The sequence below is a fragment of the Heteronotia binoei genome, chromosome 3 (genome assembly GCF_032191835.1).
Source record: "Heteronotia binoei isolate CCM8104 ecotype False Entrance Well chromosome 3, APGP_CSIRO_Hbin_v1, whole genome shotgun sequence".
In the NCBI taxonomy this organism is placed as follows: Eukaryota; Metazoa; Chordata; class Lepidosauria; order Squamata; family Gekkonidae; genus Heteronotia; species Heteronotia binoei.
Window position 1 is genome coordinate 164404536 of NC_083225.1, and position 71505 is coordinate 164476040.

A 71505-nucleotide genomic window follows, 5' to 3' on the forward strand; every position below is an offset into this window, starting at 1 on the left:
CCCCTTTCTTTCCATGCAAGAGGCGAGACATCCTGTGTTGTGACATATAGCAGTGGTATAGTGCAGTAACCACAGCACCTTATCCCAGCTTAATAATGTACATTCCCCCCTCTTCATTATATAGCTGTCTGAAGCACTATAAAATATGTAAAATGGTACTCTAAACTGCTTTGGTATTGGCAGCAACATAAACTAGGATTTAAATTTGGAAGACAAAATTCTGATATTGTAAATTCTTTTGTAATTCTTTTGTTTTATGAAGTTCTTACAGATAAAAAACCCAGATGAAAAAAAGGGGAAACCTGGCCCCCTTTATTACTACCCAAGAAGTAACCAATGCGGCATGTGGAGATTTATATGAAATTCCATTTTTGCATGATGTAAAATAGCATTTTTTTTCCACAATTCAACTGTAAATGAAAGAGGAGCTAAAACAGGGTATGTTGCCTTTGTGACCTATCAGACCTTGTGTCAAACCAGACAGAATGCGAAAGATCCATGATTAGGCCTTTTCCTATTTTTAATTAGTTAGGCCCACAGCTGCTTTGAAGAATAAGAGTTGTCATTATGAGATGTTTAACCCTTTCCTTCCATGTCTCTCAAATAACTGGTGAATGGGCTGACTGCTCTCAGTCCTGAATCTAACATTTGATCTTTTGCTCAGGTACTGGGATTTAACCCCATTCCCTGCACAGAACACCTAGTGGTTTGACTTAAGTGCAATGAGAAAAGCTCTAACATGACACATGAGCAACTTGCAAGTGAGTCTGTAGTTCATATAAGAACTGAGAGGTGATGAGGCTACTGCTGATTTTTAATGCCCCATCATAACACCTACATGGTTATCTTCCACCATCTAGGAGCTGTAACAAAAGAACTGCCTCTGGTATATAGTAGGATGGAGCTGTTCTGCTCTGCCTTCCTTAAGAGTGCCTCAGCCTCGTATTTCAACAGCTTCAAAGGGGATAGGATGGGACTCGGTAAATCTCGGGAGCCAAACTATACATTTATGGGTTGTGCTTGCCAATATAAACTGCAGCAAATTTTATGATATCACGTTACATATGCAGGTTGCATAAAATGAGTAGGTAACAGGGTTCTCTTTGTAATGTGTACACAGAATTAAAGGCCCATGTGCACTTTTATGAACATTAGGTGTCTAGATTATCAGAATTGTATTTCTCTTTTCAGTCCTGTTGAGATCATTGAAAACTACAGTCAATGTTAATATTTTAGTTTGCTCTGCAGTCCTTAAACCACTACGAAAAGATCCTATAGCAATTAATGAACTTACCAACTATCTATTAGATCAACTAGACTTTTTTAAAAAGAAAGATGTCTATAATACTATTACTTATTGCGTGGACATCTTACCAGTCACCCTAAATGATACCAAAGAGTAAAGTATAAAGTTTTGTTACACTGAAATACATGTTTACAGGTTTAACTACTATGCTTTACCTTCAAAGCATTTTTCTGGTGAATAAGGCTAGCATCAACAGCACTTTGAGGATCATACAGTATATTTACAAAACAGCATGCTGTTTTCTGGATGCCACTAAAAATTCTTCTCCATACAGTGATTGTTAAACTTGATTTCTGTTGAAAGTATTGAGTCAGTCAAATGCCCAAGAGGCTCTTTATATGAGATGCCAGCCAAAATACACTAAGTGAAGTTGAATCATAGCTACCTAACAGTACATCCTCCTCTGCATCAAGCTAGATGTCCAGTTTATTTTCCAGATATTATATTACTTGAATCTTGTAAATAGCAAGAAGAGTCTGACCATGTTTACAAAATTATTGAAGATGACTCAGAAGTTCTGCAAACAGTGAGATAAATGTACAGTAATTTTAGAACATGTTAAGACACTGTCAAGATCCTCTTTGTTCTGACACCAAAGACCTAGCAGCTCACACATTTTATATGGTTTACATTGTGTTACAATTCTGGGATTACACCAAAACTGGTCTCTAGTAGGTGGTTTAAGGATTGCAGCCTTGACCTCAGTCCTAAATCTCTTTACATAGTACATAGTTAAGGACTGCAGGTGCAGCAGACAGATACTCCAGTTTCATCACTTCCCCCAGTGTAAATTCCATAACCACAGAATGCACATTCCAGATTTAATTTCTGGGACTGCTTCAACCTGCGTGTTTACCAGGGCACATGTCAGATACAATACATGGCAGAGTATTTCTGATAAGGTGTCTGCGAGTATTTTATTTAACTATCAGTATCTTAATTGTACTAAGTAAAGTTGCAAGTATTCAGATTTAATTGTGGAGTTAGAAGAGGATACATAATGTGAATAGCATCTTTTTATGTTGCCTATAGGAATATTCCTATGCACAAAAAACATTGCAATTAATAGTTTAATACTTCAAAGTGACTTTTTAAATGGGCTTTTATAAATACACAAGTACACAGATCACTTTGCCTGAAATTTTCTTATTTTAAATTGTACCTTGTAATATCTTCATGTATGTTTTCCAGCAATGTAATAATTTTAGATCATGTTGAATATTTTGTAACTCAAAGTGCAGACTTCCATTCATATCTTAATTATAACTCATGATCAAGAGGGAAAAAATGCATAATCTTTAAGCCCTTCTTTGCCAAAGTGGTGATACATTCATGGATTATGACACAATGAATGCAAAAGAAACTAAATAAATACCTTGAAAATAAGTTGTCAGTTGCAGTGTATTTCTCAATACCAGAAGTGGAAAAGGGGGGAAAAGGTTAATTGAAATAGCAGGATGGTGAACCGTAGGTTAGAGGGACATCATGCAAAGAAATATTTTAAAAGTTAAGATCCTGTGGTCTGCAAGCCCAACCTGAATAATAGCAACAGCCAGGAGAAAATGTCAGCTGAAGGAACCATCATCATTACTGGAACGTATCCGCAGGATCTAGTACCATGAGTGGTGTAAATAGAGTGATATGGGAGGCACTTGATAAAAAGGTGATCCATCTACATAAGCTGTCATCCACTGAAACCAGAAGGCCATCTGACAAACCATAACCAACCTACAAAAGTTGTGATGCAAGCTAACAACAGCTTTGAAAACTTAGAAGAATGTATAAATGGGTCCAGTAATACCTGATAGCTACCATACCAAAAGTCATATACCAAATGCTAGGAATTTAGGGATAGTCTTTATCCCTATTTATCTCATGTTCATTGCCTTTTGGTATTTCACCCACCATCAAACTCTTTGGAGCAGGAACCTGTCCCCCCCCCCCCCCAAAAAAAAACAAAATGTTTGAAGCACACTGCACATTAGTGGTGATAATGAGCCCTTAAAGAAGTCTAAAATATAAATAACTAAAATGTTTTTAAAATGCCCTAATTGCAATGCTCCTGATCAATGTTCCTGGTAAGCTGTGGAGTCTTGTGAGCAAAAATGTTACTTTGTGAGCTACTGGCATTAAAGTTGTGAGCTACTGCATAAATTAGTTTGCTCTAGGGCCATTTTTCCTGAGCTAAGACAAAAATGTGTGAACCAGAGGCTAAAAAACTGCACTAGCTCACACTAACTCAGCTTAGAGGGAACACTGCTCCTGACATATCTTGCTTGCAGACTGAATAATGAATTGTGTGGGCCATTAGCAACTCATGTTCTTATCGTTTTCATGATTGAAGGAAAATACTGACAACGCTCAAGCAGTTCTTCAGTACAAAACTATGAGTTGTTTTTATACTCCTTTTCTTTACCCTGGAGAGTCTCTAAGCTGTTTAAATCACATTCCCTTCCTCTCCCCACAATAAGCACTTTGTGAAATAGGTGGGGCTAAGATAGTTCTGACAGAACTGTAACTGGCCCAAGGCCACACAGCTGGCTTCATGTGGAGGAGTGTGATATCAATCCTAGTTCTCCAGTTTAGAAACCATCACTCTTAACTATTACATCATGTTAACATGTTAAGAGTGCTGGCCAAGGGGAGAAACTCACAATTGAAAATAAGGTATTCAGACACTGGGGACCTAAATACTATGTAAGAGGTGACATAATTCATGAAGCAGTTAAATTAGAATGACCATCCAAATCAAAGTATTTTTGACTCACTGTTTTCATGTAGCAGTTGAAAGACCTTGGAGAAAAAGAGGTAAGGTAAAGGTAGTCCCCTGTGCAAGCACCAGTCGTTTCCGACTCTGGGATGATGTCGCATCACGATGTTTTCACGGAAGACTTTTTACGGGGCAGTTTGCCATTGCCTTCCCCAGTCATCTACACTTTCCCCCCAGCAAGCTGGGTACTCATTTTACCAACCTCGGAAGGATGGAAGGCTGAGTCAACCTGGAGTTGGCTACCTGAACCCAGCTTTCGCCAGGATCGAACTTGGGTCATGAGCAGAGCTTAGGACTGCAGTACTGCAGCTTTATCACTGTGCCATGGGACTTATAATTATCTAGGTAGGCACATAATTATCTAATATGGCAGGAATACCAAATATAAAGGTTAAGAACTATCAGAATATTGGGGTTTTCCTTCTTAGAACAAGATAACCTGCTTAATTTTTTCCAATAACCTTTATTCCCATCCACCCCAATTCCTGCCACATGTGCCCCAACATTATACAGAAGCTTCCTGTTTTACAAACAGATGGCCACATGGTTATACATACATATGTATAACCAGGCTTTCCCATTCTGTGGATATTAAAGGGCCTGGGCCAGGTAGCTTGTGCAAATGTTTTATTGGGCCAAGTGACTTCAACTTGGAATGTGAAGAAAAATAATGTGAGAGGCTGCATCTCTTCCTTAACCTCCTATTCCAGTTTTTAGAGCTCACCTGCTTTATGCAGTCCCCATTATGTTGTTCAGAATACCAACCTGACTAGCTCTTCCATGGAAAGATATTCACTAAGCATACTACTAAAAGCTTTGGAAGGTAAAAAATGCATAATTTAACAAAGTATTCCTAACAATGCTGATTAAATAAGAGACTCATAACTGAAGAACAGCATATTTGTTAACAAGCTTTACTGATTATTGTTGCTAGCATCAGATGTAACAACTGATCAGAGAACAGAGTTCAATAAACTGGTACTTAAGAGCTTTCCCATTTCTTGGTCACATTAAGATGGTTTAGGTGTTCTGTGGCATACTTGTGCTCAGGAAAATTAGACCTTCGTGCAGCTCTTATTGCTTCTGTTGATGCCTGCCTACGCTCCTCGTTATGGCGATACTCCTGCTCTCTAGTCATGTATGGCCGGCTCAGCCAATATTCATTTTCAGCTTCAATTTCCAACATTTTAATCATCTTGCATTTCATTTCCATGGTAACCTCCCTTGGCCGTCTGTGCTTGCCAATCCATTGATGCCCAGGAATTTTGTTTCGAAGTAGCACCAGAGTCAGAAACATTCCTTTAACTGTAACAGGTTAAAATAGCAACAAGTGAATATTCCTTTAATTGGCAATTCAAGCTCAAACAGATGCACTAGGCATTGGCGGAGATGGATTAGAAAATGCAACTTCTACCTATTAACACTTCAGCATTCTGTTTTATCCCTATCAGGGAATCCAACAAGTACATCTTTACCAGGCAGAGCTAATATTCCTTCACCAATGGGCAAGCACCCTGTCCCAAGTGCTGTGTGGACTGCAGAGAATTTCAGGGAGCAAATTAATGTTCTCTCACTTTCAGCTAGCTTTGTAGAATCAGCATACAAAAGCATGGATGTTTTCTGACCATACCAGGCAATGCAGGTCCTTCTCATTGTTTTCCTATTGCTTAGCTATCCGCGTGGAGTAGAGGAAGGGATACAGGTTTTGGCTAAATTCTCACTGTGGTGATGATTCTCTGAATTGACCACTTTCGGTCTGCAAGCAGAGGATAACATGACAATGCATACAAAAATAACCCTACACAGAAAATTAGACATTGGCAAGAAAGGTTATGCTTAGCTTTCTCCATGCCACATAAGTGGTGAAATTTGTATGTGTGGAATAAAAAACTGAGCCAGAATGGTGTACTAGTTAGGGAGTCAGACCAGTATCTGGGAGACTCAGGTCTGAATCCCTAGTCTGCCATGGAAGCTTCTTGGCTGATTCCAGAACCAGGTTTAGCATCTCACTGAGAAATAGGCCTGTCCTAATTGTACCAGGTGCAGCTTTCTAAGCAGCTCATTAAGCATAAGAGGTAGAAAGACTGCCTAACCAAACTTTACTTTAAAAAAATTATTCTCTTATCTAGGAAAATATGACTATTTCATAACTGAAGCAGCAATTTCAATTTGCTATGTGACAAGAAAGCAGAAGGGAAAACACGCGGGTATCCTTTCCCTCTCATGGGAATGCAGCAGATGTAAAGAAATAGGGATTTCCACCTCAATTCCCATTACAATCCAGCCACATGAATCTGGAGTATCAGGAGAATGGTCTTGTGAGACACCTGTAGAAGATGCATGATTGTTTTAAAAGGATCTAAGTAGTCTGTTTTGTTATTTATCCTGAACTCCTGGGAGCAAGATGGGCCAAGTAGAAACTGACAAACAAAAGGCCTTATTCTTGTCTATACCTTTTGAACGATACTTCATCTAGTGTCATTGAGAAAGTGGCTAAGTTTCTTTATTATGGTTTAAAGGCATGCCAGAGGATCTCATAGAAATAGTTTATGTTTATGCTTTTCCTGATGTATATGTATGCAATCATTCCATTTTATCTTTTTTTTAACCAATTTGCTCTGATATATATATATATATATATATATATATATATATATATATATATATATATATATATTATGCCAATAAAGGCCAACTTGACTTGACTCTTGTCTATACAAGCACAAATTCCATTGGATTTGGTGATACTTACTTTTTGCCTGACCAAGCTTAGAATCAAGCTGCACAATTCACACTACTGGCACAGAGGTTGGTCCTTATCCGGCCAGTTGGGCTGGCAGTCTTGTCTAGGCCAAAGCCTCTGAACAAAGCCAGTTCAGGCAGTATTTTTGGCATAAGTGTGCATCATCTTGAGGACCTAGCATAGAAAATTTAACGTACACAGAGGCCAAAATTAAATATAGTCAAGTTATTTAACCCCACTGATTCAACAGTGTTGAACTGGGGCCAGAGTGTTTTGTTCAATAAATAATAAGTGACTTGGTGGGGTAAAGAGAGGCTTCAATCTCACATGAGAATATGCAGAATTATGTATTATCCAATATTATGCAGATTTAAAAGGATACAATTTATAACACACCTGTTTTCTCACACAGCTTTATGCATTACAAAAAGCACAGTGCTGCCAGCTCCACTATACTGTATTTTTAAAATCTACAGCATGTCCTGCAGGGCCTTCTAAACAGTAAACTAACCATGACAGTTTTTCTTTGAAATGTACAAATGTTTAATCTCACAATGGATCTGGCTGAATTGCTTACAGATTATTTGTCACACAAAACAACATTTGTTAAGGAGGGGAGAAAGAGATGGAAAGAAAGCATATCAACTATTGAGAGCAATTTACCATCAACGTCTATAAGAAAATGATACAGTGGTTATCCTGTTGGACTACGACATAACAGTCCTGTTCAAACCCTTGCTTTACCAGAAGATTTGCAGGGTTACCCTGGAGCAGCTGTTCTCTCTTACAACAGGGTTGCTGGGAGGACTAACAGCAGAGGGGAAACTAATGCATACTGTTTGGTTATTTACTGTCTTGTGCTCCTTAGAGGAAGACCAAGATCCAGGTGGACAGCCATGTTGGTCTAAAGCAGTAGAACAAAGTTTTGTTTCAGTGGCACCCTTAAGACCAACAATGTATTATTCAGATAGTGAAACAGAATCTTCTCATCCATTACACATAGGAAGGATGTATGTGTATGTGTTTATTTCTATTTATAGCCTGTCCTCCCCAAGAATGGGCTCAGGGCAGGTAAAAAGGTAAAGGTATTCCCCTGTGCAAGCACCAATCTTTTTCGCCTCTGGAGTGAAGCTGCTTTCACGTTTTCACAGCAGACATTTTACGGGGTGGTTTGCCATTGCCTTCCCCAGTCATCTACACTTTCCCCCCAGCAAACTGGGTACTCATTTTACCAACCTCGGAAGGATGGAAGGCTGAGTCAACCTGGAGCCGGCTAACTGAACCAGCTTCTGCTGGGCAGGTAACAATTTATAAAAATTACAGTCAAGAAATATCATACATCAGTTACAAGTTAAAACATCAGATGAAATTAATTAAGATACCAAGATGGCAATAGAGAACAAAGCTCAATAACTGGGCCAAGACACAGATGTTAATAATCCTATGGGTCAAAGGCTAGGGCCGTCTGAAGCAGGGAGGCCATATGATGTTGTCTGGGTTTTGATAATTTATTTCCTCCTCTGTTTTCCCTCAGAATTGAACCCAACCACATAAAATCAATTTATTATTCCAGTTTGACCCCTGAATCTGTAATACTTTGCGGTCAATCAGCAGTTTTTCTCCAGACCAGATTGACAAGGGATCCTGGAGGTTTTTGCCATCTTCTGGGCATAGACCAGGGGTCATTGAGGATGTGTGAGAGGGAGATATTTGTTAGTGACCCTGGAGATCGCTTCAATATGCTCACTCTCCACCTATATATATTCACTAGTTATTTCTATTTTTATTTCTGTCTCTGTCTTGACTCTACTTGGCCCCCCCTCCTATATGTAATGGTTGAGGAAATTCTACCTCAACAAATGCTAGAATCATATAAACCTGACTTGATCCACTGAGGAACTTCTTAGCCACACTACTCAACGTTGATTTTTTTTAAAAAACCGCGTTATTTATTAGTTTTTCAATCAGCTGTTCCTGCAAAGAGCTCAAGTTTGCATTTCCAATTTCTGTCCTCACAACTACCTTGTGAGCTAAGTCAAGGTGGCAGTGAATGGTCTGAAAATTATATAATGGGTAAAGGGGGGAACTGAACCAAGGGTCACTCGGTGATCGGGAATATTTTAATAATGATTATAACGATTTGTGTTTGTAACAGCTAAACATCCTTGCTTGTGGGAGCGAAGCAAACCACGCCATGCAAGGAAGGATCCATCCCGCTGCCTAGCCAACACAGTGAAGGCGGCTCCTGGGGAAAGCTCCATCCCCACCGCCATTTCCATGTGACTGCGAGGACTACCGTTAGGGAAGGCGGCAAAGGAATCCGGACCCTCTCGCCCTGCGCTTCCTTCACTCTAGGTCTCAAAGGGGCCCTTCCTTCCTGCACAACTCACCGAATACCAAACGCCCCGCCGCGTCCCGCACTACAGCCTTGTCAAGATGGCGTCGCCTGGCAACAATCCGCTGGGTTTGCTGTTCTCGCGAGACTCCGTGCGCGTTGCCGGAGTGACCAATCGGCGTTGGGTTGAGGAGGGGGATTCAAAGCGCGAGGCGGGGCGCTCTAAGAGTCAACGGCTGTTGCTGGAGCGGGTGAGGCGCGTGGTGGGGCTTCGCGTAACTGGCAGAAAAGAATTCGGGCTTATTTCTCCTGCTCCCCCTTTTCGGTGTCTAATTGGTGGACTTGTGATTCTTTCTTATTGGTGTGGGGAGGTAAACGGGTAACAGTTACTTGAAGCTCCCGGTGAGTGGGTGGGTTTTAGGTAGATGTCCTGTCCTCCCCCTTTATGTTGTATTCTTTTTTGGGTGTATATTGTTTGTGTTTCATCGTGGTCCGAAGTCGAGGTTGTGTGTTATTTCCATTTCCTTGTAACTCTTCCTTGAGTTTCAGTAAGAAAAGGCATCGGGTTAACTAATAAATGAAGAGAACAAAAGTAGGATAGTTGTTGCCCATGTGCGTTTCTGATGTCCCCCTCTTTCTGTTAATATGAAATATATGTGTATTTGGAGTAGTGCGCAGCGCTTGAAGTGGCTTTTATGGCTGATGGTGATTGTGAATCTCCATTAACCTCAGTGAGTACCACTTGTATAGCATGAAGAGTTTGAGGACTTTTTACAAATTTTCCAGTGGAAAGTTAGGAAGATTTGGGGAGCCCTGGAAAAAAATAATCTCCTATGAACTGGGGGGAGTGAGTGAAATGTGCTGCGATTGCACAGGGACCAAAAGCAAAACAACATGTGTGGTATAAATATGACTGCCAAATCCCAAATATACAAAATAATACTGTAGTAATGATTTATAGAATCATAGAGTTGGAAGGATCTTCAGGGTCATCTAGTCCAGCCCCCTGCACAAAGCAGGAACTTCACAAATATGTCCCACACATACATACATCTGCCGTGACCCTTACTCCAGAAGGTGGCAAAAATCTCCAGGATCCCTTGCCAAACTGGCCTGATATAAAATGTATTTTCAAATAGCTATCTAAAATGGATTACGGACCATTGGATCTGGTTTACTGATTTAGTTTACTTGTGTGCGGATGCAGGGAGAGGTTCCCAAATTGCATACAGCAACTGTAACTGACCATCCCCATTGGTTGATATCAGTATTAATGCTAACTATTGCAACATAATATATCAATGACTCCAGAGGAAATTAAAACAGTAGCAGCATATGGTTCTTGAAAAAACATTTGGAAACAGCTTGGAGTACTAGCCCACCCATTACACCAAAGTGCCACAATGAACGTTTTGTATCATAGATTAAAAGAAACTTACAGAGGCTTACAGAGTTTTTGTGATTAGATTTGTTGAAAATCTGACATTTTGAGAATATGTTTTGTATCACTATTAATTCATTAATATGCTTATTTTGTATGTGTGGGATTTGGCAGTCATTGCTGAGGGTAAAGTGTAAATGACTGGGGAAGGCAATGGTAAACCACACCATAAAAAGTCTGCTATGAAAACTTGAAAGCAACGTCACCCCAGAGTCTGAAATGTCTGGTGCTTGCACAGAGGACTGTCTTTACCTTTCTTATGTTGTTTTGCTTTTGGCTTGTATGTTTAGCACTGTGTCCCTTTAATTCTTGCAGAGATTGCATAGGGTGCAGGTGTTTGCAGCCATGTGTCACTTTAATATATTAGGTATATGCTATGTAGTACAATTCTATGCGTTTAACTAAATTATTTGTGAACATTGTTAGAGCAGAAAAAAAAGTATAGCTAGATTTGAAAGCAAAGTACTTAGTGTATATACAGTTTCCCTTTAAAAAATTTGGGGGTGGGGAGTTAATTTCCATGGTTTCAAAAAATTCTAGAAGTGTAACATATCTTTTTTATCGTTTATTGTGCCTCCTTCAGAGCTATCTTCAGTCTTATCTAAATAAATTAAGACTGAAGATAGCTCCGAAGGAGGCATGTTTCATCGTGTTTAAAAATTGTTGCCATTTCAGTTAGCACAGTTAGTGTAAGATCTGGTGAGTTTACAAATTACTGTTACAGGTAACATTGTGGTGAGAATGAATCTCACAGTTGACCAGTAGGAAACAGCAATTACCTTCCAAACTCAGGCATAATTTGTTGGTGTCTGGCTGATTTATGGGTAGCTCAGGCCGATACAGGGCTGAAATGGATTCAATGAGATCTTCTGGTTTTCAGACTTCAGAAGAACCACCTTGTGCTTAAATATTTTCTGTTGTAATAATGCCTTATGTTGCAGGTTACTAGAAGTTTGCTCTGAAGGCAATAGCAACAAAACATTGCTTTGTGTAGAGTTCCCTCTAGCATGGATCTGTCAGGAAGTTTCTTCAGTAAACTTCGAGCCTTAGTGATCACTTTGGAGCAACAGAATGAGCAGCTAAAGCAAGCTTTTCGTGGAGATGAAACAGGTAAGAATAGAGTATCAATAGCAGCAAAATGTGAGGTTAGTGGGCCTGGTTCTGTGGAATCCTCTGATATGGGCTTTTTCTTGCTGTTCTTTGGCTGTGCACAAGCTGTACAATGACGTGTTAGTTGTAAAACAGAGCATCTGGTGAACAAATGCTAGCCCTGATCCCAAGGAATAGCTGTCTTAGTTTAAAGAGCTATAACCAACTTCCTTTGACCTAGGCTTTTGGTTCAATGGATATCTTTGCAGTCCTAGGCACACAAAAGGCTTAATTTTGGCTTGCTAAGTATTCTTTTGAATGCAACAACATAACCATGGCTAAGTATTCTTTTGAATAATTGAAGATAAGCAGCAACCCAAAATTTGAAAATGTTTGGAGCGTGTTTGCAGACCATGGTCAAATGCTGCATCTGCACTCAGCAAACCAAAACTTCTAAGGCAGTTTCCCAGTCTATCTCTAGTCTCCTGTTAGGGAGAGGACTTAATTTAACAAACTTAACTGTAGCTTCCTTGCACATTTTGAATTTGAACTAAGATTTTAAGGTAAGGTTCAGATGGAATGACAAAAACCTTGATATTGGCTCTACTTGAATGAGATGTGACTTGTTCCCACAAACCAGTTTGCTGGTTCTGATGTAATAGCAAACTACACTTTGCTGAAAATCCAGAAGTCACTAAATTAGCCTAGAACATGTGAGCATGGATGGGAAGAGGGATCATGTAGCACAAACCCATTGTGCATTAACTCATTGGTTGTGTTCAGATATGTTTTCACAAGATCTTATTAACATTTCGCTATTATATAATAGTAGTGATAGCCATTTATTGTAAGAGATCATCATGGCTTCATTGAGGCTCTGTGCTGAAACATATTCATCTTCAACCATGTTGTAGTATTATATGCCCTGGAACATCTTAAAGATATTGAACTGTGCTTTTTTATTATTTGTGTGTCTTGAAGAATTTGAAGATGACTCCCCAATGAGATACTTACATGAGCTGTACTCTGAAATCAGGACACTGAAGGTACTATTTGGTTTGCTACAACTTACTTCATTTTTACAGTGATCATTGTTTACAGAATGAAAGTGCAACAATTTTGTTTCTAAAATATGGTCTGCATAATTTTCAAAGCTGGATAGCATATCATTTTTGGCTGGCTAGGTTACTGTGACTGAGCTAAGAACTAGAACCTCTGAAGAGACCAGCCCAGCAACATCCCAAGAAGCTGGGCAAGGGTCACCCCTTCTTTCTTTAACCAATAACAGCAAGCGAGTCTTCAATTCCCAGTAGCTGTTACAGTCGGTATTGTTTTTATAATTTGTGACAAATAGAAGAGGAGGAGATTGGATTTATATCCCACCCTTCATTACCCAAAGGAGTCTCAGAGCAGCTTACAATCTCCTTTCCCTTCCTCTCCTCACAACAGACACCTGTGAGGTAGGTGGAGCTGAGAGAGCTCTCCCAGAGCTGCTCTTAAGCAGAAGAGCTCTGAGAGAGTTATAAATGACCCAAGGTCACTCCAGCAGTTTCATGTGGAGGAGTGGAGAATCAAACCCAGTTCTCCTAAATAAGAGTCCGCACACTTAACCACTACACCGAACTGGCTTGGTTATCTGGCTCCAACAACCAGATTGTCAACAGCCAATCCCCTGCTGAGACCTAAGCAGATTTAATCTCAGTAACATCCAGTAAAATTCTAGGGAGCAGAGGGAATGGAGAAGGAGCGAGTTATATAGTTCACAATTATCTCATAGAGTGAGACATGGATTAGAAAAAGGGTAGCTCAGTGTTCTGAGGAATCAGAGGAGTTGAGGACTTGGTTACTGAATGAGTGGATCCAGGTTAATGTTTGTCATTTGGAGAAACTGTTGAGCTGGGAATAATTGAGAGAGTGTTCATATTGCATTCTCTCTCTGAAACAAAGATTGGCTAGGGATAGTGATCTCCCAGAGAAAGCTGATACTAACAGTAAATCTTTGATTTATGAACCTGAATGGTTGCTTGTGCAGTTATACCATTATAAAGTATTGAAATCTGTAACATCATCCAGCAAGCTAACTGACCCTTTTTCCAGGGCTCTTTTTCTAGCAGGAGCGCCTCTGCATATTAGGCCACGCCCCCTGATGTAGCCAATCCTCCTGGAGCTTACGATAGGCTCTGTACTAAGAGCCCTCTATGCTCTTGCAGGATTGGCTACATCAGGGGGGCGTGGCCTAATATGCAGAGGAGCTCCTGCTAGAAAAAGAGCCCTGCAAAGGAGTAAATAAAAGCCGCCTAATTACAATAAACGTATGCCCTCTATGAACTACCTCATCTTTAATATTGTTCATACTTCTCATCAGACTGTAAAGAAGGCTGAATCATGTAGACCAAGTTATTCAATTGTAGGCTGCCAGATCCTGCAAAAGCCTCTGTTTCAGAGGGATGTTCCTTATGCCTGTGAAAGACACCAAAGAGCACTCTTTAAACTTGCACCAAAACCCATCTCAGCCACCTTTTCCACCGTGGTGTTACTCTGAATACATGTGAGGCAATAAACTGAAAGAGTGAGCTCTGACTCACAAAAACTCATATGGGAATGAATGTTGTAAGTCTTGAAGGTGCTGCTGAATTTTTGTTTTATTTTGCTGTAACAGACTAGCACAGTTACCTCTGCAGTCCTGTGTGCAGTTACATAGGAGTAAATACCATTAAACTCAGTGGGGCATACTTCTGAGTAAATACACATATAACCAAACTAAAGCTCCCTGGGCAACAATTTGGAATAGACTAATTAGCAGAAATCAGGTGCTAGGTAGCAGCCCCAGTTTAGCATCACATGGTTAGCAAAAACCGGAACAGAGAAGATTCTAAATAATCAATAAGCAGTTACTTTAAAAACAACTGAGGAACAAAAATAAAACTTTTCCTAAATTTTAAAGGCTTCCATATGCATAGATTACTTAAACAATTTCTTTAAACAAAGTCCACCATTATTCCAATTTATAGAACTTACAAAACTGGCAGTTATGTGAATATTTAGGAAATCGAGATTCTAATCTATACAGTTATATCAAAGCAGCATGTCTTATAAAAGCAGTTAAAACTAGATTAAAAAATGAAACTTTCTGTACTTGTGACTGTGGAGGAAAATGACCAAGGGGTGGGAGGGCACTATAACATGGAATGTAACTGTATTGCAGGGCTGCTCATGAACTTGCAGAACAGAACAGAATCCATTGGCGCCTTAAAGATTAACATTTATTCCAATATGAGCTTGGATGAGACATCCTTTAGAGTGCTAGATGGTGAGCTACATTCAAGGCTGCAGTCCTATGCACAATTTTATAATAGCCCCCTCAAGACTTGGGATTTAACTTCTGAGTAAATATGCATATGATCAGACTGATCCTGCCCTCCAATTAGGTGATGAACAAATGTGACTTAGATAAGGGGAAAATAGTACTTGTATTTGTAGCTGACCCCAATATGCAGGAAGGCTACATGTCTCAGTCTTCTCCTTCCCCACAAAATAATCCATGTTAACGTCTATTCAGCAGTTAAATTAAAATGTATTTCTGATATTCTCTATGAAAAGAGAGATGATTATCATATTACGGATTTCCATTATGTGGAGAAATAAATTACCCCTTTCAAAGGCTTTGTTAGTTCTGCTGTACCAGCACTTACAAGTGATCTTGCTCTGTCCTGAGCTGCTATATAGCTTGTTAACAATTTTCTTATATGAATTAAAGGTTGAAGCTGGTAATGTTCTTACTAAGAAATCTCAACAACGAGATACTACCTATGACTTCATAAAGGCCAGCAAAGTTCTAATGAACAGAAATGCAGTAGACCTTGGAAAGACAAGAGAACTTTTTGAGAAATATGGATACAAGCCCATTATTAGGGAAGCAGGTAAATGTTTTTCTTCCCAATCTAGAATGTTTGGCACTTTCTACACATCCTCATTTTGTATCTGAAAATTGTCCAGAAAAAAATTTAACACCCCACCTCAAAAAAAAAAAAAATTCCTTAAACAGACTGAAACCTGGTTTTCCATGTTAGATTTTTGGTGGTTTTGTATTATGCCGGGTTAGTTTTACATGCTGTATAGACACCTTGATTTTTTTCCAGTAACCTCAAATATTGGACTCGCAAAAGAACTGTGCACCTAATGTATTTTATATTCCAAGTTTTTCCTGGAATTATGGGCTACACTTGCTCATTCCCTTCTAATGCAAGGCATCTTCCTCCTCTTCCCTACAACTTGATTTCTTCCACTGGAGGAATATTTCTCAGGCAAATGGAATCATTTGATCAAAATGGTACTTTATGCTTTAAGACATGATGGCTCAGTAGCATATTTGCCTTACAGTGTGTGATATTTTTCCTTTAGAGCGTTAAAAATTGTTAATCCTTATTCTAGGATTAGGAAAAGCTGTGTGCAACTGGCCACTTTTGTCCACATATATAAAAATTAAAATTCTGTTGAGCTGCCAACATTGGTTGGTACTATATCAGCTCAGGATGCAGCTAACTTTATTAAATGATGCAATCTAAAATAGAAAAATTTGTCCATGAAAAAAACAGCCATGTATAAGATCTCATGGAAGTTTCTAATGGCAAATCAGTGCCTGCATGTGCACTTCTGAATATAAAGTATGATTGCACTTGGACATCACAGTAAGCTCTAATATAAACAGAGGTTTGTTTGCATTGAGCATGGACCCAGCCTGTTTGCTGTGTTCATGTAATGCCTTCCCCTTACTACTACTAAGAACCCCGCCCCCCTTATCTCCAGAGCTTCCTTGAAAACTTCCTAGTTTGACCATCAAAGAAAATAGGCTGATCAAATTGTAAAATGTCGACCTCTGCAGGTAAGAGGAGGAGAGATACTGGTGAACACACAAACACCACCAACTGTTCATGCCAACACTTATGTTCAGTATAGAGTGCAACACTAACAAACTGTATTCAGATGGAATGACAGACCACAATTTGTCATGACAAGAATGAAACTTGGAAGACTTCTGGGAGGAGGCAGCATGCGTGTTCAGGCCATGCTCCTGTTGTATGGATTCTGGGAATGTTAAGACTGAATACCAATAGAAGCAACTGTATTCTTTTTAATAGTTTATAAGCTGAGAAACAGCACACATTCAATACTGCTTTTTTTTTTTTAATAAAGTGGCAAAAGATGAAGCTGAAACTGATCCTGAACCTGCCAAGTCTGATCAAGAAGAACCAAAAAACCATGCTTGCCCTGAAAATTCCTCCAAATCTGATCTTCTGGTACGAATTCCACAACTTTCAGATTTTGGGCTTTCAAAATATGCTCTCCCCAGTACTTGGAACAATGTGAATATATTACCACAAGCCAATGTACAGAAGGAACAGCCAAGAGAGGATTATTGTCCATCACCCAAGACAGAACAGTTTTGTATTAAAGGACGTGACCTTTGTGTGGATGATGACACTGTATATTTGTCAGAGGACCAAACAATCTTCCTGCTTAACAATGCAAAAAAAAGTAGGTAAGTAGCATCCTTTTGAAACTGAGAAATGACAGCTAGATGTTCTTACTACTTTATTGTACTTTCTGCCCTTAATGTGATAATTTATTGTTGAGTTTCCAAACGTTAAAAATGGAGTTTAAGCTACAAATATGTGTACAATGTTTAAAACAATTAAATGAAACACAAAAACAAGCAAGAAGTGGGGGGCTGATAAGAGTCAATGAGGAAATGCCGAACAAATGTCTTCACCAACTGGCAAAAGACAGCAGTAGAAGAAGACAGACTAATCTTCCTGGGGAGGAAGTTTCAGAGTTTTCACACTACAATAAAGAAGGCCCTTTCTCATGTTGCCTCGTGGCTTTCCTCTAAAAGCACCCAAAGCAGGGCTTCTGAATGACTGGAATGGTTGGGTGATTCATATGAGCAGGCGGTCCTGCTAGCCCAAAGTTGTATAAGACTTTAAAGGTTAATAGCAGCACCTTGAATTGGGCCTGGAGTGGTAGGTTGTGTACAACCTACTCTAGACAACATTCTGGCTGCAGCAGTCTATACCAACTGTAGCTACTGGACAGTCTTCATGGGCAGCCCCATGCAGAGCACACTGTAGCAGTCTGATCTAGTTGTTACTAGGGTATGTATCAAAGTTGCAATATTTTCGTCTTTTCCTTAGGCAAGCTAATAAGATGCAAGCATCAAAAGAGAACCTAGCCACACCAAGGGAAAAGAGTAAAGTGTGTGGTAAGTCCTAGTTAATCAAAATGAGCTGCTTAAACCTTGAAAGAGGCATTCAAAAATAGAAATAAAAATGTGATTACATTTAAGCAAACTGGGTTGTTGGGGTGGGGTTGGTTTGTTTGCAACTAGGCTAAACTAAAACTGAGGTAAATAAATTTTTATTACTAATAGGAGCATCTCAGAAATGCTGCTTTTTGTTACCATGATGTTCAGAGGCATACTGAGGACCAAACTAGAAGTGATGGTGTCCTCATATCTGATACAGGGGTGCCACTGTCATTTTAAGATCTAAAATGGGCAATTGAAACATGCTTCACAGGCCTGATAACAGGATGAGTCATTCTTGTGTGTGCGCCCCCCCCCCCCCCCAGCATCTTTCACATGCCAAAAGAGCCACTGTTAACCAAGTATTATATATATTAAAAAAAACGTTTTAGGCAAAACTGAGAAGCTTCCCATGTGTTCTGACTGACAACTGAGATCTGGTGAATAAGGGAGTCGTCATAGAATCATGTATCTCAGGCCTGTGTTTTTATGCTGAACATTTCTAAATCTTGAACTATGCCCTCCCTATTTAAAATTACCACTCTGTCTTTTTCAGATTATGATTATATGGCTTCACCTGTAGTGCCCACTTTCTGTACACCTGGATTGAAAGTTCCCTCCAGAAAGAACACCACTTTACCCAAATCCCCAGAGAGTAACCAGTCAGATGTGTCTAATCATATGAATGAAGCTACCAAACTAGACCCTCAGTCTCTGAGGAAAGAGCCTGAAGTAAGCACCAAATAACTTATTTTATTAATGTTCAGTGTCATAGTTAGACATCCCATCCTATTACTGCATTTAGAGGAAAGACTCTGTCTCAGTGGTGATTATCTGAAATCATATTTCACTTTGTAAGTTAGTCTCTGTGTTCCCATTGCTGACACAATGATTCTTTTATAGCAAGCGTGTGTCATCCAGATGGTACCAAATAAAAGGTACATGGAAGAAGCTGTCCTGCCCTCAGAAAAGTATCTGGACTGTCTTAAAATACCTGCTCCTCCTGTCATATCAGACTACAGAAACATACTCAATACTCCTCCGCCAGCTCCTGAAATAACTGTCATTCCAACACAAATTCTGCAGGTGAGATAATTGTATTCTTCTGCAACTAGGGCTGTAACTCAGCATTTTTGCTAATTTTTTGCCTAGCTACATGGGTGGAGGGGAAATAAAAACTGGGAACTGCTATAAGCTATAAATATCTATACTCTCCTAATTTTAAAAAATTTATTTAGATTTTATCAAAGTATAACTCAAACATAGAACCACCCAGAGTCACAGAGAAGATGAAAAATGAAGAAATGGCTGCACAGTTTGAAAGAAGGCCTGTTCTTGCTGTTGATATTAGTCACAAAGAAAACAGGTGAGACTTAAGCATGGGAACTGGAGCCAAAAGTGTAATGGAACTAGTATAGTATTATATCTGTTGACAATTGAACACTCTCCCCACACTCCTGCCACTTTGCTTGAGTGTCTATGAGGAACTTGCTTTTTTGCACTTGAGTAGAGGGTGACCTGTCCTATTTGTGTTTGTCTTATGGTAGTCTCTGTCCATCAAATATAGCATTTGTTTCCCAACATGTGGGTTGGGCTCCAAAAGCAGGCCATAGGCCTGCCCTCCATAACAGCTATTCCTGCCCTTTGCATTGCTCTTCCTCCTTGCAAACATCTCGTATCTTGCCCCTGCTTGTAAAAAGAATGAGGGCAGAAGAGCCATTTTTGGATATGGTACAGGGGCTAGAGACAGGAGCCCTCCTCCCCTTACTGCAGAACTGATCAGGACTGAATCCCTGCTGCAAATTTTAAAAAGTAGGGGGTAGAAAAGACTCTAAAATGGTACTGCATTTCCATGGCAGACTTGGTGGTGCAGTTTTCCCTAGGTTGGCCCTTAGACTTATCAGTAATGCATAGGTGAAATCAGTGCAGGCTCTGAAAAGGGCCAGACTTCAGCCACTCTATAGGTGGTTAAAGATGGTAACATGCTGAGCATTAAGCAGATTTGAGCAAGTAACTGTTTCCTGTGTGAAGCAGGAAAATCATCATGTATGAAGTGGCTACTAGAAGAACCAACGTCAGTGTTTAATTTGAGGCAAGGCCTTTATTTTGGAAACCAAGCCCTGACCCTGGGAAATGCAGTCTTCTATGCCATACAATAGTTGGTACTTTTTCTTCAGAGGATATGCATGTGGATTAATAAAAGAAAGCAAGTAAAACATCCTGATGGTTATCAAAGCAACTGTCTTGGAATCTTAGAGGGGATTAGAGGTAGTAATGAAGAGAGGGAGATGAAAGGCTTAAAGGTAACATCTATAAGCAGGGCTGGGTACTTTGGAATGCTGCCCGCTTGGGATTCATAGTAAGGGCAGTAGTGCCATGCGCAGTGTTTGTTAGTTTCTCAGAACATCTTGTTGGCTGCTGGAGAAAATTGAATGCTGGACTAGATGGACCCCAAGGTCATAGTTTGCCTAGGAGTGCCAAAAAACCTTAGTTGGCTAGAGGGGTCACCATAACAAGTAAATTTAGACCTTAGGGTCAGCCATACCAGAAAGGCTGGAAACCAATGAAGTAAAAGCATAGTCTCTGAAAATTCTCCAGCCACAGCTATCATAAACTTGGATGGGTTAGGAGTTCTTGTGAATATCTCATCATTTAAGTGATGATATGATATGAAATCTACACCTGGGAAGGGGTGGAGGTGTAGCTGGTGGAGAATCTCCTAATTCAAATTGATACTACTTATCTGTTCATCTATTGGAAAGGGGGGAGACAAATTGCACTTCTTAGGCATCTTTTAAAATAAGAGATGGTTACAAAATGTTTACACATGCAGGAAAACTTCAAATATCACTTTGAAGATAGTCCGAAAACTACAATGTAACCTATTCCATTTACATTTCCAGAGAGTATTGTGGATGACTCTAACATAGAACCTAAATTTTTGTCTGGACTGTCATGTTCAAGGATACTTTCCACTTTTGAGAACTCAAGAAATGGAATAGAAAACTGTGGCAAAAGACAAGAACATAAGAGTTTTTGCATAAATGACTGGCCCCCGGCTGAACAAAATACTCTCTCTTCAAATTTGGTAGTACAGTCAGTCAGAAAACTATTCAAAGTCTCTACACTTCATTATGTCACCTTCAACTAACTTCATTCACATGTTTGAAAGAAATGGACTTCTACTCAATCACTTATTCGGTCTGATCATCTCTTAATCCTTGTCAGCCAGTTTTCTGCCTCTAAAGTATATGGGCCTGCTATAGTGTCTGTAGGCAGCACCTATTGCTTACATGGGCCCTATTATCCTAATGTCATGGGCCATTAAGAAACAGAATATTTCTTTTCTCTCTACCCAAACCTTTGTAAGCCTTTCAAATTATGGTATTATTAAAAGGTATTATTGCAGTCTTTGCATACTAGGTCCCAGTCTGGAAATGTCCTCTAGAGAAAGGTGATACCTGAGTTGTCTGGCAACTGGGTGTACTCAAGAAGCTTGAGGCAGCAGAGAATTTTTGTGGAAGAATTCCAGAGAAGAACAGCAGCTGGGCAGAAGAGCAGCCATCTTCTTGTGTGGCCCTTTCAGCACAAAATTTCTGGGCTTTCACTCTTGCTGTGCAGGAAAAGTGATTTTTCCATCTGTGAAGAACAGAGCCATCACCTAACACCTAGAACTGCCTTATGAGTTACAGCCCAAACACATTTTACATTTTTTTTACATTGCTTTTACTCATCCTGGGTCCTAGAATACCTGAGAGAAAGGTGGATATATATTTTAAATAAACACATTCTAAAAAGTGTGAAAAGGAAACAAATGGGTAAAGAGCTTACAGACAGTCTGAAGAAGCCAATATTCAATATTCTTTTTTTATCTTTATAAAAGAAACCATCATAGGGGACAAAAAGACATGGAAAATATATTTTCTTACAGTGCACTGAAGAATTGTAGGATATTTTTTTAAAAAGTACTATGAAGGATCTTTCAGGAGAAAACAGTCTGATTAATGGTGTTTAATGCAGGCTTCAGCTTGTTTTAAGTATAGGAGCTTTTAACTAATTTTCTCCTTTTTATTACGGGGAGTACAGTGCTTCAGCTTTATGCCAAACAGTTGTGAATAAATGTCATGTACAAGCAAAGAGTCTTTACAGCCAATTTTCTCTAAGGAGATTAGGCACCCACCTTCAAACTGACCTTGGTATTTTAGGAAAGATTTCACTGTACAGATTTTTGCTGAGCTCTTGAGAAGGGATTGCTTGCATAACAGGGCCCTTTTCTAGCTACATGATGCAACTTTTCTATGGGACAAAGAACTAGTTTGAAATAAAAGGTCTGAACACTTGCCCTTCTGAATCTACTCCCTCAGGATGCTACTGATCATGCTTAAGAACTTCTGTGCATACTAAAGGAAGGGCAAGAAATATATTCTTGATGCATACAGGAGGTCTGGTTATACCTCTCACTGATGGTTATTAGCAATGTCATATAACGTGGAGTATATGCTTGGTCATCAGAATGTTGGGATACGGTAATAAAAATAAGTAATACATCATTCCTTGTCCAGTAATTACTTTATATATTAATATAGCCAAGGCCTTCCCCTGCCCAAGCACTTTTTGTTTCTTTTTCTTGAACAACCCTGTAACAGTAACAGCTATCTGTCCTTACCATCCAGACCACCCTATTTCTGCACATCCTACTGTTCTGGACATGCCTTCTGCATGGAAATGAGTGGGATATTCAGATGTTTTCTGAGGGTGGGGTGACACTCTTATCTGTTAGAAACTATCTGATCACACCCTGTAGAGACATGACAATTACCTTGAAGCATGCAAAGGTGACAAATCTGGAGAACCACTATACCAGCTGTACTTGGTCATCCTGTAAAAGATACCTTTTAGTTAGGATATTTTAAAGTTACACTGATAGCATCCAAGGTAGTGACTTCTTTTCATCATCATCTTATTTATATCCCGCCCTCCCCGCTAAAGCAGGCTCAGGGCGGCTAACAGTATATTTAAACAAAACTAATTTAACAGTTAATTAAAATTCTATTAAAATTCTAAAACAATAAAATATTAATATGCTGGTGCTATTATACAGATGGTGAGTTTACTTAGCAGTCTCTCTCTTTAGTCGGTGAAGGCCATTCGAAAAAGGATGGTCTTGCAGGCCCTGCGGAACTGTTCAAAGTCCCGCAGGGCCCGCATTTCTTCCGGAAGCTGCTTCCATAGGAGTGGAGCCACAGCAGAGAAGGCCCGAGCATGGGTACTCTGTAGTTTTACCTCTTTTGGCCCAGGAATGGTCAGCAGGTTCTTCCCTGCTGACCTCAGTGGTCTCGGGTTCGTATGGGGAGAGACAGTCCCTGAGGTAGGCAGGTCCTCGGCCATATAGGGCTTTAAAGGTGATAACCAGCACTTTGTAACGAATCCGGTATATAACTGGCACCAGTGCAGTTCACGCAGCCCCGGCTGTATGTGCTCCCACTTTGGGAGCCCCAGTAACAGTCTAGCAGCTGCGTTCTGCACCAGCTGCAGCTTCCAGGTTCAGCACAGAGGCAGCCCCAAGTAGAGGGCGTTACAGTAATCCAGTCTCGAGGTGACCGTTGCATGAATCACTGTTGCCAGGTCCTGACGCTCTAGGAAGGGAACCAACTGCCTTGCCCGCCTCAGATGAAAAAAGGCTGACTTGGCAGTGGCTGCTATCTGGGCCTCCATTGATAATGAAGGCTCCAGTAGGACTCCCAGGCTCCTGACTCGGCACGCTGCTTTCAATGGCGCCCCGTCAAAAACCGGGAGAGATATTTCCCTTCCCAGAGTGCCCCGACCCAAGCAAAGGACCTCTGTCTTCACTGGATTCAGTTTCAGCCCACTCAGCCTTAACCAAGTTGCCACGGCCTGCAGTGCCAGGTCCAAATTCTCTGGGACGCAGCCAGGCCGGCCGTCCATTAGCAGATAGAGCTGGGTGTCATCTGCATACTGGTGACACCCAAGCCCATACCTCCTGGCAATCTGGGCAAGGGGGCGCATATAGATATTAAATAGCATCGGTGAGAGAACTGTTCCCTGAGGCACCCCACAATGTAGTGTGCGCCTCTGGGACAGCTCACCCCCGATTGCCACCCTTTGTCCCCGATCCTCGAGGAAGGAGGAGAGCCATTGTAGGGCCGATCCCCAAACCCCAACATCGGCGAGGCAGCGGGTCAGTAGCCGATGGTCGACCGTGTCGAACTCAGCCGACAGGTCTAACAGCATCAGCACCTCCACACCACCTCAATCCAGATGCCACTGGAGGTCATCTGCCAAGGCGACCAGCACTGTCTCCGTTCCATGGCCCGGGCGAAAGCCGGACTGGCAAGGGTCTAGGATGGAAGCATCATCCAGAAAACCCTGCAACTGCAACACCACTGCCCTCTATAATTTTACCTAAAAATGGTAAATTCGAGACCGGTCGGTAGTTTGCCAATTCGGCCGGGTCTGTTGTACTTTTTTTCAAGAGGGGGCGGACCAAGGCCTCTTTTAAGAGCGTTGGAAAATGCCCCTCCAGGAGGGATCTATTTATGATGTCCCGTAGAGGACATCTGAGCTCCCTCGGGCAAGATTTAATTAGCCAGGAGGGGCACGGGTCCAAATCACAAGTTGTTGGGCGTGCAGAGGAGAGAATTCCGTCAACTTCCTCCAGGCTGAATGGGTCGAAATGATCCAAGACTAAACCAGAAGACAGGTACGGAGCCTCCAGTTCATGTACTGTATCCAATGTGATGGGCAGGTCTTGGCGGAGCGACGTGATTTTGTTTGCAAAAAATTTCCCAAAAGCCTCACAGCCTATTTCTAATTCTCTAACATTTGGCCTGCCCTGGGGCAGTGTGGTTAAATATCCAATTATTTTAAACAATTGTGCCGGGCGCGAATTTGCAGACGCAATCCTGGCTGCGAAGTAATCCTTCTTCGCAGCCTTGACTGCCATCTCATAAGACCTCATAAACGATCTATAGGATATTCTTGCCGCTTCATCATGAGTGTGCCGCCACGGCCTCTCTAGTCGTCTAAGTCCTTGTTTCAGCTGGCGTAACTCCAAGGTGTACCATAGGGCCAGCCTCAAACGAGGGCGTAGAGGACGTCGAAGTGCGAGCTCGTTGATTGCCCCAGACAGCCGATCTTGCCAGACATCAACCAGGGAATCGCCAGGGGGCCAGGGATCCCGAATAGCCATTTGGAATCGTTCCGGGTCCATCAGACTCCACGGGCGAGCCAAAATAGGCTCTCCGCCCTTACAGGGTTGGGGTGGCATCTCCATACATGCCTTGAGGGCTAGGTGATCCGACCATGGCACCACCTCCGTTGTGATATCGCTCACCCGAATCCTGGACGCAAAGATCAGGTCTAATGTGTGTCCCGCCTGTGTAGGAGTCGTAACAAATTGAGAGAGTCCCAGTGTCGCCATGGAAGACACTAGATCCATTGCCCGATTGGAGGCCGCGTCATCGGCATGGATATTGAAGTCATCCAGGACCATAAGCTCCAGGTACTCCAACGCCCAGCCCGACATCGCCTCCATCAGGGATGGTAAGGTGCTGGCTGGTGCATTAGGCAGACACTACACCAGCCAGATCGCCAACCCCTCTCCGACATCCCACGCCAGGCCAGCACATTCAATACCATCGATCGTTGGGGCCAGGAGAGCCTGGAAGGAGTAACCCTCCTATATGAAAAGCGCCACCCCTCCCCCCGCCCGCTAATCCACGATTGGTGGAAGACCAAGTATCCCGGGGGGGTCATCTGGGAGACAGCCACCGTCTCCCCCTCTTGCACCCAGGTCTCGGTCACGCAAGCCAGGTCTACGTCCTGCTGGAGCAGGAAGTCCCTAAGGGTCTCGGTCTTATTATTTACAGACCTGGCGTTGCATAACACCAATGACGGACGCGGGCAATTCCCCTTGGTCCCACTACCTGTCACCGTTGGGATGGGAAGTAGACTGAAAGGGGGCTGAGCACTGTTTTCCTGGAAGGACAGCTAAGATGCTTACTGAGTTGCATCTTGTACGTAGGAACTTAAAATGTTGCACTTCACCCTCTGACCCTATACTTGCTGCTTGCAAGTACTGTCACTGTAGACCATACTTATATTAATAGGGCAAAGATCATGCATTTATTTAAACCAGCCCTGTACTAAACTGGTATGCCTTCAGATGATCGTATTTGTAAAAGTACAGCAAATGGAAAACTTTTAGGGGGTGGGGGCATATAAACAGTAAGGCTTAGAGCCCTGCCAAAGTTGTCTACTTTTTAGGAGGGATTTGCTAGTTTTTGTTTCTGTGACCTTTAGTAGTTCTGGATGCAGCAACATAGTAACTGAGAGGTGAAATCTTTAAAGCCTCAAGTGGCGCTGGAGCTACCATTGTACAGAAAAATTCAAAGCTATGTAGCTAATTATCTGTATTGCTTGTTGAGGATTCTACAAAAAGCTCCATGGCGCAGAATGGTAAAGCTTTCTTTCAGAATAAATGGGACCAACTTTACCACTCGATAAAATCTAACGATAATAAGGCCTTCTGGAGAATCATTTCAGGTAATCTAAAAAACAATTCTGTTACTGACCCAAATATCTCTGAGCAAACATGGGTTGATTACTTCTCTAACATTTTTGCTGCCCCATGTGTATCCCCTCCCATCTTAGCAAACCCCTCAGTTACTGATATGCCGGTCTGGCCTCCAGTAACTCTAGAGGAAATCAGTGAGTTATTGAAGGATTTAAAAGCGGGTAAAGCACCTGGCCCTGATGGCCTTCCCGCTGAGGTATTCACAAAGTTTGCCGATTGGTGGCTCTTGCCCCTTGCAAAATTGTTCTCTTTTATCGATCTGTATGGCTCCATCCCTGACTCTTGGCTTGACTCTATAATTATCCCAATATACAAAAAGGGGGGGGTTGGAGTTACCAGAAAACTTCCGCCCCATTAGTTTATTATCTATAGTGGGCAAATTGTATGCAAAACATTTAGAACTCCGATTAACTGACTGGATGCGCCTAGGCAACATCATAGGTCCTGAACAGATTGGCTTCTCCAAAGGCAAATCTGCTATGGATCACTGCTGCACTCTGGCCTTCCTTGCTGAAAAATATATGCATACCGGGTCAAAAAAATTATATGCTGCCTTCATCGATTTGAAGGGTGCTTTTGATTCAATAGATAGAGCCCAACTATGGATCAAGCTAGGTTACCTGGGAATGGACCCTCGTTTGCTGTTTCTCTTGAGGAAACTTCATTCTAATACCTTTTGCCAAGTGAAATTTTCTTCTAGCGGTGACTTGACTAGTAAAATCCCAGTGTTAAAGGGGGTAAAACAAGGTTGTGTGCTGGCCCCACATCTTTTTAATTTATTTTTAACTGACCTGGCACAATTTTTGACCCCTATCAATGGTCATCCGCCTAAACTTGCAGGCCGAGCGGTCCCCTTATTACTTTATGCCGATGACACTACCATCCTCTCTTGTACAAGAGTGGGCCTGCAAAGGTATTTGAACGCCTTTTATGACTACTGTAATTGTAATTCACTCTCTATCAATTATGCCAAATCTAAAGTAGTTGTCTTTTCAAATTGCTGGGGCCCACAGAGATGGTTTATTGGCAATTCAACAATCGAGCAAACAAAAAATTTTAAATACTTGGGGATCACTTTTAACCACAAGTTAAGCTGGGTTTCACATCGTAACAACACCATCAACTTGGCTAAGTGTTCAGCTGCTCAAATTAAACAGTTTTTCTTTGCAAGGGGCAACCAATTAGTTCCAGCAGCTATTAAAGTATTCAAAGCCAAAACGCTTGCCCAAATCCTCTATGGTATCCCTATATGGATCTCAGCTTTTACCAGGAAAGTGGAGGGCATTCAAGCCTCATTCTTTAGACAAATTCTTGGTTTGCCAAAATGTGTGTCCTACTTTGCTCTCTGCTCTGAAGTGGGTCAGTCTTTGGTGGAGACAAAAGCCTGGATTGCAGTGTTTAAATTCTGGCTCAAAATTCATTTTAGAACAGATCCCAACAGCCTTCTTGATTGTATGAAAAGAGACCCATATATTTCGTCCTGGACAGCACTGCTTCTGTCTAAACTCAATCAATTGGGGTTAGAGGTAGATGATTTTTCTACCTCTGAAGAGTCATATATCTTCAGATGTATTAAACTGAGACTGTGGGAATTGGAGGAAACGAAATTACGGCCAACTCTCCCTTATACTTGCTCTCCAGCTTCCTTAGGTCTTTATGCTTTTTGTGGCAAAATGCCCAATTATCTATCAGACCTAACCACTCCAAGTCATCGCAGGGCATTTATGTTGGCCAGACTAAACGCGTTTCCCTCCAAAGTTTTACAAGGGAGATATCAGCGAGTCCCTTTAGCCGACAGACTTTGCTTCTGTGGAGCGAATACTCCTGACTCAATCCAGCATATATTGCTTGATTGTTCTTTTTACCATAACCTCCGTAAAGATTTATTTGGCAAGCTTTCTTTTTCTCCAGATTTGTCTATTCTGCCACCCTGTTATTATTTATTGAGTGATACTGAGGGGGTGGTTAGTGAGGCTGTGGCAAAATTTCTGGCTGACATCCTTAAATTTAATTCTGACCATGTTTGAATGTATCTGTAAGCTCGGTTTTATTTTGATTTTATCTCCAATGTTTAAATTTTTATATTCTGTGTATTTTTATCTGAATCTATTATGCCATTAAAGGTATGGTATGGTATGGTATGGTAAAGCTGCAGTACTGCAGTCGGAGCCCTCTACTCACTATTTGAGTTCAATTCCAGCGGAAGCTGGTTTAGGTAGCTGGCTCCAGGTGGACTCAGCCTTCCATCCTTCTGAGGTCGGTAAAATGAGTACCCAGCTTGCTGGGGGGAAAGTGTAGACTGGGGAAGGCAATGGCAAACCACCCCGTAAAAAGTCTGCCATGAAAGCAACGTCACCCCAGAGTCGGAAATGACTGGTGCTTGCACAGGGGACTACCTTTACCTTTTGTTCATTCTAGCCACCTGAATGTATTGCTTGCCTAGTTCTTAGAGAACTTTGCTGGTTGAAGAACTCGTAATCTTCCACAGCTATGTATGTTTTACCCTCTTAAAGTAGATTATATTGGATTTATATCCCACCCTTCACTCTGAATCTCTGAACCTTTCTCCCCCATACCAAACACCCTGTGAGGTACGTGGGGCTGAGAGTTCTCACAGAAGCTGCCCTTTCAAGGACAACTGCGAGAGCTATGGCTGACCCAAGGCCATTCCAGCAGCTGCAAGTGGAGTGGGGAATCAAACCCGGTTCTCCCAGATAAGAGTCTGCACACTTAACCACTACACCAAACTGGCTGTCCTAAGTTTGGTTATTGGCAGACTGAATGAAGCTACCTCTAATAGAAGGAAACCAAATTGAGCAAACCTTTGATCTGAGTAGCAATTTGTTAATTTTACTATTCTGATCAAAGGTTTGCTCAATTTGTTAATTTTACTATTCTGTCATTGAACCTTAAATTTGTAGCATTTTGCATTCTAAACCACTCCCTACCAGATAATTTTACTATACTGTCATTGGATCTTAAATTTGTACCAGTTTGCATTCTGAGCCACTGATTACCAGCTATGTGGGGCTTTGCTCACTGGACCGGATTCCTCGTCTGATGAAGTGTGCTTTGAGAACACACAAAAGCTTACATTCTAAATAAAACTAAGTTGGTCTTAAAAGTGAAACTTGGCTCCTATTTTGTTCTTCTACTTCAGACCAATACTGCTGACTACTTGGATCTAACCACTTTCAACTGTGAGCCAACTTGGTGGCCCAGATTCAGCAGAAAGGCAGCATATAAATCAATAAAACAATTAGCCTGCACCATATGAAACTGCTTTATAAGCTATCATATTAACCCAGATTTACTGGGGGTTGAATGAGAGAGCTCTTCCTCAAAGGTGATCTTACAGTGCCACCCAGTTAGCAATGAAAATTGTGGTTTCTGTGATCAAAGGTTTTAAACCAGCAATGGAGATTGCTGGTTTTTAGTATCGTGTCATTGGTGCAAACTCATAAATCATAAAAATTAGAATCGATGACATTCTTGAGTTTACAGATGAGGCTGAAGAAAATGATAATGCAGCTTGAGCCACTTCAGTTCTTAGGGAGCAGTTCATATTATAAACAGTCACGTTTTAAAACTACCTCATCTGCTGTAATGTCTAGACAAAGGGGCTAAAAGGCAAGCAAGGCAGCAGTACAACCTGCTCCTCATTTTGCTTTTGGCAGGTTGTGTGTCCTTGCTGTCACCATCAGGAAACATGATTTTATGCTACAAAACACCCTGTACTTAAAAAAAACCCCAGCTCTAACGACCCATTTGCCTTCCTAAGAAATAACTTGTCTCATTGACCAATAACTGCAGGAGACATTTGCCTCATGAACAGTGGTGTATTCTGCATATACAACATTTTAAAGAAACTGATCTCAGGAAATGGGCTGTATTTCATTCAAAGCAGATGAAATTTATTCTGAGCAAACCAACTTTTATAGTTGAGAAATGCAACAAGAGAAAGCAAAGGGAAAGAACAGAATATATAATTCTGCTTCAATCCAGAGGCTGGGGAGCTAACTGCAGCACTTTAGACTTCAGCACATCGTGCTTTAAAAATCAAAACCACTGCTAAAGCTGTAAAAGGACAGATTTAGGCTTAATAATTGTATCTGTCTGAAGCAAGCAGCACTTAATGCAAGAGCTTACTTGAAATTCTCATTCACCTGGCTGAATAGTTCTCTGCATAACCTACTGTCACACTACAGGGTCTAAGAGGGCCTTTTACTGGCTGCCACCACTCTGGTAAGGGTCTAAATGGGAGGGTCCAGAGCACCCAACCACCCCTGTATATTCCTTATTAATAAATACCTCTTAACTGTGACCAAGGAGACATGAGAACCCAAGTAGTATAACAACAAAAAGTTTATTATTAGTGCTCAATAAATGGGTGATCAAGATTTAGTGCTATAGTGAATATGAAAACAAATAAACAGAAGCCCTGACGCATTCAGCTAGACATTCCCTGCTCTAGCACCAAAACTCACCCCCTTGTAGGCTTCCCAACCCTCCCGCCCTGGCGGGGGACCCCAGGATTTCCAGCCTCTTCCCCCGCTCCCCAAATAAACGGAAGCAGGGGGAGGGGGGAAACGGCGCCAAGGAGCGTGGCGAGCCGCCCCATCTCTGAGCGGGCGATGCCGCTGCGCAGCTGCCGCCTCTTCTCCGCTTCACCGTAGCTGCTCCTCCGAGATGGGCTCAGGCTGAGCCCATCTCGGAGGAGCAGCTAAGATGAAGCGAAGAAGAAGCGGCAGCAGCGCAGCGACATCGCCCGCTCCACCTCTGAGGTAAAATCAGAGAAGGGGAGGGTGGAGGCAGGCCAGGATCATGGCGAGCCGCGAATCTGGGTCCTTCTAGGACCCGGACTCACCACGCTCCTGGCCTGCCTCCACCCTCCCCTTCGCTGATTTTACCTCAGAGGCGGGGCGGAGCGGGTGACGCCGCTGCACTGCCGCCTTTTCTCCGCTTCTACTGGTCCTCCGAGATGGGCTCAGCCTGAGCCCATCTCGGAGGAGCAGCTACGGTGAAGTGGAGAAGAGGCGGCAGCAGCACAGCAGCGTTGCCCACTCTGCCTCTGAGGTGAAATCAGTGAAGGGGAGGATGGAGGGAAGGAAGGCATTTAAAAAGTTTTGAGGTCCCTTTAATTGTGATGGACAGAACTCCCTTTGGAGTTCAATTGTGCTTGTCACACCCTTGCTCCTAGCTCTACCCCCAAAGTCCCCAGATATTTCTGGAATTGGACTTGGCAACCCTACCCCCTTGGGTAAGGGATCTCTCCCACAGCCTTTTCCAGAGAGCTCACCCTGTCTCTGCTTGACCCTTTTATGCTCTCCTCCCAGGTCCCACCCCTCTCTGGGCTAGTTTCCCTCCAAAACTTTGCCGCCTAAACTTTTCCAGAGGGGATCCTGGGAAATGTAGGCTTTCTCCTAGGCAGGCTTCTCTGGAGCCTGTAGGCCTCACTAGGTCCAGGATCATGAAACCTACACAATCTTTATTCACTGTTGCTAGCAGTCAGCTACCATCCTGCAGATGGGCAGTTGGCATTCGCAGAGAAATAAGACCATACACTCTAGATAAATAGATGATTTATAGATAGATCACTCCAAATGTCACTGCTTGGCCCAAAGATGACCCTAAATGCCAACCAGGAAAGCAGGCTAGGAAAATATTTGATAAGCGATTCAAGAAGCTGATTTGCAGAGCACTTCCTCTCCCTTCCCAGATGTAATGCATACTTTATAACTATGGATTTATTGGGAACAGCACCTTACTTTTCATTAAGTTCTTTCATCCCCAGACCTACTTCCACTTGACACATTTACCATGACCATATCCGTAACACGTAGAATTATCTCCCCATCCTGTATTTCTGAGGGTCATCAACTGATATTATCAGTCTTGGGAAAGCTATCGAATTCCATTGAATCTTTGATCTCCTTCCTGAAAAGCCATCAACAATTCGTCCCCAGTCTTTGGGAACCTTCCTGTAAGCACATCAATTAGGGGCACACCTGTCACAATTGTATATTTTTCCTATAAATACACAGATCAGTCTCCTGTATTCTCACTCTCTTCTTGGCATCAACTTCACACTGCATGAAGCGCTGGTTGCTTCTCTTTCTCTCCACAGATCTGAATCTTTCAAGAATGATAAATTAATAGCCTGTCCCAAACTATTCCCTGCTACTTCCTTTTGTTTCTTGGTTAGTGTGTTTTGTGTTGTATATGCTTTTACCCTTTATTATATTTAAACAAAAACAGCATCATTTGAACATCAGCATGTTTATTTGAGTGTGCTCTAAGAAGGATTCTGGTATTTTGTTCTATTGTTCTTTGGTTTGCTAATTTTATTGTATTGTTTTTAAATTTAAATTGTAAGTTTTTATTGTTGTTCAGTTTATGTTGTGATCCGCCCTGAGCCTGTTATGGGAAAGGGCAGAATATAAGCCTACTAAATAATAAATCAATAAATATACAAAAGTGATGATCCTGAGTTACCCACCTCTTGCTAATATCCCCAATCAATTAATTATTAGACTATTTTGGGTAACACTGTTTAAGATCACTTCCACAGAATTGCCCTGACCTAAATAAAGATGTTGGTATACACATAGAAAGAAGCCCCGTGGCTCAGAGTGGTAAGCTGTAGTACTGCAGTCCAAGCCTCTGCTCATGACCTGAGTTCGATCCCGGCAGAAGCTGGGTTCAGGTAGCTGTCTCAAGGTTGACTCAGCCTTCCATCCTTCCGAGGTCGGTAAAATGAGTACCCAGCTTGCTGGGGGTAAAGTGTAGATGACTGGGGAAGACAATGGCAAACCACCCCGTAAAAAGTCTTCCATAAAAATGTTGTGAAAGCAACGTCACCCCAGAGTTGGAAACAACTGGTGCTTGCAGGTAAAGGGGACTACCTTTACCTTTTTATATACATAGAAATCCACTTTGTGTCATCACTTGATGTATCAGGAACTGTAGAGATAAATATGATGTGTATCTGCCAACAGATGGCATCTCTCCACATACACTGGTTCTGAGGGAACTTGCATCATATCTCCATTCTTGTGTAAGAATTACATATAAATTACTTTGAAACATATAACCAATGCTGGATTGAAAAAATCTGGTTTGTGCAGTAACGGTGTGAGATTCTTGAATGCAATCCATGTATCTGCCCAAGAGCTTGTGTTCAGCAATGTTTTTCCAGCAGCCACACCCAATATACTTTGAAAGCTAAGGAAAATGCAGATCGTCCTTCCTCCACCCCAGGTGGCTTTGATCACTGAAGAGGTGCAAGCATCTATGGAATGCCGTTCATCACACAATGCCTAATATTTTTCAGAAATGACTACATTCTTCTCCGCTTATACCTATTCATGATGACTGAGGCATGTTCTAGCCTCACATCCTGGGTTCCTTCAAAGCAAATCTCAACATCTGTTTTCTTGAAATACATCGAACACTTTTTATTACCCATGCTCATATATTAACAGTAGGGTGGCATTACAACAAATTTGCCCTATAACAAAAGAATTTCAAAATCCTCAGAAGACTGCCTACGTTGCTCTAGGCACATTGCATATACTTTGGAAAAACTGGAGATGCCTGTTTTTAGATTAACTGGAGAGAGAAAACGTACCCAAGCCAGTTGAAAGAATGCTGTTCTAAATACATAGTTTTAAAAAAAAGGAATTGGTATTCCAAAGGTTTAAGGGTTGTCAAGCATTCTTGCTCTGCGTTAAAAAAAATTCTTCAAATTAAGCTATAATCATGCAAATGATGTGGTCACTAGAAGAAACCAAAATATTAGTAAGGTCTCATGCGACCTGATGGAGGCGGTGCTCGATTTGGAGGTGTAATTGCTATGTCCAAGTAATCACCTATCTGGAATTTCTGAGACTGCAGAGTCATGGAATCATCTGTGCCCTTTCTGCCGGACATTGTACTGCCAATCTCCTTCACCCTGTAGGAAAAAGCAAGATACACAATAATTTGCCTCCAGTAAATCAAGTATCTGAAGACCACACTAAGATCTATGTTCAGCTTAAACATATAACACTATTGGGTGAGAAAGATGCCCTGTTATGTATGAGACTGCCCCCAATCCCTATATTTGTTAACTCCCAAAAGATCTTCTGACTTGACAGAGGCCTGGATAAAAGATCCAGTTTGACATCAAAGAAGGGGCCCCTGAGCTTGCAGGACTTTCCTTGGATAGACTTCTCATGGAAGTAGCCCAACAGTCAGAATGCTGTAGAGAGCACAATCATTAAGATCCTTTTGTCTGAAGCATCCAGAGCTCCCTCAGACCCATGGTCTTAAGCAATGACTCAAGTCTGATAAATAACAACCTGAGACCCGACTGCTTCCTTTATAATACAACTGTCTCTGGTAATTCAATCACAGGCCCAGGTAATGTCATCAAGCTGCTGCTCATCCTTTGTCAAACCAGCCTGGGCTGGTCCACCACTCAGGTAACTCAATCACTCCACCTGAGTTGCTCTGCTGCACTCTGTCTCCTGACCTAGGATGCCCATATTTGGAATCAGACCCTAAATGCTCTTCTATCTTCACATACACAAAGGTCAAATTCATCAACAGGAAACAAGACCCCACACCACGATCCAACCCCATTGAAGATTCTAAAATTCAGCTTCTTCTGCCATATACTACAGTGCATCAGTATTTCCTGTTTATGGCTTTTCTGTCTCCCTTTAGACACCCCATTTGTATTCCTTCTTTTAGACACCCCATTTGTTTTCCTATGTAGGCAGCAATCAAGGTCAGTACTGTTAGGCCTGTATTACAGTGTTTTAAGCTTTTGCTTCCCCTTGCACTTGATTTTTCTTTCTTTGCATTTTGTTATGAGAATATGGATGTTGTTACTTGAGACCCCTTCTGGTTCATCTGTCCAAGGGTACTGTTCTAGAAAGGGATCTGTATAGACATAAGACTGGAACAGTCCCAATTACCCCAGAACACATGTATGGTTCTAAGCACACAGAGGATATGCAAGTGGCAAGCATGGCACAGGGACCGAGTTGGGTTAACATCCACTGTTCATCTAGTTCACTCACAGGCAGCAACAGTCTATGGTCTCAAGCAATGGCCTTACCCAGTTCTACTTCCCAAGATCCTTCCTGTCTGCAGGTACCAGAAGCTATCCTTGATGAAAACAGTTAAGACTTGCTACCACCACTGGCTCTATTACCTGTAACCAGGCCTTTTGAGATCCGGAAAAACGATTGCGAAGTTGAAATGTGTGCCCTTCTTTCGTGCTTCTGGATAGACTTCTTTCACTAAACTGGTCAGTTCTTTCAGAGTTGCATCCATCCTGAGGGAGGGAAATGGAGCAACCCACACTATGAATCAGCACAGCAACATCCCATTACCATCCTCCAAAATACTCAAGGTAGCGCACAGGATTGTCCAAATTATATTAAATTAAATCTCTTAAAGGAACAGGAAACCAGAGGAAACTATCAAATTTCTTCAGCCAACTTCTTCAGAGTTGGTTCCACGTGAGACACAGAACTGTACAGCTATTATCCCACTACAGAACTTTGTCCCATTTTTAAATTTGTATTTGGCCCTTGTCACCATGCCACATGATATTCCCAAGCCACTGTTTGCCCATATACATGCAGAAATCAGCAGAGAAATAATATGGGACAAAACAGAGAAGTCTACTGCTTCAAAAAACCTGAACATGTCAGGTTTCTTGAGATATCTTATTTATTTCTTTTATAAACTACCTTTCTCCCCAGTTGGGGACCCAACCAGTTTAGATCATTCTCCTATCCTCCATTCTATTCTCACAACAACCCTGCAAGGCAGGTTAGGCTGAGAATGTGACTAGTCCAAGGTCACCAGCAAGCTTCTATTACACAAGTGGGGATTCGCACCAGGGTCTTCCAAATACTCATCCAACACTTAACCACTACACCACACTGGCTGGCTGCCCAAACTTCACAAATATATTATGGGAAAGTAATAATGAATGTCTGAGTCACTTTCGGGGTTACTACATTCAAAGACATACCAAATAAGTGAAGTAACAAACCTGGAAGGACAACCCCAGTCAGGGCTAAGAGTCAGACTGTACTGCTATTCCTGATATCTCCCAAGACAGATGGAATGAAAGTAATATGGAAATGAACAGAATGTTTGTTCATGGATAAACTAGCAACCTTAAGAAAACAGCTAGAATAGAAAAAAAGAACTTTCTTTGTGTCCTCTATCCTCCCTTCTTCCACAAGAAACAGTATATGGTATACTTGTAACCAAGTAGACTCCTTAACCATATCAAGACAAACAGATACCACCTGCTGCCCCAAAGTTTAACCAGCTTATCACTACAGCATTCTGTCTTCTTACTTAGGGACAAAATGCTGGAACCACGAAGTGCTTCTTCTAGAATAAAGAAGAACTGCCCTCCCTTCCCCCTGGGGAGGCATACATTACATCTCTCCTTCCCTCTTTCTCCCTCCACACACATCAAAGAAGAAGACGACTGCAGATTTATACCCTGCCCTTCTCTCTGTATCAGACTCAGAGCAGCTTACAATCTCCCATATCTTCTCCCCCCACAACAGACACCCTGTTTGGTGGGTGGGGCTGAGAGGGCTCTCACAGCAGCTGCCCTTTCAAGGACAACTCCTGCAATAGCTATGGCTAACCCCAAGGTCATTCCAGCAGCTGTAAGTGGAGGAGTAGGGAATCAAACCCGGTTCTCCCAGGTAAGAGTCCGCACACTTAACCACTACACCAAACTGGCTCTCAAGGTATAGCTCCCAAACAAAAGAACACTCACACTACAAAATATGAATATGACCCAAAAGTATTAGTGACTGATCACTTAGCAGCTTCTGCAATACCCTCTTATTTAGCAGAGAAAAATGATGGCAAGGCAGAAGAAAAATGTGAGAGCACAACATTGGCTTCTTCCTGGTAAGTCCTACTCTTGAGCTTCTTTCTCACCAATCCCTTCCTCCTCCTGCTAACTTCCTTCCTTCCTAGTGTCCAAATACATCTCAGTCAGAGGCCTGCAACATCACAACGGCCTCTTGAACTTCTTCATCTGCACAAGATACCTTCTGGGTAAGAAACAGGATTAACACACTGCAAAGAGGCATGCAATGTACTGCTTCTGATCCAGCAAGCACTTGCATGAAATAAAGGATGCTCTGCATTCGCCCAAGACCTTTGCTCCATCTGTAGCACATAGCAAACACCACACAAGATGTCAGAAGTCACTCAGAGGTCTCTGTTCTTTTGCAGGAAAGGATGCGATGTTGGGAAACTAAGGGAATTCTGAGTGGCCTGTAACATCTGAGTGGCCTGGGAATTCTGAGTGGCCTGGGTGCAAAAAAAACTAGGTTAGGAACTGAATAATAATAATTAAAAAGGCAGTCCCCTGTGCAAGCACCAGTCATTTCTGACTCTGGGGCGACGCTGCTTTCACAACGTTTTCACAGCAGACTTTTTATGGGGTGGTTTGCCATTGCCTTCCCCAGTCATCTACACTTTCCCCCCAGCAAGCTGGGTACTCATTTTACCGACCTCGGAAGGATGAATACCACTCACAAATTGTCCGCCTTTTCTCTAAGGCAGCCATAGCATACAGCTTATCTCATAACCCTATAGAGTTACATCAGTTCAGTATCTTCATGCTCCTCTTCCATTGTTTTTTACGTGAACACAAGCATCCAAGATGTCAACAAAAGCTTCACTGGATGGATGTTCTGCTTTTCAATCATCTACCAGAAAGCCAGTGTCATCCATCAGAAAAAGATACAGAAGCCCTGTTGCACTGCAGGTATCAATAGTCCATAATGCCCAAAGCAAAGCTCTGAGATGCAGACACACAGCTAGCTGCCACTCACCAAGTATAGATCTGAAGCTCACTGGAGGGTACATTTCCTCGAGTAAACTCATCCATGCGGTGGTGGCGCCCATTGTTGGTGGTGAAGACCCTTAACAAAAGGGGGCAGGTCTGCAAGGCAAAGGGCATAAAATTAATCCACAGAGAGGCACAGAATAAAAGTCCAAAAACCTAACCACACTGTGCCACTGTCCCTTCCAGCAAGGAAGGCAGTTCTACATGACATGCAACTCAAGAGACCTAAGAACCCCCCCACCCATGCATCCTACATAGAAACATTATATAGAAGTCTCACATGCTTGTTCTGCATATGAACAACATACAAAGCATCCCTGACTTCTCCATCTCTCTCTTATACCCCTCCAATCTTCAACTTACCCTACAGATGTTCAGTCCCCCCACACCCATACAATAAACATTACCAAATGCTTCAATAATGAAAAATAAGACAGCATTATCATCCCTAGTATGGGATGCATGGTGCTGCTTTACACTGAATCAGATACTTGGTCCATCTAAGTTAGCATTGTCAGGACTGGGTAAAAGTTGGATCTAGATTATTTTAAACAGATCCTCAAGAATTCATATGATTTTTACAATGAAACAAAATAAAATCACCATCATATTGCAGATCATGTCTCCGTCTATAGGCAGCATCACAAAAATCATGTAGCCGCAGCTACATGGTGCCACAGTGGTGCCAAAAATTAGCTCCAAACCACGGAGCTATATGAATCCTCAGAATTTATATGCAGGGTCATCCCAGATTTACCAGCAAATCACATATATCCACAGCCACAGATTGGACTGCAAAAATCACAGACCCACAATGTCAAGGCTTCGCAGTAGCATAAAAACATGGTTACAAAACATGGATCCTCATGGTTTTTGTGTTGGGTCACCCCCAAAATCACATATCACACATCATGACGATAAGACACAAATTTCACCACAAAAATCACACATCCATTGTTTCAGGGCATTGCATGGATCCTCAGCATTTTTGCACTGCCGCCCCAAACTCACCATCAGATCACATATTATGGTAACAGCCACAGATTGTACCACAAAAATCACACAACCACATCCACAACCACCATATTATGATGAAAGCCACAGACTGCACCGCAAAAATTACAGATCCACTGCTTTGTGGTGCTACACTGGTGCAAAAATGGTGGTTGTTTTTACATTGGGTCACCCCAAACTCACCATCAGACCACGTATTATTTTAACAGCCACAGACTACACAACAATCACACATCCACCATATCATGATGATAGCCATAGATTCACCACAAAAATCACAGATCCACTGTTTGTCAAGCATTGTCTATTTCTTTATTATTATAGTTACTGAAGTATATAAATGTTACTGACCATGAACTGAGCCTATGCACATCAAAGTAGAGAACCCCCCTTTTGTTCCTTTCTCCTTTACTAACAAATGCAGGAATGTACTCTTTGAAGAAAAAAACCTCCTGGGACTAATTCCCAGGCCAGCAAGGCTGGAACCCAGGATGAACTGACGGCAGTAGAGATAAGGAAGTTACAGTGAGAAGTTTCACATGTGAATGTAGAATTGTTCAGAGAATGTAGAATTGTTTATAAAACCTTTGATGTGCTATCTTTAAGTATGCATTTTACTGTTACACTGTATCAGTTCCAATACCTAGCTGGGCTGGCCCACATGGATTATCAACAAACCAAACTTTGTTTCAAAATTCAAGGACTGGTTACTTTGAGATCTAATGCTTGACACTGTTTTGTGGTGCCACAAAGGCACAAAAACATGCTTCCAAACCATGGATCCTCATAGTGTTATTCAAATAGGCAGTCAAATAATTAGTTGGGGAAATTAGCAAAGAAGACAGAGCAAGAGGCTGGTAACTGGGATTCTCCACTTGTGTATATGGGGATTTTTCCCAAGGACTGATATTCTCCATTCACAGATAGGACCCTGACAATCTGCACCTTGCAACTGATATGCCACCCAATGTTCCCTCTAAGCTGCAGAGTCTTGTGAGCAAAAATTCTACTTTGTGAGCTGCTGGCATTAAAGTTGTGAGCTACTGCATCAATTAGTGTGCTCCGGAGACATCCTTCCTGAGCTAAGACAAAAATGTGTGAGCTGGAGGTTAAAAATCTGTGAGCTAGCTCACACTAACTCAGCTTAGAGGGAACACTGATGCCACCACGCAGAAAAGCCCGCGGCGTGGAACGTGCACCACGAACCCGTTCGTCAGGTGAGAAGCGAGCCAACTCTTCCCCCTTCACACACCCTTGGCATACCTTCTCCCGATCGATGGGCTTCTCCGGCTCTTTCTTAATCTCCTCCTGAGTAACGCGAGACTCCACCGCCATCTTCCCGCCCGATGGCCTCGCTCCCCGTGAGGACGTCGCAGCCAAGCTAGGCGAAGAGGAGAAGCCGACTTCGTGCCTCCGCGAAGGGACTCGCCTTCCGGTCCCCGATCCTTGCGTTGGGCCCGCTGAGCCGGCCGCCACTTTCCCCTCCCCCTGGACCCTCCGAGAACTCCGATTTGTTATTCTCTCCGGAACAAGATGGCGGCGCCCATCGGAGTCGGTTCGGCGTAGAGTGGTGAGGGCTGCCTTCGTTGCGATGACGGTTCTCTCGCGAGACTACAAGAAGTCAGGATTGTCTTTCACAGTTAGGGGCTTTTGTTTCAGAAGGAATTTTGAACAGGCTCCCGCGTTGGTGACTTTGGCCCGTCTTAGTTTGAAGAGTAAAAATCCTCACGTCATGTTTAAACGTGTCTCTGATATCCCTGCCCCAACCAGGTGTTCCGTCTGCTATATAGTGCTTTCCGGTGTTTCCTTCAGTAACCGTTTTGGTTGCAGCTGCCAACGCTGATCACAGAAGTGCGTTAAAATACAATTAAACAGGGATCTGGTAAAGTCATTCCGACATGAGTCAGAGCTCACTTTATCATATGTAGAGTGTGAGTCCAAAATACAAATGTAGTAGCTTGGAATGGATCATACACCTATGTATTTGTTAATCAAAGTTTACGTTGAATTTACACCTGTCAATTTTTAAAGTGATACTGCACTTCTAATTGTGAGGCGAGTATAAGGAAAATCTCTGCTTTCCCAGTTTAAAGCATTAGGGCCTACAACACTGTGTTGTGTCAAAAGAATGACAGGCTTTAAACACTCGAAATGCACTCTGTCAATAAGTAATATTATTATTGTGGTGGTCTGTTTTATTTGGTCCATAATATGTCGTGTGCCTATTGAGAAGTGGATCCGCTGCTTTCATGTATAATCAGTTTGGCCTCTTCCACCAGCGCTGAGTCAGTAATTCCTTGGATCAGCAGTCATCTTTTGGAAATCAAATATCATAAGCAGAATCAAAGGAAAGGACTATTGTATGTTCTTAAGTCTAAAGACAATTCAGCACCCATTCAGGAAACGCTGTGCCAGGAAATCTGTTGTTCAGTAGACTGAGCAATACACTGTGAGGACAAAAACAGCTGTTATTAAAAAAATACACAAAAATGTTTGTCCCATCATGTTTCTAGCTGCATTCTTTCTCAAGGGTTGTTAAAATAGTTGTGGAGAACACAACCACGAGCTTGCATATGCTTATAGCTTTCAAGGTTTCCCGTACCAAAATAACATCTTTGAATGCATCTAAATGTTCTAATAATATCTGTATAATCTCCAGTATTTTTACCAAGAGACATACAGTCTCAATAAAATATCAAATATATACAAAAAGAAAATAGACCCATATCACTTTTCAAGAAGCAAAATTATACTTGAAAGTTGTTTTCCATGTCTGTTAGAATTTATTGAGACTGTATGTCTCTGAGTAAAAATAAAAAAGGTTATGCTGATATTATTAGAGGATTTTAATATGATCAAAGCTTTTTTTTATATGTGGTATTTTAAAGTTATGAGGGTGTGTGACAAAACAACAACAGAGGAATAATTCTTGAGTTTTTCTGATGACAGTGCACAGAGAGGCAGTGATAGGGAAAGAAAGGCATACTGAATTTTTGTTTTTCATGCAACTGTTAAAAAGAGTTGTTAGACTCCAGTCCCACCTGTTTTGCAATTCACAAGCTTGCCAGGTCTTTGGCAACCTTTAGAAGAACTGAGACACCAAAAGAGAAGCAGCCAAATCTGTACATGACATGTTTGAGAAGAATTATCTTAAAATTTGCAACCTGTTTACAACCATTACCTAGGCGTCACAGAAAACAGAAAAAGCCAACACGGAACTATAAAGCCAACTTTAGCACCCTCTAAACAATAGTTGTCAAACATAAAGCCCAAGGAACGGCAACAGCCCATCCAGGGCTCTTATACAGCCTGTGAGCAATACTCCCTCTACGCTGTGGAGTCTTGTGAGCAAAAATTCTGCCTGCTGAGCTACTGGCATTAAAGCTGTGATTGAGCAATTTGGCTACTGCATAAATTAGTTTGCTCTGAGGCCATCCTTCCTGAGCTAAGACAAAAATTTGTGAGCCAGACACAAGCTCACACTAACACAGCTTAGAGGGAACACTGCTTGTGAGCAACTAGTGCAACAGTGAAACAGGAGGCTGGGGGGGGAGGGGGCGGGGAGCTACTCAGTGTGGCTTCAGTGTGGTGGAACACCTCATCTGCAGCAGTCAATCAAAACCCCTTCGCTTCAGTGACAGCCTCATCAATAAGTTGGGAGTCACTGCAGTCACATTCATGACAACTCGGGGTTCCAAGGCAGGGCCACATGCCTCTCCTCTCAGCCTGCAGCTCTGGGTGTGCTGTACCAGATGGCCACAGGGATCAACATTCACATATCGTAGGGCACAGATAATCTTCTGCTGGTGGCCACTGCAGCTGCTGTATTTGCGCCCCCTCATATGGTGGCTGTGCTTTAGTCCATGAGAGGGCATTCTTTGGCAATTTCTTCCACAGAGGCCTAGTCCTGCCACCAAGCATGCAACAAAGTGGCCAGGCCACCCTATCCTGTTGGCATTCAGCCATAGGCAACTGCTGCCTCATGAGGGTGGAGTTGGTGATCTTCCCTTTCCCCTTCCATGGTGGCTCAGGGGCAGGGGGAGTTCAGAATACCCAGCTGCTTCACATTTTTGCGTGGGGCCTGGCAGGAGTGGGCTGGGGAATGGGTTTTGCCCCCCCCCAGCAGAATGGGGGCATTTGCCCAGCAGTGAACTGCTGGCTGTCCAGATCACCCATACAGGTTTTCCTCTGTACCCTCCCGCCAGCCTATGGGACCTTGCCATGAGGACATATCAACTCAGAGCTTACTAGCTGCTGTCTTTTATGGAGTTTGTAACTCCAGTCCCTCATGTTACATTTTATGGTACATGGCCATTTTCAGTAAAGTGACATTTATATCAGATCTGGCCCCTGCATCAAATGTGTTTCTTTCGGAATTTTAAAAAGCCACAAAATGGCTGCCATGGGAAGGGGCAGTTAACTACTAAGTTGCTGTCATGGGAGTCAGTCACAAAATGTTGGGAGATTCCAAGCCAAAAGTTGTCCTATGTGGAAGGCTGGCAGCCATTTCCAAAGAATGCCCCTTGCGGACACAAAAGTGATGTCTACTGGGCTTTTCTGAAGTACCTCCTGCTGTGGTAAAGTGAGGAAACATCTCTCTGCTTTGAAGCAGACAGAAGTGGGCAACGGGAAACAAAGTGGTTAGTGACTGCAAATGCATATATTGGCTTGCTGCTCTAAAGTGAAAGACATGAGCAGCCTGGCAATAAGAAGTGCAGGAATCTGGGGCTTCTGTAAAATTTAGAGAACAAGCAACTAAGATGTTGGTAAAGGTTTATGAAATCACACGTGGTATGCAGAAAGTAGGTGGAACTTTTTTTCTCTGTCCTATAATACTAGAATTTGTGGCCATCCAGTGAAATTGATGGGCAGTAGATTCAGGACAGGTTTTGTAAAAGTAGCACTTCATACAATTATGGAAATCACTGCCACAGAATGTGGTCATAGCCAGAAGCTTAGATGGCATTAAACTAGGATTCGGTACTCTCAGACTACTTAGTTCTTTAGGTGTTGTCCCTTTAAAGGTGGATCAAACATACAGCTGAGATGGCTCAGCGCTAGGGTTGCCAAGTCCAATTCAGGAAATACCTGGGGACTTTGAGGGTGGAGCCAGGAGACTTTGGGGGTGGAGCCAGGAGACATTAGGGGTGGAGCCAAGATCAAGACTGTGACAAGCATAATTGAACTGCAAAGGGAGTTCTGGCCATCACATTTAAAGGGACGGCACACCTTTTCAATTCCTTCCTTCCATAGGAAATAATGGATAGGGGCACCTTCTTTTGGGGCTCATAGAGTTGGACCCCCTGGTCCAATCTTTTTGAAACTTGGGGGGTACTTTGGGGAGAGGCACTAGATGCTATACTGAAAAATTGGTGCCTCTACCCCAAAAAACAGCCCCCCCAGAGCCCCAGATACCAGTGGATCAATTCATGATTTTCTATGGGAATAAATCTCCATAAGGAATAACAGAGTTCCCAGCAGACATTTCCCTCCCCGCCTCCCTGCTTTCTGATGACCCTGAAGCGGTGGGAGGGCCTCCAAACCGGGGGGATCCCCTGCCCCCACCTGGGGATTGGCAACCCTACTCAGCGCAGCCTTTATAAGCATTTCAATAGCAATTATTTTTAAGACACCCAGTTCTTCTATAAATTTAGGACTGAGTCCGTTGAAATAATTATTCAATAATGGTGGTAAAATTATTTTTAAAAATTATTTTTACAAGGGGAATAAGGACAGCATATCATGTGAATTCTATTTATTCCCATAGCGAGGACAACAGTTGCAATGAGTAAAATACATGACATATTGGTAGTCCAGCATTTGGTATCCAGCATAAATTTTCTGATAAACAGTTTTCAGGTTTGTTCTTGTTATAAGCTGTGGAGAAATTTTGATAAATAAATAAAATTCATAGACTATACAATTAATTTAACTACAGCTTGTAGTATATTAATTGTCCCATGATTATATAGTCCATTGGTAGAAGAGGACATTCAAAATGAAACGCACATTTCTGGAGTCAGACGTTTTTGTACTTTTGGACATTATATGAGAACAAAATTTCATGGACTTTTTGGATGTTAACTCACTTAAGTGTGATGTTGCTATCAGTAATTCATTCTAACCTCACTATTTGATTGATGTATTGATTCTGTTTGTAGTAGGCTTAATCTTGTTATGGTAATTGCTTGAATAATTCAATTTAATGCAAATGAATTAATAGTAATTTTAATATAGGTAGTATCTTGGTATATAGTACATTGGAATAGTTTCGTTTGTTTTAATTAAACTGGGATTTACATGGGTGATAGCTCTGCCAATTATTTTTGACCATAATAGTTCAGATTTAGCCATGGTGGCTTCAAGTTCAAAGGTGGTATACATTATCTGAACACCAGATTCTGTGAAGCAACAGTGTAATGGCGCCTTGCTGGTGGAACCAGCTGCCGGAAGAGGTGAGGGCCCTGCAGGACCTTGGGCAGTTCCGCAGGGCCTGCAAGGCAGTCCTCTTCCGGCTGGCTTACAACTAACCAACACTGGGAATTTTGGATGGTAGTAGTGTGCATTCTGACAGACCGCTGGTTTTTATGTTTTATGTGTTATTAATTTACTGTTTTAAACTGCTGCTAATTGATGTTTTAAAGCCAAACCTATGTTAGATTTTATATGCTGTAAGCCGCCCTGAGCCACTTCGGTGGGAAGGGCGGGATACAAATCGAAATATAAATAAATAAAAATGCTGTTGCCTTCATGACTTGCCATGGATTTCGCAGGGACATTTGGTTGCTCAATCTGGGAAAGCCTTCTGGACCAGCCATCAAGTTGCGGCCAATTTATGGCGACCCCATTCAGTAGTTTGCCATTGCCTGCCTCTGCATAGCAATCCTGGTGTTCTTTGGTGGTCTCCCTCCCAAACACTAACTGGGGTTGATCCTGTTTAACTTTCAATGTCTGATTAAATCAGGCTAGCCTGGGCTATCCAGGTCAGGGCAATTCAGAGTGTGTGTAACTATTACAATATATAGTAGTTTAATATTTATATTGTATTATCAACATCAAACACAATGTAAGAAAACCAATCTGAAAATAATAGCCACACAGATTACAAACACAACATCTGCAAACTGATAGAACTATATATCTCAGCACTAGCACAGAAGGGTCTTTTTTCAGCAAAATAACCTTAATGCATTTTCCAGGTAAATCATTCAGCAGAATTCTTTTTGTTTTATTCTGACCTGAAATACATTGAGGATTAGCTAGATGGCACTCAAGTCTATTTCCATGTCCAGCAGGATGAAGAAAATGCTTAAAACTACAAATCCAGCCATTTTGTCAGAAGACCTTGTTATTTTATTGTTCTTTCTTTCCTAAGTGGTGTATATATGACATATCTAAACTGTTCTACGTCATCTTGGAAGGGAGTACAGACTTCCCTATTGCATTGGTAAAAAACTACTAGGAGTTCTGTGGCACCTTAAAGACTGGAAATTTGGCCATTCTTACTTCTGGCAGGTAACCCTGCCAGGTGGATTTGAGGCCAGAACATTTCAGTTTGTTCTTTCACAAACTCATAATATGCATCTACTCGATGCTGATCCCTCCAATAACAGTATTTCAGTTGTTTTAAGAAAAGATCTTGGAAAGTATTTTAAGAATCTTATTTGTCATGCAATTAAGAGCACAGTTTGTTCATAGTATAAAGAAAGGGGGGTTGCTTGTTTTGAGTAGTAACTGCATGTTAAAAGGGGAGAAAGGCACAGGAAATGAATTTCCAGTCTTTTTCCTCATAGGCCAATGAATCACTTGCATTCTTGGCAGCTAAGTTCACATTCACGAGAATGCTCAGTTTGATCAACTTCCTTCAAAACATCGTAAAAAAAAAAGTAAGCACCAAGTGGCAGGATGGGGAAAGACAAAAGAAAATGCTGCTTCGATGAGCCTTTATGTGGAAAACATCACAACACAGCAATGGCAGGGAGACCATTTATCTAATGTATAAATATCTCCTCCCCCCCCCCTCAAAAAGTGTCAGTTTTGGAATTGAATAAATGAAGGTCATCTTGCTGGAAAGAGGTAAAAAGTACAATTTGGGTATGAAAATATTAATCACAATTAAATACAGTGTTGTTTTTTTTCAGGTGTACATGAATGCATCTACTGTATTAACTTTTGAGTCTATTAAGAAGCAGGACAAGCTGGATTGCCAGGGGCTTTCCCTGTTTTAAGATAAATAACCTTGCAGCTCCATCACACCACCAGCAGTATTTCCAGTGTGCAGATTTCACTGGCTAAGCTGGTTCTGCCGGTTCTATTGTGATGTAGACAGAGGGTAAGAAGATTCAGTTGTTCCTTACTGATCTGTTGACTTGTGTATAAGCTCTGAGAAGAGCTATAAAATATGACTGATAACCATAAATGATAATAATGACTCACTGAACAAAGTCTAATAATGCTTTGCTAACAAGTATTTCTAAAGGAGTTATTTTTTTAACGATATTGAATATATTTATATGTCTCCTTTCCATTCAATTCAGGGTACACAAGGTAGCCAATATTAAAATATTTTTAACATTAAAATGCACTTAATATATAGGATTTAAAACAAGTAAGGGATTTAAAACAAGTAAGGGATTTAAAACAAGTAAATAAAATATAAAGACATAAACCACAAACAAGGAGGAAGGCTAGTAAGAGTTAGTGGGCAAATGCCAAACAAAATTTAAAAAGTCTTCACCTGCTGGAAGAAGACAATGACAGAGAGACAGACAAATTTTTCTGGGGAGAGTGTTCCAGCATTTCAGAGTAGGGTTGCCTGCTCTGGGTTGAGAAATAACTGGAGATTTTGGGGGTGGAGCCTGAGGAGGGCAGAGTTTGTGGAAGGGAGGGACCTCAGCCAGGGGCATAGACTTTTCAATTTCCTGGGGGGGGGGACTGGGGCCCAGCCAGAGGCATTTGATCCAGTGACATCATGGGGAGGAGCCAGTGACATCACAGGGAGGGCCTCCATTATCACTACCTATGAATTTATAGAGAAGCTCCCTCCTCGTAAATTTAGGGAGCACCCCCTCAACAATGCCCATGGACTAGGTCAAACCCAGGAAAAGGTGGGAGTTTGCCAGTGGTTATAGTGGTATCTCAGAGGTCTCTTGCTGTGTCCTGTTTTTGAAATTCACTTTTAGAATAGCCACTAAGATCTGCAAATATACATATCATGTGCATAGGACAAACCAATGATCACAAATTTGACAGTAAAAAGCAATACAGAAAAGCTTTAGGGGAACATTTTATGTTTCCCTGGATGTTCACTTACAGGTGTCTTGTTTCTGCCTCATTAATAAAGTATGATTGTACTGAAATTGACAAAACTATGGCATCACAGATACCTTTGTTTGATAAATTCATGGGTCTCTGAGCCAGGGCAGAATACAAAACAGTTTCTGGGTACTCAATTTCTGAGCAATGTACAAAGTTCAGAGTTAGTTAATACTATAGCAATATAACAAAATAGAAGTCAATTGCACCTTTAAGACCAACTTAGTTTTATTTAAGTTGGTCTAAAAGGTGCAATTGACTCCTATTTGTTCTACTACTTCAGACCCACACGGCTGCCTATTTGGATCTATCTACTTTAGCAATATGTATGCAACATAGCAATACAGTGTTATTGTATTAACTAACTCTGAACTTTGTACAATATGTATGCAACATAGCAATACAGAGAACATGCAAGCTAGGGCTTCAGAGTGGGATCTACTAGACCCAGGTTCTTGCTGTGGAAGCTGACTGCATGATTTTGGACCAGGCATAGACTTCCAGCCTAACCTGCCTCTCAGGGTTGTTGTTCAGATCACATGGGGGGAGAGGAGAATGATGCAAACTGCTTTGGCTCCCCCACTGTAGAAGCTGCAGGGAGGGGGAAGGCAATGGAAAGCTGAAGTCAGAGGGGCAGATAAAGGACCAACTCCAGGTTAGGGGTGGGGCCTGGAGAGGGTGGGGTTTGAGAAGGGATAGGACCTCAGACAGGTACAATGCCATTTCCCTCTAGGGAAGCACTGGAGATTACTCAGATTTACAACTGCTTTCCAGATGGCAGTGATCAGCTCCCCTTGAGGTGGGGGGGGGGGGTCAATGCCTTCACTTGGGTGGGTGGGAAGACAGCAAGGGTGGCAGGCACTTGCCCAGAGCCTCCTTCTACAGCCCGTTGTATTTTTCTTCACAGCAGTACTTACTCCTAGTACAGATAATAAAGCAGTCAACAAATGTGAGAACTGAGCCCAGTAGCACCTTTAACTATTCAAAGTCCTAAAAGATGATCCTGTTAAAGTGATGCACACATTATGTCACAACAGTGACACACAACAGTGGCCACAGGATTGAAAAAGATCAGTTTATATTCCAATCCCAAAGAAGGGTAATGCCAAGAAATGTTCAAACTATAGCACCATTGCACTCATTTCACATGCCAGCAAGGTCATGTTAAAGATCCTACAAGCTAGGTTTCAGCAGTATGTTGATCGGGAACTACCAGAAGTTCAAGCTGGGTTTCGGAGAGGTAAAGGAACTAGAGATCAAATTACCAACATTCAATGGATTATGGAGAGAGCATGGGAGTATCAGAAAAACGTCTATTTCTGCTTCATTGGCTATGCTAAAGCCTTTGATTGTGTGGATCACAACAAACTGTGGCAAGTCCTTAAAGAGATGGGAGTATCAGACCACCTCGCATGTCTCCTGAGAAACCTGTTTAAGGGTCAAGAAGCAACAGTCAGAACGGGATATGGAACAACCGATTGGTTTAGAATAGGAAAAGAAGTTTGACAAGGATGTATATTGTCACCCTGCTTATTTAATTTATATGCAGAGTACATCATGCGGAATGCTGGCCTGGATGAAGCACAAACCGGAATTAAGATTGCCGGGAAAAACATCAACAACTTCAGATATACAGATGACACTACTCTAATGGCAGAAAGTGAGGAGGACCTAAAGAACCTCTTGTTGAGGGTAAAAGAGGAGAGCACACAAGTAGACTTGAAACTCAACATCAAAAAAACTAAGATCATGGCATCTGGCCCCATCACACCTTGGCAAATAAAAGGGGAAAGACATGGAAGTAGTGACAGACTTCACATTTCCGGGATCCAAGATCACTGCAGATGGTGACTGTAGCCATGAAATTAAAAAACGTTTGCTCCTTGAGAGGACAGCTATGGTGAACCTGGGCAGTATAATAAAAAGTAGAGACATTAGCCTGCCAACAAAAGTCCGTATAGTCAAAGCGATGGTATTCCCAGTAGTAATGTATGGCTGTGAGAGCTGGACAATAAGGAAGACTGAGCACAGAAGAATAGATGCTTTTGAGATGTGGTGCTGGAGAAGACTCTTGTGAGTTACTTGGACTGCAAGAAGATCAAATCAGTCATTCCTAAGGGAAATCAACCCAGACTGTCCCCTGGAAGGTCAGATGCTGAAGCTGAAATACTTTGACCACCAAATGAGAAGGGAGCACTCACTGGAGAAGATTCTGATGCTAGGAAAAACAGAAGGCAAAAGAAGAAGGGGATGGCAAAAGATGAGATGGCTGGACAGTGTTACTGATGTAACAAACACAAATTTGAGCAGACTTCGGAGGATGGTGGAAGACAGGAGGGCCTGGCGTGACTTGGTCCATTAGGTCGCAAGGAGTCGGACTTGACTGTGCGACTGAACAACAAAAGCACCTTTAACACCAGCAAAGTGGTGTCTATAACGCCTTCACAGTGCCTTCTTACCTTTTGATATTGTTTCAGACACTAGAGTTTCTGGGGTTACACACAGGCCCGTAGCCACGGTGTGGCCCGGGGGGAGCACAGCACCTCCACCCAACCCCCACTTCCACCTGTGTGGCCCCTCCTTTCCCCACTGTTGTCCCTGTGGCCCTGTTTTTGCTACCATCGCCGTTTTCCCCGAGTTCTTCCCACCCCATTCCTGCCTCCCCCGCTCTCCCCACAGCCCTGTTTTTGCTGTCGCCGCTCTCAAATTCTTCCCTGCATCTCAAGCTCTCCCCACAGCCCCGTTTTTGCCACCACCGCTCTCCCTGGGCTCTTCCCTGCCTCCCCCGCTCTCCCCACAGCCTCGTTTTTGCTGCCGCCACTCTCCCAAGCTCTTTCCTGTCTCCCCCACTCTCCCCGCAGCCCCATTTTTGCTGCCACCACTCTCCTCAGACTCTTCTCTGCCTCCCCCACTCTCTCCGCAGCCCCATTTTCGCCGCAGCAGCTCTGCCAGGGCTCTTGCCTGCCTCCTAAGTTCTCCCCGCAGCCCTGTTTTCACCGCCACCACTCTCCCTGGACTCTTTCCTGCCTCCCAAGCTCTCCCCGCAGCCCTGTTTTCACCACCGCTGCTCTCCCCGGGCTTTTCCCTGCCTCCCCCACTCTCCCCACAGCCCCATTTTCACTGCTGCCGCTCTCCCTGGGCTCTTCCCTGCCTCCCAAGCTCTCCTCACAGCCCTGTTTTCACTGCCGCCGCTCTCCCTGGGCTCTTCCCTGCCTCCCAAGCTCTCCTCACAGCCCCGTTTTCGCCACTGCCGCTCTCCCCGGGCTTTTCTTCCCACACCCAAGAGCGTGAGAGAGAAAGATGGGGTCCAGAGGCTGGCTGCTGGAAGAAGCAGCCAAGACTCCACGGCCCCCCTACCCAAAATTTTATGTCCTGGCCCCCCCCACCCAAAAATTTCTGGCTACGGGGCTGGTTACACACAGACACAAATATTTTTCTGACTTGAGGCATGGATTTTTTTTGCTAGGGGGTTGGATGGGGTAAAAATTGAGATGAGGAGGAAGAAGAGGAAGAAGAAGAGGAGGAAGAAGACCATAGATTTATAACCCACCCTTCTCTCTGAATCAGAGTCTCAGAGCGGCTTACAATCTCCTTTATCTTCTTCCCCCACAACAGACACCCTGTGAGGTGGGTGGGGCTGAGAGAGCTCTCCCTGAAGCTGCCCTTTCAAGGACAACTCCTGTACTTATGCACCTTGACTCTAAATTCTGTTTCACCTGTATCTGATGAAGTGTGTTTGTACACAAAAGCTTATACCTAAGCTAGAATGAAACTTTGTTGGTCTTAAAGGTGCTACTGGTCAAATTTTATTGCTTCAAAACAACACAGCTACCCACCTGGATCTAAATAAAACAGCATGCATGCACATGAAAGCTTATACCTAGAATTAAACTTGGTTGATTTTAAAGGTGCCACAGATTCCAACTTTATTCTGCTACTTCTGACCGACATGGCTACTCCACCTGATGTGTTCTGGATATCAAAACCTTAGTAATTAATTTAGAGAGTCCAAAGGTACAGCAAAAAAATTGCAGATCAGAATTATCTTTCAAACGTTCTCCTTCAACCCCATAGGCTGGCCAGATCTGTTCTTCCTCCATGGATCTAGCAGCAAAAGACCTTTCCTTTCCCCAGTCCCCACCCCTTTCCTTATTTTCCCTGTCTCCAGAGATAGTGGGGGGGCATGTTTATTTATTCTATTCCTGTTCTGAGAGCTCATTAGCATTAGGAGAGGGATGGTGGCTCAGTGGTAGAACATCTGCTTGGTAAGCAGCAGGTCCAAGGTTCAATCCCTGGCATCTCCAACTAAAAAGGGTCCAGGCAAGTAGGTGTGAAAAACCTCAGCTTGAGACCCTGGAGAGCCGCTGCCAGTCTGAGTAGACAATACTGACTTTGATGGACCAAGGGTCTGATTCAGTATAAGGCAGCTTCATATGTTCATTTGTAAGAAGGTATAGAAAATCACACCACACCTCTGATGTTTTCAGCCTAGAGGAAAAAATATCAAAGGAGTTTGTCGCTATTTGACCAGTTCCGCAGGGCCTGCAAGACTGCCCTCTTTAAACAAGCATACACCGACTGCTGAGTTGCTGTTAATTTAAGGATCCGCCAACATGGTCCTATCCAAGGACCTATGTCATTACGGAATTAATTATACTGGCAGAAATTAGCGTCAGAATGCCATCATTGCTGCCAGATTAAACTAACTTATGAATTTTAATGTATTAACGGGTTTTTATGATGTTAATTTGAGTTTTACTGTTAATTTAAAGTTTTGTATTTAATATGTTGTTAGCCGCCCTGAGCCTGTCTAGGCGGGGAGGGCGGGATACAAATAAAATTTTACCTTACCTTACCTTACCTATTTGTTTGCTTGGTTGCTGAGCCCTGAAGTCCTGTACTGATTGCCGGTGGGGGCTGAGCCCTGGGGGGGAAACTCCGGGGGGGGGGTGCTGGAGCCCTCCCGCCCCCACATAGTTTATGCCTATGACCTCAGCAGAGTATAATGCCATAGAGTCTATTTTCCAAAGCAGCCATGTTAACTTCTCCAGGGGAACTGATCTTGATCATCTGGAGATCACCTGGAATAGCGGGAGACCTCCAGGTGTCACCTGAAGGTTGGTTACCCTATTTCACAGTTATGACCAAGAAGGGCATTTCTTGAGATGCCATCCATCTAGCCTCAGGTGGTGGGGGTCACCCAAAACAAAGCCTCTGAAGAGAATCAGGGAGGTTGGGTAGGTTCAAATGGGAGTGGCAGTCCTTCGGGTAAATGCTATATATTGAAATAAATGATAAAGTAAAAGTTTCCTGCTACACAGATTAAATCTGTATATACCTAAAATCTTTTTTCTTAGTGTTCTGTTGTGCAATACTGTTGAAGACCAGTCTTTTCAAGTCCTTTGCTGACAGAAAACCAAGCATACAAATAAGCAAAATTCCTTCATCAAGAAGGTCTGATTGCTGCTTTGTGAGGGCTGATGGCAGCTTGGCCCAGAATAACTGTCCTTAGGGTGGGAAGGCCAGAGAACAGACTGCAAGGAGCATAGTGGGAGGGTTGAGAACCAAGACAGATGGTGATTCTGCATCTTGGCTTGATGAACCCTTGTAACTGGTAATAAACACTGGAAAACTTATAACTGGCCAACCTAGCCAGTCGTTGGTGGTAGTGGTACATTTGGAAATCCCTGTAGTGTTTTGATGTATTCATACAAATGAACCCCTACGTGGTGAACAAAGGTTACAATTGTAAAATTTTACTCTGGCAAATGGACAGTGGCTTTCCATAATTGTAATGCTGTTTCACTGCAAGAGGTGTGTAGATAAGAACGAGTAACCATAGAAAAATTATGGGAATGTCTTGCATTGTGATGACATTTTCTTGAAAACAAGTCGATCCCTCTATTCTGTAAACATAATAATTCTTCTAAAATACTAATTGGAAGCCATATGTTTCTCTTAAACTCCAGAGGAGAAAAAAAATATTATTCTACTGTAAATATTTGGTCAAAGAATTTTTCTTACAAACCTGAATGTTTCCATCAAAATCTGTGAGCAACTAACACTTGTGAGCTGAGCTGACTGAATCCATTCCAAGACCAAAAGTTATGAAAGCGAGCTTTGAGCCAGCTTCCTTTCACATTACCACCCAGTGAAGGACAGCCCTGACCTTTGTGGACCACCCGCTTCAGGAATGGAGGCTATTCAGCCTGCATCCTGTCTCAGATTCACAGTCCAACCCCTCCTAGCAGAAGAGTTCCTATTGCAGCAGAACTCTGACATTTTGCTTCTTTGTACAGTTTGTAAGTTAAAAAAAGAAAAAAAAAGGTGAAGTGGATTTGAACAAAAAGTCCTACTATCAGACTTACATTTAAGAAAGCATACTGAACTGTTGAAGTATAAGGCGAAGTAGTTAGCAATGCACCAGTTATTTAAAAAATAAACTTATCTAAATATTGTGTTATAATATTAATTTCTTGATTCTTTTGTTCTGATACTTATTGGTATTTCTGCTGGCTCAAAGAGTCAGTTTACAGTTGGTTTTCTTGTTTAGGAATCCTTCTCAGGCAGCATCCCATAATGTATTGTGGGTAGCTTTTCTTGCCTGGTTCCTCAAGGTTGTAGATATGACTTAACATCAATCCTATTCTGTTTAAATTTATCAGAAGCACCTTCCACTCTGGATGTGATCCCTCATGGGAGAAAATCATTGCCTTTTCAAGTTCTGGTTCCTTTCTGAGTGTACCTACCTGACCCTAGTGAGGTTGCTAATCTCCAGATGGGGCCTAGAAATCTCCTGAAATTACAATTGATCTCTCAACTACAGAGATAAATTTCCCTGAGGTTGCTAGGCAGTCTGGCAACCTGCGGAAAGGTTGGGGGCAGGGTTGTGTGGGGGTAATGTTAGTAGGGTCTCCTTTGTCACTTCCAGGGGGATAGCAACACTACATCATCACTGTTTGGTGTTTTTTGTTTTGTTTTAATTTATTTTTCTTCAAGTACTCGAAGGGCTGTCATATAGAGGATGCTGCAGAATTGTTTTCTGTTGCTCCAGAAGGTCAGAGCAGAACCAACAGGTTGAAATTAAATCAAGAGTTTCCAGCTAAAACAGCTATTTTCTTCAGAAAATGCGATCTCTGTCATCTCTGGTTCACTTCCAATTCCAGAAGATTTCCAGGCCCCACCTGCTGTCTGACAAGCCTTGGTGGCAAGGAACAGACAAACAAGAGTTGACATGCAAATAGATTTGTAACTCACATGTGGCAGAAGAGCCAAACTTTATTGCACAAAGCACAATTTATTGTGATGTCTGGATACTGCCATTAAGTTTCCTTGTTTTCAACCCTTGTTCTCTGTTCAATTTAATAAGACATGGGGAGATTTTTCTTTCTTCAACGCCCCCACCCACTTCCAAGGATCAGGCAAATTGAGACAGCTGGCATACGGTTCCTATATTTGTGAGCCAAACATGTGCTCTGACTGTCATTGTTACTAGGATATCTTTTCTACTCTGGCAAGAAATCTTCTATAAAATCTTAATTGAGCCGCTTTTAGGTTATTCAAGGCAGGAATTTTTTTTTTTTTTTTACACTGAACAAGCTAAAGCCATTGAAGTGTTTTAATTAAAGAGAAAACACAGGCTGTCGTTTTCTGCTGCGTGACGCAGGCAAAACAACAATCTCCTTCCCTCCGATGTGCACAGGACAGAATGTCTAATATGAGGGATGTTAACTGCCTTTCTGAATGTACTCAGCATTTGTACAGTCCAAGCAAAAAATAAAAATCAATAAATGTGGTATGTCGAAACAAGGGCTCACTTGCTTGAAAGTAAGCCTCATTAAATTCAGTGGGACTTAAGGCCAAAACACATACTGCCGCATGGATCGACTCATGTCATGGGTGCCTCACCCAGTTCTCAGCCATACGTTTATGCAGACACATCCTTTTAAAAACCTTTCTATTGCCCTGTGCAGCTCCAAATACTCAATGCAGCTCCAAATGCTATGAGGGGAAAGGAGGATCTTTAGATGGAGTGGGTGGAATTCAGTGCAGGGTTTCTGTCAGGATTACCAACTCCAGGCTGGGAAATCCCTGAAGGTTTGGGGGTGGAACCTGAGAAGCAGGGCCGACCCTAGACTGTCTGGCACGCTAGGCAAGGCTAACTTCTAGTGCCCCCATGCACTGATAACGTCAGCAAGTCACATGGAGGGTGCCCAATTCAGTGCCCCCAGAAGGCCAGCGCCCTAGGGCAATCACCTAGTTTGCCTAGTGGCAGGGCCAGCCCTGCTGAGAAGAGCAAGGTTTGGGGAGGTGAGGAACCCTAGGCAAAGTGCCATAAAGTCCGCCTGACAAAACAGCCATTTTCTCCAGATAGGGTAGCCAGCTTCCATGGGGTGGCTGAGATCTCCTGCAATTACCCATTCAAATCGTTCCCCTCCCCTTCCCAAACCCTGCCCTCCTCAGGCTCTACCCCCCAAAATCTCCAGGTATTTCCCCACCTAGAGCTAGCAGCCCTATCTCCAGGGGAACTGATCGGGAGGTCAACTGTAATTCCACGAGATTTCCAGACCCCATCTTAAAGTTGGCAACCATAACTTCTGTCCTTAGCAACAACCTTGTGTTTCTTAAAAGTACCACTGCAGAAGTACGTCCCACACACCCTATCACAGGAATTAATTTCCAGCCCCCTGCGGATCTATAGGTTCTCTGCCAAAATCCACCTTTACAATTTGAGGCTTTGCTCCACTGAACAATTGCATTATGATGGCAAAAGAGGCTGGGAGGAAGCTAAAGAAGGGACAGAAACCAAGGAGGATATGGCACAATTTTACCTTACCCATTCTCATGGAAAGACGCAACAAGCAAAGGTATACTGTAAGCCTGGCAAATTGCTCTATGAGATCTCATAAGAGTTATAATCTTAAGAATTAAATAATTGTCATCAGGGTTATAGCCACCTTTGGGCTTTTATTTTCTTTGGGGGGGGGTTGCTTTATTTTTGCAAACCAGTGATTACCATGCCCACGCCTGTGGGCAGAGTAAGTGGCACCTCCAGTGCTCTGTTCCCTAACCTGGATTTCATGAGTAATGAGATCCCACTCAGCTTTGAATTATAGCGCACACAGAGTAGAGATTGAAAGAAAAGGACTAAAAATGGAAAGGAAAGCCAGGACTGCTGTAGAGCTTTTCAAGCTAGCAAGTAAATACTCTCAAAATAAGCTAAAAACGGTCACTAGCGTGGGAAGAAAGTTCAGAATGAAGATGCACATCAGTGAGATGGGTAATTTGGTAGACTGGGAAACAAGCAGTAGTAAGATAATGACATCAGAGAGGTTGCAGTGTCTCTTAAATCTTAAAATGAAGCAGTTTTGTATTTATTTCTTTGTTTGCATTCAATATGGCATTCTAAGTCATTCTCTCACAATATATAGAGGCAGAAGACTTCTGAATTCCTCTGCTGGGAATGCTATTTGTATGCCCTTTGAGGAAATTGGTTGACAACTGTATGAAACAGGATGCTGGACTAAATGAACCACTGGTCTGATCCAGCAGGGCTGTTCATATGTTCTAATACTGTAGAGAGCAAATCAGTAGATTCTCTCTCTCTCTCTCTCTCTCTCTCTCTCTCTCTCTCTCTCTCTCTCTCTCTCTCTCTTTTCTGTGTGTGTATAAGTAAAGTGCTGTCAGGTCACAGCTGACTTATGCTGACCCCAGCAAGAGGCTTTCAAGGCAAGCGAGAAGCAGAAATGGTTTGCCATTACTTTCCTCTGCAGAGTCTTCCTTGAAGGTCGCTCTTCCAAGTACTGACCCTACTTGGCTTTTGAGATCTGACAAAATCAGAACATGCTCCCTTCCCTAATTCAAACTGATCCAAAATACATTTATAATCCACACACAAACAGGGGTCATTTTGTAGAAAAAGTGGTGGTGGAGCTCATCCAGGGATTGTTATGCAGCTGCACCAGGGTGGCCAACGGTAGCTCTCCAGATGTTTTTTGCCTACAACTCCCATCAGCCCCAGTCATTGGCCATGCTGGCTGGGGCTGATGGGAGTTGCGGCAAAAAACATCTGGAGACAAGTTAGGTGTCATGGGTGCTGGGGACCCTGCAGAAGAAGCCGAGCCTGCAGAGCCTGCAGAAGGAACTGTGCCCCTGCCACCTGCACCAGTGCCCCTGCCTCCTGCTGAAGAAGATCCAAGCCCCCCTGCCTCGCCCTCTCGGGTGGCTCGTGTACGTGACCGCCTTCGTCGGGACCTCAGGGATCGGAGGAGGGCGGCACGCTCACAAGCAAGACGCTCCCTGAGCCCTGAGTGTTGAAAGGATTCTGGCCCTTCTAAGTGTGAGGATGCTTAAGTTTCGGCAGGATCCTGGCTGCTGCTCTGAGACAGCAATTAGCCCAAATGAGCAACAGGCAGCAGAGGGCTATATAGCTGTGGGCTTTGGGAGGAGGCTTTGTGGAAGCAACTAGTCACATACCTGACATCCTAGCATCCACTCCGGCTCTTGACTTTGGCTTTTGGATTCCTGACTTTGGCTTGGACCTCTGGACCCCCTGACTTTGGCTTCGGAACCTCTGACCTGTGATACCTGGATTACGATTCTGTTTTGGTGCCTCGGACCCACCTTGCTCACCAGTTGCAGACCCTGGACTGCCCCTGGACTTTGCCTGACTCAGCCCCAGCTCGTGACAGAAGGTAGGTAGGAAGGAGGAGGGGGGTGGCCATCAGAAAAGTTCAGAAGCTGTGCTCCTGTGAGCTCCTGTTGAATTCAAGACCTGCACACACACAGAAACATTCTTATTGCTGGACCATAGTACATACCAAGTGGGGGCTCAAGTAAATTACACTGAAATATTTGTCACTGAGATCTCCTGTTGAAAATTCTGTCTGTACAGACTGTGCACTCCGTCCTCTCTGCTGCCTCCAGCCTCCAACAGGCTTGCGAAGAGAGCAAGAGACGCTGAGCCGTCTATGAGCACCTCCTCCTGGGAGAAGCTGGGCCTGCTGCTGCCTGCTCCACTGCACATGGCTCACTCTCTCCAGCTGTGTTTGGTGGGGGAGGTGCGAGACAAGGTTTCTCATTGCACTGTGTGAGAACACACATCCATGAAACGTAACTGATGGTACTGTATTCACCTGTTCAATATGCGGAAAGTTACCTATTGAACAGGTGACATCACTTCCAGTGTTGTTAGGGGGTGTGACCTAATATGCTAATGAATTTTTGCTGGACTTTTTTTCTACAAAAAAAAAAGCCCTGGCAAACACATTCAATAGTTGAATATACCTAGTTTGACAACTGCAAGCATCTACAAGCTGCCTATCCAATCTGTTTACAAGTTCATTGACCACCTTGAAAAGCTATTGAATACTTTTGCATCTGTGCAGAAACTGCAGTGGTGATGTTTTGTTTTCTTGCTGTGGTGGAGGTTCACTTTCTCTCCATGAGGTTGCCATAAACTGGCTGTGACTTGATGACACTTTCCACCACCAGGTGAGATTGATTCTATCCAGGCTGTATGATAAAACATGGGTGAATCCCAGCTGATTCTTCTGTAAGGAACTCTTTGAATCCTAGGAAAGTTGCCCCATAAATAGGCTCAAACTGCTCATGAACAGTGAACTGATTGATGGACAATGGGGGCAACACGCAAACATACAGGGAACCAAACAAGCGGGTGTTGAGGCATCCCTCATCAAAGACTCCTTTGAATTTAAAGAATCAATGACATCTATCTATTTACATCCTCCTGGACTTATCAGATATTATTTTAAAAGTTCCTTCAGATTTTTTTTGGTAAGGGATAGGTACAATCATGGGGTAGCTCCGTTGCACCTAAACTAGTTTAATTTTTTTTAATGTCATGGATGATAATAGTCATAATCTTCTATTTGAATAATAATCTTTTCAGAACAAACTATTTGCATTCTCCAGGTATAACTGCTAGCTTATCTGAAGACACCAATTCAGACCCCATCAGCATTAAGAAATTTTGCCCCACATTACATCACTGTACACTAACACTGAATTTAAATTGCAGTACTGTAGACTTACATTAAATTTAATTACGGTAGTCATGTTGTTGCCCAGTCACCCAGTTTGGAGAGATCCTTTTTTAAGCTTTTTGCAACTTATTTTGGTTTTCAGTAACCTGAATAATTTAGTGTCCACTTCAGTGCCCATGACCAGAACCTCCATGTTCACAGGAAGTGTATCCCTGAACACTAGCCACTGTGAGGGGACAACAACAGAGAGCCTCTGAACCCTGCTTCTAGGGGCTTCTGTTTACCACTGTGGGGGAAAGGATGCTAGATGGGCTTTTGGTCTGATCCAGCTAGACTTGCCAGGCAGGGCTTGGGTATCAGTGGGAACCAGCAGAGACCTGAGGTGGGGACATGGGATGTAACAGTTAGCAATAGCATGACATCACTCCTAAAAAAACCCCCCTGAAGTGACATCTTGACTCTAGGAATGAACATGCAATGGTTTTGCCACAGCATTTCTGACAATTCCTAGAGAGGTGTGGTATCATGCTATCAGCCTGTGGCCATATTTTTTCTGTTTTTCTATTTTCCATATTCCCTTTTTTCCCATGGATCCTAGCAACTCTGGAACCAGCAGCCATTTTTCTTATATTCTTCTAACAATAATCTCTTCACATGGTGGCAAATGTAAAGGCATATACTTAGGGACACCAGCATGGTGGGGGCAAAACCCTTGCATTTCTGCAGTGGTGCCAGTCTCTGAAAAAAGAAACAAGTTTTTGCCTCTCCACAGCTGAGTCACAAATTGTAGACCTGTGGCTTCATCCCATAGAATCAGCATGTATGGGCATACCCCTGCCCTCGGTCCTAGTTCCTTCCACAGCTCTGCCAAATGTTGGAAACAGAGTGTGACAAAGAAATGTTGCTGGGAACTGGCAGCCCTTTTTATGGTACAAGCAAACAAGGTGTCAATCCCTGATCTATTCAGAGGTCTTTCTGAAAACTTCACATTCTTTCCTTGAACACAGGATTAGATGACAATGGTGAAATACCTGTGGCTGATTTATGGTTAGCATTCCCAGGATTCCTATTGTTCTTGGAGCAGTGCCTGTGTACCTTCTTGTTGACTTTATAACTAGCATTTTCACCCTTGCCCTCCCCATCCTTTTTGAAATGGTTTTGATGATAAGCAAGTGCTTTAGTGCTGACTCTTCTGCTTACACTGCAAGACATACCTTCAGTCCCTGCTACTGCATTCAGCCAGGTCTGGAAGCCTCAACCAGGTCCCAAAAGCATGATGGGCAAGAATGGACTGACCATTTAAATCGCAGGGTGATTTCCTGGTAGGCCACTGCCTTGGGGGCTTCTGACAGCCAGAAGCAAGACACAGGAATTCTGCTTGGAGCTCACTTGCCTCAGACCCTTCAAAGGCAATGATGATCAGTGTTGTCAACTCACCGATTGCCTCCTACTGAACTTCCAGTTTGTGGGCAATCCAAAGCCTATTGTTGGCTCTGCTGAGCTAAATGGCCGTTCAACACTGGCTTGGAGCATCACAGAGACCACTCAGCTTGGCTTGTCCCAGGGCCATTCTAACTTCCCCGTCTGCAGCAAATATCCTATTTAGGCTTGGAAGTTACAGGTTCCCACAGATTTGCAAAGGTGATGGTGGAACTTTGATACAGGCACTCCTAACATACCTCCCAGGGTTATGTGGAGATCACTGTCATATAAGGTCAATATGAGAATGAAGAACCCTGGTTTGCGAGACCCAAGTCCATCAATTTTTTTTTATTGGGTGGATTCGTGCAGAATTTGTCACCTACTGAAAACATCTGTGGATTAGCTTCCTCAAATGCCTAGCTCCTGCCAGCTTGGTAAGCCAGTCATGGGGCATTGTATGCCCACTTGCTTCATAATGACCATCACCTTGCATGGATCCACTCAGAATTATAGTCACGACCCATGAGAACAGTCTGTTGAGTGAATTCAAATGTTATCAAGAGGTGATCTCACTAAGTACAACTAATACAAAATAAAATAAAGTGAGTTCAGCCAGCTCTGAATCAACCAAGAACATGTTATTGCAAGAAACAGTCACAAACAACCCAGGCAACTCACTTAGTATATACACAGTGGCTGAGTTAAACATGCCCCCTTTAGTCAGCAACAGTTACTGCTATTGGCTCACTCCAGAATCCTTCATTTGCATCTCTTTGTTAGCATCCTGACTGGCCAGTTCTTCCAGGCTTCAGGATCCTGGTTTGCAAGGAGTGCCTGTCTCAAGATCAGGCAACAAGAACCCAGTGAGATACAATACACAACACAAAACATGGACCTTCCCATTTGATCTACCTTTCCAGAAGATGCTTTTCTCAGCTTGTACAGGTGTCATATCGTTGAACTCATTGTAGCTGTTATGAATGGTTGCTGCGCTTGTCCCATTTTATCATCTTTGTCCATTTTACGCCATAACTTTTCATAATTGTTTTTAAACAAATCAATATTCTTCATTGTTGTTTCCATGCCCAAATATGTTACTTTAGGGGTAACTTCACATCCCGTTAAACTCTGCAATTCCTTTTGTTTACTTACTTGCATATTTTACACAAAATTTTTGACTTTTCTTTATTAACATAAAATCCCGCCAATTCTCCAAAATCTTGTATTTTGGCTAACAACAAAGGTGTTACTTGCATAGGATTTTCATTTATAAACATTATATCATCTGCAAATGCTCTATATTTATAGGAAAATCCTTTAATTCTCGTTCCTTCAATTTCTTCATCATCTTGTATTTGCATCAATAAGATTTCAAGAGTCATTATAAACAACAATGGTGAAAGCAGACAACCTTGCTTTGTACCTTTGCTGATTATAATTTCTTCTGTAAGATCTGCATTTATACATAACCTTGAACGTTGTTCAGTATAAATTGCTTTTATCATTCTTATAAAGTTTTCCTCCAACTTTATTTTCTCCATTACTGCAAACATAAAGTCTCAATTCAAATTATCAAAAGCTTTCTCTGCATCCGCAAAGAATAATGCAACTTCCTTCTCTGGATGTCTTTCATAGTATTCTACAATATTTACAACAGTTCTAATATTGTCTCTTATTTGCCTTTTAGGGAGAAAACCCGCTTGGTCTTCCTTTATAAAATTTATTAGATATTGTTTAAGCCGTTCTGCTAAGAGTCTTGTATATATCTTATAATCATTGTTTAATAATGAGATTGGTCTATAGTTGTTTATATTGGTGACATCTCTATCTTCCTTTGGAATCAACGAAATTACTGCTTTGTTCCATGTATTTGGTATTTTCCCATTTATTCTTATCACATTCATTAATTTTTGAAGTTTCGGTATTAATTCTTCTTTAAACGTTTTAAAATTTTTTTGCCGTAAATCCATCTGGTCCAGGAGCCTTTCCAATTTTCATTGCATTAATCGCTACTTCAATTCCTATTTTTCCAATTCGATCATTCAAAACGTTTTCCTTATAATCAGTTAAGGGTGCTATTTTAATCTTCTGCAAATACGCTTACATCTTTTCCTTCTTTACTTTAACACCTTTAAATAGTTTAGCATAATATTTAAAAAATTCTCTCTTTATTCCTTCTTGATCTACCATCTCTCTTCCATCAGCCACAATTTTATTAATAATTGTACTTTCTCTCTTTTTCTTCAGTTGCCAGACCAAATGTTTTCCAGGTTTATTCGCTCCCCCGAAAGATTTCTGTTTTAATTTTTTCAAATTCCATTCCAATTCTTTATTTAACAGATGTCTCATTTGTGCTTGCAATATTGTAATCTCCCTTATAATTTTTTTTCCTGGCCTTTTCCTTAATTCACCTTCTTTTTTCTTAATTTCATTTTGAATGTCCAACATCTGTTTATCTTTTGCTCTGTCTTTATTATTCAATGTTATTAGTAATCCTCTCATTACTGCCTTGTAGGCATCCCATACCATCTGAAATTCTATATCCTCTCTGTCATTTACTTGGAAACGCTTTGGTTTCATTTTCTAGAGATGTCACTATTTCTTTATTTTGTAGTAAATCTTCATTTAATCTCCATCTTCTTGACTTTTTCAACAGTTTTGTAATCCACATTATTGGGTTATGATTAGCTCGTATTTTAGGAAATATCTCTAGTTTCTTTGTTATAAGCCCCAAATCTTTAGTACCCCACAACATGTCAATTCTAGAGAAAGAGCTATGTCTAGCTGAAAAAAAGGTATAGTCCCATACTTCAGGATTAAACTTCCTCCATATATCTTCCAAACTCTCCTGTCTGACCAGTTCAAAAAAAGACTTTGACAATTTCCCTTCTTTATCATTTTTTTTCTTCCCAGATCTATCGTATACTGAATTGTTCCGTTAAAGTCCCCCATCAATAAAATTTGCTCATAGGTCACTTCATCAAGATGTTGTGTAATATTTTTAAAGAAAATGTCTTTAGCACCATTTGGAGCATAAAGTCCCAACAACAACGTTTTTTTGGCATTCAAAGTAATTTCTACCGCTATATATCTTCCATCCTTATCTTTAAATACCAATTTCGGGTCTAATTCTTGTTTAATATAAAAGACTACTCCTCTCTTCTTCTGTTCAGCTAATGTAAAAAATTCTTGTCCCAATTGTTTATTCCATAAAAATTTATAATCCTTTTGTCTAATATGCATTTCTTGCAAACATACTATATCTTTATCACTTCAGCTGGCACTATCCACAAAGGTCTCCTCTCATCACCATATTTCTTATACTTTATCCATACATTTAGTAGATTACTTCTTATATAATGGTGAGAGAAAAGGCCATCCATCTTCTTTTTTCCGTAATACAAGTATACATGCCAGCCGAATTTTTTTCCATGGCCTTCCAGCACTAAAAGTTTTTTATTTAACAATGTTATCCATTCTTTCATCCATACTAAACAAACTGCTTCATGATACAATTTCAAATCTGGTAACTGGAATCCACCTCTCTCTTTTGCATCTGTCAAAATTTTCATTTTAATTCTTGGTTTCTTCCCGGCCCACACAAATTCTGAAATTTAAGGGAAAATTTGTTTTTAATCTATGTTCCACCTCTGTCATAAGAAAAATAGGATAAATTTCCAACTTGCTGTAGTGTATTGTAAAACCAGCTACCTGTCCAAATTCATTAATTAAATCCATGAGTTTAGATAACATTGTCACAGGGTTAGTACAGTAGAAAATAGCATCATCAGCAAATAGACTTATTTTATAAGAAAATGAAGGTGAGCCTATTGATACACCAGTAATTAGGGAATCTGATCGACTAGCCTGAGCTAATGTTTCTAAGGATAGAGCGAAGAGAATTGGTGATAAAGGACACCCTTGTCTGGTGTCTCTAGTCAATGTCCAGGCTTGTGAATTACAATTATTTATTGTTAAATGAGCTTTAGGCTCTCTATAAATGGCCTCTATTGAATGCAAAAAAATTGAACCAAATCCCATGTAGTTTAAGAACTGTTTTAAGGAAAGGGGTCAGTTATCATTTTATTTAGAAAAGTTGCCCAGTTGAAGGTAATTAGCACTGCTCAGATCTTTAACCAAGCTTTCAGCTAACCTACCCAAAATAGCCCGTTGGCTTTCTAGGGAAGCAGCAACACTATGGGAAATTTCTGAGGTTTATATAACTGGTTCTACCATGAGAACTTATTCCTTATCTCTGATAAATATCTCTTTCCCTAAGTTGATCAACAATTTTCTCACCAGCTGCAAGTACAGATGGGCAACCATACTAGCTAATGTCCATCTCTCTTTGAATTTCAGGCTGGACTCAGATAAGGTCCGATGAGAACATTTTCTCTTATCTGGTATTTCCCATCTCCATTTAACAAACATCTTTCTAGCCAAATTACATTTTTCACATCTAAGATTATCCTCTTTCTGACCTAGATTCTATCCTGGCAGCCAAATCTAAAGACTTATAGGCATCAAGAGATTAAGTGCTTCAAACAGTGTTAAATAACTTAGACCTTTCATGGGTTGTTTTCATAAGGGAACCAGCTCTAAATTTTTCTGCAACATAGGGCATTGCACCCAACAGAAGTTCCTGTCTTCCCCAAATCTGGAGGCATTTTCCAGCCTGGATCTGGCAACCCTACCTCCATCCACCGGCAGTGGCCAGGAAGAACCTAGCAACCCTAACTTGGAAAATCCAGACTTTCCTGCCCAGATGGCAGCTAGCTTGGCTTTGCTGTTCTTTCCCAAAACATATCAGGAAAGCAGACTTGAGTCAGATTGCCAAAAAGATGAGGAAAACCCAACTGGTACATGGAAGCACCTCAGTTAGGACTGCCAACCTCCAAGTGGTGCCTGGAGAGCTCCTAGAATTACAACCAATCTCCAGACCACATAGTTCAACTCCACTGGAGAAAATGACTGCTTTGGAGGGTGGGCTCTATGGCATCACATCTGTGCTGAGGTCCCTCTCTCCCAAACCCTGCCCTTCCTAAAAACCCTACCCACAATGCAAGGGGAGGGGGAATACTTCCCCAGCTTATCCAAGTCAGGCCAAATAACACTTTTGTAAACGACCTTTGTCGTTTGCATTGGAAATCTGAAAACATTTCAGCACTCTCTTTAAGAATTCTGATGCATACAACAGCGACAGTGAAAATAGTTTGGAACAAAGATAATTTGTGCTGTAAAAGACCAGAGTCCACATAATAATGCTTAGCAGACCAATCAGGAAATGAAGTGCATCTTAATAGGCTATTTATTGTTATAATAAATGCCTCTTTAACCCTAGGGAAGTAACGAATGGAACCTAATGTAAATATTAGTATAAGCCAAAGTCATATTATGCTAGAGCCAACCAACCAAAACAGCAGAAAGCTGTGTGCACCACAAAACACATGCAAGCTTTCAGGCTCTCTAGCACTCTTTATCTGGCTGGATGTGCAGTACAAACCCCACAAAATTGGGGGTGGGGGGAAGAGACATAAGCTGTTTTAAGGCAAGGTAGCAGAGCCAAATGCCTGCAACTGTAGTCCTAAAATGGAAAACAGGATGTGCTGCAGACTAAGTGGGATTAGTTTAGCCAGCGTTAGGTGCAAAACAGGTTTTATAGTTGCACCCAGTGGCAACGACAAAAGACAAAGAGAAAAAAAAAGTGGTCTCCCCTCTTGTAAGGCACCTGAGTTTCTGTATGACAAAAAAGCTGTAATGTTTCTTTAAAACTGTGAGTGAAAAAGAGTTGGTTTCTTCATCTTGCCTTTCTCGACATTAAGGAGTCCTGAAATGGCTTACAATCTCCTTCCCTTCCTCTCTCCACAACAGAGAGAACTATGATTGGCCCAAGGTCACCCAGCAGGCTTCATGTGGAGGAGTGGGGAATCAAATCTGCATACCACTACTCCTCAATGAGACTTAAGGGCTCTGGTCAAACAGACTAGCCTCCAGGGCTGGAAGAAATTAACCCCTCCCCCCAAAAAAGAGTAGACAGTTGTGTGAATGTGAAAACAAAGTGAAATTCAAATGCCAGAAGAGATAAGCAGATAGACTATGCTTAAAATTGGCTGAAGCACCATGGAAGTGCTTTCTTCCCCCCACCCTCAAACTGATATGGCATAGTTAATTTACTGACCTCTAGGAGTACTCTTGCTTCCATCTTGGGTGTTTTGAGGAGGAAGTAAATGGGTGCCAGGTTGGGAACCTGGCGCTGGCTACAGGCTCCACTTTTGGGATCACTCTGAACCTGGAACCTTGCACACATGGGGTAGGCCTTTTACCCACCATGTCTTTCCACCTCTCACTTGGCGGGCCCTCACCAATAGTAGTACCCAGGGCTTTTCTGGCAGAAAAAGCCCAGAAGGAGTTCATTTGCATATTAGGCCACTCCCCCCTGATGCCAAGCCAGCCAGAACTGCATTCCTGTGCATTCCTGCTATTTTAAGGGGGGGGGGAAGCCTCCTTTCAGCTCAAACTACAGTTTGATTGGAGCAGTTTTCATGGATATTGTTCCAATGCTTAGAACTAGAAATCATAGGGAAACACAGGAATGAGTTGCTTGAGACATTCCATTCCAGACCAGATGATGAATCAGTAGCTCTTTCCATATACTTTAAAGAGGTGTAGTGTATCAGCAGCCATACGCGCCATGCGCAGAGGCGACTGGGCTGTCCCAGGCGCCTCCAGCGCGGGGCGCGAAATCCCCCGCCAATCACCAGTCGCGGCGGGAAGTTTAACAGGTCAGGATTGGCCTGACCTGTCCAGTAGGCTGTACCGGGGACTGTACATAAGCGGGACCCGGCCCGCGTGTTCTCTCTCTTGCAACGTGCTCCTAATAAAGAATGTTGCCCTACTCACGTCTCCGGACTGAGTACGTTACGCTGGCGACGAAGGTGGGATTCTAGCCTCATTGGCTACGTAGGAGACCAAGGGCACCACCAGGCCACGACCGCCGCCGCAGCCACCATGGCCAACCAGGGCGGAACCACCGGTCACGCCGAGCCGTTCGACCCTGCGAATCCAGAGGCCTGGGAGTCTACCTGGAACGGGTCGAATGCTACCTGAGGGCCAACAAAGTCACGGAGGACAGCATGAAGAGGGACGTTCTCCTGAGCGTCTGCGGGGTGGCTACATTCGAGATCGCCAAAGGTCTCTCAGCCCCCGTCCGCCTCAAGGAGAAGTCCTTCGCGGAGATCAGCAGACTCCTCACAGGCCACTTCTTGCCTCAGCCGTCGCGGGTGGCCCGCCGGTTCCTGTTCCACAAAAGGGACCAGGCTGCAGGCGAATCGGCCGCCGACTATTTGGCGGCCCTCCGCAGGATCGCCGGGAACTGCAACTTCCCCCAGCTGGAAGACACCCTGGCGGATTGTTTCACGTGGGGCCTCCGCGACGAGAGGCTCCAGCAAAAGCTCTTCGCCAAGGAAGAGCTCACCCTCCAGAGCGCCTTCAACGAAGCCGTGGCGTTTGAGAGGACCTCCAGGACCTTTCCCAAGGCCCGGACAGATGCCGTCCACCACGAGGAGCTGGACCACGACCGCCTGGAGGAGGGAGAAGCCTACCAGCTGCGTACCTCCGGCGTACCTTAAGGACTATGTTCATTAACCAGGGGGGGAGGCGTGTAGTGTATCAGCAGCCATACGCGCCATGCGCAGAGGCGACTGGGCTGTCCCAGGCGCCTCCAGCGCGGGGCGCGAAATCCCCCGCCAATCACCAGCTGCGGCGGGAAGTTTAACAGGTCAGGATTGGCCTGACCTGTCCAGTAGGCTGTACCGGGGACTGTACATAAGCGGGACCCGGCCCGCGTGTTCTCTCTCTTGCAACGTGCTCCTAATAAAGAATGTTGCCCTACTCGCGTCTCCGGACTGAGTACGTTACAAGAGGGGTACTTAACATGCATCAGGGAGGGAGCAGGATTGTGATGTATCCATGTGCAGGGCTCTCTCCATGACAGGGAACCAAGAACCCCCTTAGAACATCTGGAAAGGGCTACAACTAATATTTGTCCAGGATTCTGACATCCCCCAGAACAAATGTTTATTACGTCTTTAATGTTTTATTGTAGCATTCTTCATATTTCTTATGGCTCTGAAGCATATGTTTGTATTAAGGAATTAGCCAGTAAAATTGAAAATATTTATAGATTTCCCCCTCAAAATAGATGTACTTTTTAGATGGGCAACATCTATATGCCACTGAGGAATCCAAGTGAGGGGGAGAACTTTCCTCAGATCTGCAAAAGTCACAACAAAGAGATGAAATTTCTCAATGTGATGAATGACTGTGCCTAGGGAACAGTTAGTCATAGATCTAACTAGAGCATATGCAAACTTGGATTTAATCCTGGGTGATGCCCAAGTGTGAGATGAAAGTCTTGTTGAACAAAAGACAAAAAGGTCTCAAACTATGAAGTTAAAAGAGTAGGAGGATCAAATATCTGTCTGGCTCTCAATCTGTATGTCCGTTTATTTCCTGCTTTTCTCCCCAGTGGGGACCCAAAGTGACCTATAATATAATTCTGCCTGCTCTGTTTTATCCACATAGCAACTCTATGAGGTATGTCAGTCTGAGAGTAAACCCAAAGTCATTCAGCAAATTTCCATGGCTAAGTGGGCATCCAAAATTCTTCTTTAATTACTGTTTCCATGTGACAGAAGTCATTAACAGTGAAGGGGATTCGACTCAGGGTCTCCCAAATTCCAGTCTGATAAATCAAGATGGTTGAAGATTATTTCAGCCATTGCAATAGAAATATAGATAAGATTGGGAAGGATACAAATAAGTCCAAGGAGATGCCAGCATGGTTAACAAAAAGAATCAAGAAAGCCATAATATGCAAAACATTTCTTTTTCAAAGCCAAAGTGTTGCCCCATCAAAAGGTGCACAAACACCGACAAATTAAGTTCAGGAAGGCAGCCAAGTTGTAAATGTTGGGACTGTCTTGTGTTTTAGCCAGTTCTTTGCTGTTTTCTTAAGGTTGTGTGCCAATTACTTCTTCGATTTATTTTGTGGCTTTTGTCTCTGTATTGATTATTTCAGTTGGTGATTACAGGACAGATCCTACAAACCACAAATGGTGTTCATGTATAACAATCTTTCCCGTCTTTCCCTTCTAGCAGCTCCTTGAGACCTTCAAAAAGCTAATCAGGAGGGGAGGAAGAGAGGAGGAGAACCTTCATGGCCAAAATGCCATGGGATTACAGGGGCCTACAGAGTGGAGGGAGGGCAGGTGAAATCA

At 42.5% G+C, this 71505-nt stretch overlaps 3 protein-coding genes across 7 annotated transcripts; 1 reads left to right on the forward strand and 2 right to left on the reverse strand.

Moving 5' to 3' along the window:
• Positions 1-4976: 4976 nt before the first annotated feature.
• On the reverse strand, positions 4977-9306 carry MRPL57 (mitochondrial ribosomal protein L57). Of its 4 annotated transcripts, none has more exons than XM_060234805.1 (3): positions 9210-9306; positions 6829-6993; positions 4977-5375 (listed from the first exon to the last, which is right to left on the reverse strand). In XM_060234805.1, exon 3 carries the CDS (start codon positions 5371-5373, stop codon positions 5059-5061), a length of 315 nt encoding a protein of 104 aa, XP_060090788.1. In that variant the 5' UTR covers positions 5374-5375; positions 6829-6993; positions 9210-9306; the 3' UTR covers positions 4977-5058. The 4 variants fall into 4 exon arrangements, with proteins under 4 accessions (XP_060090788.1, XP_060090790.1, XP_060090789.1 ...); XM_060234807.1 differs by having other exon boundaries at positions 4977-5381; XM_060234806.1 differs by lacking the exon at positions 6829-6993 and having other exon boundaries at positions 4977-5381; positions 9210-9299.
• A 12-nt stretch (positions 9307-9318) lies between these two features.
• Positions 9319-22535, forward strand: SKA3 (spindle and kinetochore associated complex subunit 3). Of its 2 annotated transcripts, none has more exons than XM_060234799.1 (10): positions 9319-9405; positions 11537-11705; positions 12666-12730; positions 15442-15604; positions 16878-17223; positions 17876-17943; positions 18542-18717; positions 18889-19071; positions 19224-19351; positions 20889-22535. In XM_060234799.1, the coding sequence occupies exons 2-10, from the start codon at positions 11603-11605 to the stop codon at positions 20902-20904; spliced, it is 1248 nt and encodes a 415-aa protein (XP_060090782.1). In that variant the 5' UTR covers positions 9319-9405; positions 11537-11602; the 3' UTR covers positions 20905-22535. The 2 variants fall into 2 exon arrangements, with proteins under 2 accessions (XP_060090782.1, XP_060090783.1); XM_060234800.1 differs by having other exon boundaries at positions 9379-9479.
• An 11477-nt stretch (positions 22536-34012) lies between these two features.
• Positions 34013-41439, reverse strand: SAP18 (Sin3A associated protein 18). Its single transcript, XM_060234808.1, has 4 exons — positions 40749-41439; positions 38458-38567; positions 35784-35906; positions 34013-34535 (listed from the first exon to the last, which is right to left on the reverse strand). The coding sequence occupies exons 1-4, from the start codon at positions 40818-40820 to the stop codon at positions 34379-34381; spliced, it is 462 nt and encodes a 153-aa protein (XP_060090791.1). The 5' UTR covers positions 40821-41439; the 3' UTR covers positions 34013-34378.
• Between the last annotated feature and the right edge of the window lie 30066 nt (positions 41440-71505).

Coding starts and splice junctions, on each gene's coding strand:
- MRPL57 (XM_060234805.1), bottom strand. CDS start 5,373: ATGTTTCTGACTCTGGTGCTACTTCGAAACAAAATTCCTGGGCATCAA.
- SKA3 (XM_060234799.1), top strand. CDS start 11,603: ATGGATCTGTCAGGAAGTTTCTTCAGTAAACTTCGAGCCTTAGTGATC. Junction 17,944..18,541: donor GGAAAAGAGTAAAGTGTGTG/GTAAGTCCTAGT, acceptor TGTCTTTTTCAG/ATTATGATTATATGGCTTCA. Junction 18,718..18,888: donor CTCTGAGGAAAGAGCCTGAA/GTAAGCACCAAA, acceptor ATTCTTTTATAG/CAAGCGTGTGTCATCCAGAT.
- SAP18 (XM_060234808.1), bottom strand. CDS start 40,820: ATGGCGGTGGAGTCTCGCGTTACTCAGGAGGAGATTAAGAAAGAGCCG. Junction 38,568..40,748: donor AGCCCATCGATCGGGAGAAG/GTATGCCAAGGG, acceptor TTTGCCTTGCAG/ACCTGCCCCCTTTTGTTAAG. Junction 34,536..35,783: donor CTCAAAAGGCCTGGTTACAG/GTAATAGAGCCA, acceptor TTTTTCCTACAG/GGTGAAGGAGATTGGCAGTA.